This window comes from Psittacula echo (assembly GCF_963264785.1).
Source record: "Psittacula echo genome assembly, chromosome: 21".
Classification (NCBI taxonomy): Eukaryota; Metazoa; Chordata; class Aves; order Psittaciformes; family Psittacidae; genus Psittacula; species Psittacula echo.
This window is the reverse complement of record NC_137757.1, coordinates 5780936-5850579: the sequence shown is the minus strand read 5'-3', so window position 1 is coordinate 5850579 and position 69644 is coordinate 5780936. Positions and strand designations below refer to the sequence as shown.

Sequence of the window (69644 nt, the reverse complement as noted above, 5' to 3'; positions counted from 1 at the left end):
TATTATGCTTAGTGCAGAGCTGAATCTGGTCTCTGGCTGACAAGTGGCTATGGACTAGACACAAAAATGCTCTAAAGCTGACTGCACCAAATGTTTCTTCTCCACCTAACGCTGTTGTTTGGGATTCAGTTAGGAACAAAACGGCATCTTGTAGTTTTTAATAAAGCTCTTGGCCAACAGTTCAAACACTGGAAGGGGGGGGAAGCGGGAGAGAGAGGTTGAATTTATGAGAGCGGGAGGAGATCATTTGCTTGCTTAAGAATTGGAAAAGATTAATGGTGTGCAAAGGCTCTTGGACTCATTCCTCACATAGCAGAATGGTGAGGAGGCTTTACCGGCTTGATGGGCTGCATTCTGCCTGCCCCAGGTGGGGGTGTCTGCACTGTGGAGAAGAAGGAACAGGGAGCACATCCCGTATCAGCCCGCAGTGAGGAAGGTGGCTGTGGCTGAGGGATGGAGGAGCACGGAATCTCACAGAGGTTTGCTTTGCTGATGGCACAAAACTGTTCCAAGAATCTGAACTTTGGGAAGGTCTCCCTCCTAGCAGTGCCATTTGGCAATGAACATGAATATGGCAGGTGAATCCAGAAGCAAGGAAAAGTGGAAGGAAAAAGAGGGGATTTTCCCAAGTTCACTGAAGAACCCAAAGCTTCTTTACAATAGCCATAAACCACTACAGGCCTTGCTGCACAGCGAGTGCAGTGGGGAAGGATGAAGAGCCACTGGATGCACATGGAGAACCCTAGGACATGACTGCAGGACAAGGCAGAGGCTCTGCTGGAGAGGCAGATGATTGCAAACTGGCTCAGGTATTGCTTCCAGTCCTACAAATCTCATCGTTCCACTGGACTCTGGGACAACAGAGAACCCTTTACCCCAGAGGCCCACGCTGAACGCCACCTTTATGCACAAACCATGAGGCTGCATGCAGCTTGCCATGCCCCACAACCAAGACAGGATGCTCAGGTCACCCAGTGAGCCACTGACCATATCCCCTGCCTGAAGTAACAGTCACCTCCCCGAAACCGAAGTTATGCTGGAAACCAGATGAGAGGATGGGCAGAGAAACGGGCTTTCCATTGCTGGGTCACCATCGGATACATCTCCTCATTCCTCCGTGCTGCTGTAGTTGGGATATTCCAAGGCAACAGCCCTGCCACTTGGCTGGGTACTGAGTGTTTTCATGCCTTCGTAGACAGCCATGGAGCACAGTCAGCTATGGAAAACAACACTCCGGTGCTATTTACGAGTGTCTTGTGCTCAGTGAGGGGTAGAAGGCTGGGGTGGTGCTTAAAACGTGGCGTTTTGTGGCAGCAAGGACTTCTCAGAAGGCCGTGATCAGTCGCGTTTTTCCAATGGGATTAGAAAACAGAATGTTTGCTCTGTCTGAGAAGGAATAGGAACTCGGGCAAAACTGCTAAACATGGAAGTTCCTGGACATCTGGAAAGGATTAGTCAGGAAGGTGCCTGGGACAAGGAGTTCAGGCGAGTTCAAGAGACACCTACTGTAGACTTGTTTCTACGGAAGGAGGGAGGAGAAGGGAAAGGGTTGGGGGGAAAAGCAGGAAGGGAGGATTGAAATGAAACCTACGCAGGAGCGGCTGATAGGGCAAGTGGTGAGAACAGGCTCTGCTCTGTGGAAGCACAAAGTGCAGAGCAGGAAGCCCTAAAGGGTCTGCTGCAATAGAAGGGGCTGGGGTGGCGACAAAGAACAAACCACAGCCGCAAAGAGCTGGCCAGAGCATTGCTTGTGCCCACCTTTGTGAGGGCAAACACCTCCCATGCTGAGCATGCGGGAAAGCACAACCCTGCCGCTTGGGCAGATGTGCCCCATGCAACACACATCCACAGGGTTAGATTTTGCCCCCCTTGGAGCTCAGCAGCAACCCAACAGGGCAAGTGCTGTGATGAAGTCAAGAGCACTGGAGAAACACTGGAGCGTAGACAGCCGGGCGCTAGGAACAGAGCTGCACATCCGAGTACTGGGAACAGAGCTGTGCATTCAAGTACTGGGAACAGAGCTGCGCATCCAAGTACTGGGAACAGAGCTGCGCATCCAAGTACTGGGAACAGAGCTGCGCATCCGAGTACTGGGAACAGAGCTGCGCATCCAAGTACTGGGAACAGCTGCACATCCAAGTTCTGACTGCTGGGTTTCTTTAGGCGCGGATAAGTGCTTGTGCAGCCTCCTGGGCCCTGCAAAATCACAAAGGAGTTCTGCTGCAGGCCAAGATGAAAGCCTCAAAGAAGGCTGAAAACCACAGGGGCTTGTGAAGCCCATGCTTGGTTTAGGAAATGACTGACTCGTGATGCTTTTTATCATGTATTTCTGCCTTTGACTCCCTTTACGCTTCAGTTCAGGTGCCAAATCCTTTGTGTTTTTCCTGAACTGTGGACCCTTGTAGTAAATTCAAGTTTGGAATCTGTTTGGGATCCAGGAGCTTGTCCTGAAGCAAAGCTTTTGGGTTTCAAAAGTCTGGAGTCCTCATTCCTGAAGCAGAACTGAGCAGGCACCACTGCACCAGCAGCTGACTTCCACCCTAGATGGGAAAACAAACTAAGCAGATAGAAGTCAGATGCTCTCTATAAATGTTTGGGAGTGTTCACATTCAGGAACTGATTGCAGGTTTTGCTTTCTCTACAAGTGAGGAATAACTATGTTCAAATTAAGGTAGCAGGAGGTAAAGCTGGAAATCAAAGCGCGAGCTTTGTGTTTCCTGACCATTTTACTTTAACAAGGTAGCTCCAGCTGCTAACTGAGGTTTACTGCATTCCTGAAAGACAGATCTCCGGGCATGAATACTTTAAGAGCCCTGCTCCCCGAAGAAAGGCACTCGGGTTTATCTTTATGGTTCAATGTATTTTACCAAGGCACCTCGCTGCCTGCCAGGTGGATGTTGCTGCTTTTTCACTCTCCTCCCTCCACTCCCAGTACTCACACAGGCACTGAAACCCTTTGCTGGTAACAGCAGACATAGCTTGCTAATAGTGAGCCATGTTCACTATTGAACAGGGATGATCAGGGTGATCAGGGGACTGGAGCACCTCCCATATGAAGACAGGCTGAGAAAGTTGGGGCTGTTTAGCCTGGAGAAGAGAAGCTGCGTGGAGACCTCAGAGCAGCTTCCAGTATCTGAAGGGGGCCACAAGGATGCTGGAGAGGGGCTCTTCATCAGAGACTGTAGTGACAGGACAAGGGGCAACGGGTTCAAACTGAAACAGGGGAAGTTTAGATTGGATCTAAGGAAGAAATTCTTTACTGAGAGGGTGGTGAGGCACTGGAATGGGTTGCCCAGGGAGGTTGTGAATGCTCCATCCCTGGCGGTGTTCAAGACCAGGCTGGATGAGGCCTTGGGTGCCATGGTTTAGTGTGAGGGGTCCTTGCCCATGGCAGGGGGGTTGGAACTGGATGATCTTTAGGTCTTTTCCAACCCTGACTATTCTATGATTCTATGATTCTACATCACAGCTCAGCCTTGAATTGCAGAAACAAACTGAGAGTGAGCCAGGGACCTTCAGGATGAGGGAGAGATGTGGGGAGGAAGAGCAGTGCCCAGTGCAGGCAGCCTGCCCTGGCTCCCCAGAACCATCGAACCAACTAGATTGGAAAAGACCTTGAAGATCATCAAGTCTGACCCTTCCCCAGCACTGCCAAGGCCACCACTGAACCATGGCACTGAGGGCCACATCCACATGGGTTTTGAATGCTTCCAGGGATGGTGACTCCACCATCTGGAGCCATAGGCTGGGATGGCATCACCCAGTGCTACCCCATGCAGGTGTCTAACTCAGCCATGCAGGCTCGCAGGCATCAGAGGAAGTGGAGCAGCCTTCCCACTTGAGTGCTCTCAAGTTAAGTGCTTCAAGACTGAATGCCCACCCTGGCAGCCTTCATGGAGGGAACATTTGACCCCACAGAGACTCCCTGGTGAATGCTGGCTGCAGGGAGTCTCACACCCACAAGGAACCACATTCTTGTTAGCAACTGGGGACCTTGGCAGCCATCCTGAGCTGTAACATCCAGATCTTGGAGGGGAACAAACCCACAGTTGTCTCCAATTAGAGCGCTCTGATGCAGAGGTTCAGTCGTACCCTTCCAGAACACTGCAGACAAATGCAACTGATGACACAGCCCACCAGCCAGAAACAGTTCAGAGCCATTAATCATAGCAAGACTTCAGTGAGCACATCCTTCAACCCATTTCAGTCATTCAGTCAGGTCATGGCCACTTTCAATTCAGAAACCCTTCTCAGCACTTTTAGCAGGGCTGTTGTTAGCTCAGGGCCAGACATCAGTGGGACAAACATCTGGGAGAAGCAGAAGGGCCACCACTGAACTCCTGTGAAGACCTTCCAGAATTGAAATCCATTTGTTCTTCATGCAGCTGTACTGAAGACCGACTGACAGATGAGAGGGGTGTTGAAGGGCTGTATAGTGTGTGCACATGTAAACACGACTCTGCATCCTTGACACCACCATTTATTGCTTTATGATGTTGATTTGGCAAGGCCTGAGCAAGGATGACACCCCAGGGTTCACCCTACAGTCATCCTGGAGAACGAACGGCTCTGGGAAGACCTTAGAGCATCTCCCAGTGCCTAAAGGGGGTACAAGAAACCTGGAGAGAGGCTTTGGACAAGGGCCTGTAGGGACAGGCCAAGGGGAACGGCTTTAACCTGCCCGAGGGGAGACTGAGATGAGCTCTTAGGCAGAAGCTCTTCCCTGTGAGGGTGCTGAGGCGCTGGCACAGGGTGCCCAGAGAAGCTGTGGCTGCCCCATCCCTGGCAGTGTTCAAGGCCAGGTTGGACACAGGGGCTTGGAGCAAGCTGCTCCAGTGGAAGGGGTCCCTGCCCGTGGCAGGGGTTGGAACTGGATGAGCTTTAAGGTCCCTTTCAACTCAAACCAGTCTGGGATTCTGTACTCTGTCTCTGCACTCTTCAAGCCACATTTCATGAATGCAAGGCCATACAGCCACTGTCAGCTGGAGTTCAGGCTGGTGGCCTCTGCAGCCACCAGCCCTCAGCTGTCAGAGATAGCCTGGAAGGCACCTACATAAATCTACTGTGGCCTGCATCATCCAAGGCATATATTGACCCCTTCCTTAACATCAGAAGTCAGTAACATTCCTAGGGAAGGTGCAGGGGTTGAACACCAGCAGCAGGCAAGGGCTAAGGAAGTTTACCTGTGCTGCTTCATTGACTGGAACTGAAACACAGGATGCGAATCTCTAGAGCTGGGAGGAGTTTATGGCTGGAATCAAAGCCCTGGAAAAGGAAATGAGATGAAATTGCTCACTCTGCTGTGGACAGGAAAATAAATGCCTTACACTGAACTAGTTCTGTGATGCAACCCACGGCATCAGCAGCGCGCTGACACAGTGAGTCAGTGACAGGTCACGGTGAGACAAAGGCACTCAAGAAGGAGGGGAAGTGCTTTGCATGCAGAAGTGTCTGCAGCAAGACTGCTGTAGAGCCATTTGCTAAACAAAGCTGCGTTCTTGGCTGATCTGCCAAACCAGTATCTTGAGTGCATCATCTGCTTCATCTTAAGCTGAAGCAGCAGGAGGGGGACTCCATTTCTCACTTCCCGGGGAAGGGGATGGCCAAGTGAGCAGCTCAGAACAGTGGTGCATGACTCACGTTATTTTCCTTTGCAATTGGAACTGTGTATAAAGCATCATTTATACGTTATATATGAGGTTATATCATTTATAACTTCATAGCAGCCTTCCAGTATCTGAAGGAGGTCTATAGGGATGCTGGGGATGGACTCTTCATTAGGGACTGTAGTGACAGGACAAGGGGGAACGGGTTAAAACTTAAAACAGGGGAAGTTTAGATTGGATATAAGGAAGAAATTCTTTACTGTGAGGGTGGTGAGGCACTGGAATGGGTTGCCCAGGGAGGTTGTGAGTGCTCCATCCCTGTCAGTGTTCAAGGCCAGGTTGGACAGAGCCTTGGGTGGCATGGTTTAGTGTGGGGTGTCCCTGCCCATGGCAGGTGGGTTGGAACTGGATGATCGTAAGGTCCTTTCCAACCCTGACTATTCTATGATTCTATGATCATCCCACGAAGATCTTTTGGCAGGACGGGGGACACCCAGCCCCAGCCCCAGCCCTGCACAGCCACCAACAGTGCTGCTCTCTGCAGGTCGAGCAGTGCCCTCAGGTGGTCACATTCCCGGCTCCAAGACTCACTTCATCGTCAAACCAGGGAGCAGAGCACAGCTCCAACCTGTCCAAGCACCGTTCTTTATTTGGCCTTCTCTGAGAAGAACTTGAGTGTCTGTGCACCTCCAGCACTACATTTACAAACTCCTTCCTTGTCAATCCATGTGCAGGTGGGATGAAAGCAAACACATTGCTGAGAGGCACACAGTGCAAACTGGGTTTAAGCCCTGATTTGACACCTTATTTATTTGTAAGGGCAGCACCCAAACATCTTTCTTACATGATAGCAGGACATTATGTTACGCCCATTTATTGGCAGATATCAAGTCCATTTCCACTTGAAAACAGAACAGCCCAAGCATCTCCTGCTCAGGCCAAGTCCTCCGCTCATCCAGCATCCAGAAAGCATCAGTGAAGCTTCCTCAGTTCATCCTCCTCCTCTTCCAGGTCATCTTGGAGCACACCAGACTGTCACAGAAGCTGGTCCACATCAGCCCCTCCTGTCCTGTCAGGAGCCTGCTGAGCTGCACAGCTCTCGCTGGTTGTCCACAAACAAAGAGATCTTCAGAAGAGTATCTGAGTTGGAAGGAAGAAAACAACCCCATTAGCTTAATGCACTTTGTATTCTGTACGCACAAAAATCAACCTTGTTTCTAATAGCAATAAAGAAAAGTTTAAGGACAACTAACTTAGCAGACCAAGTGCAATGGGTCTCCAAACCCCTTGTTTTACTGCAAGGAAGGGCACCACTTCCCATTGAGCCAGGAGGTGATGGTATTTACAACTGAAGCTGTTCATGATCGCAAAGACCAACTACAAAGGTCACCCACTGCCACCCAGACCGACACCAACACACAGTGCAAGGCCTGCATGTGATCTCCAGGCCTAAGATATCACCACAGAGCTCAAGGAAGGGTCCCCTGGGCTGCCGAAAGCGGAACCACCTTGAACAACGTCTCCCTTGTAGCACTCCAGAATCTTCTCCCAAGACTGCGGGAGGGTCTCCATGTCTGCCAGGCCGTCACAGCTGATGTGGAGGAAGAAAAGCTGGATCTCCAGGTACCTTCATGCCTGGTAAGGACAATAAAGAGGCACAGGAACCCAGCAAGAACGGGAAAGCAACAGAGCCACCCACCAGCACTGACCGCGGAGCCCCACCGCTGAAGGATACAGGTGCCGGTAGTAGCGCTCCACGTCCTGCAGCCCCTCCAGCGCGTCGGCCAGCGATGGGCAGCGCGGCCCCCGCCGCAGGACCGCCTCGAGGCCCAGCTCCGCCGCCCGCTCCTCGTACAGCCGCAGCACGGTGGCCGCAGCGGCCCCCACCGCATCCCGCACGGCCCGCAGCTCCGCCCTGCGCGGCAAAGCGGGGTGCGCTCAACCGCGGCCCCGCACTCCCCATCCAGCCCAGCCGGGCCCCGCAGCCTCACCGCCTGCTGCCGAGCTGCTCCAGCAGGGCCTCGGCCGCGCCGCGCTGCTTCCGCCACAGCCGCTCCGGCAAGTCCCCGAAGGCACCGAGCGGGGAGGCGCCCCACGGCAGCCGCTTTGCCGCCCGCATCTGCGCCGCCAGCCCGGCCAGCGAGCCCAGCGGCGGCGCGCACCCGGCCAGCGCCTCCCGCCAGGCCGCGTCCTGCCGGGCCACCGCCGCCGTCCAGGCCCGCAGCGCCGCCGCCATTGCCGACAGCGCCGCCGCCGGCGCCATGGCAACGCGCCGGACCGGAAGCAGCATGTCGTCATCTCATCGCGCTGAGCTCTGATTGGATGTATTTAAATGCTTGGCTGGCGGCAGTGCTCCACATCCCGGTCCCGGTCCTGATCCCGATCCTGATCCCAATCCCAGTTCTGGTCCCGGTACCGCTCCCGCTGCTATGGCCCCCTCGAGGAAGAACCCCGGCGCGGCCGCGCGCCGCAGGAAGCTGGAGGCGTTCCTGAAGGATTTCGACCGCGAGGGTAGGCCGCGGGGCCGGGGGGAGCGGGGCCGGGGGAGCGGGCCCCGCGGCTCACGCTGTGTGTGTGTTCCCCCGCAGTGGAGAGCCGGATCGCGCGGCTGGAAGCGAACGGGGAGCGCCTGGTGAAGGAGGTAGAGGACATGTACGACATGCACATCCTGCGGCTGCCCGTGGCCTTCCGCGAGATGAACTGGCTGGAGTTCTTCGGTACGGCCCGGGGCAGGGGATCCGGGCTGACGGGGCGCCGTTTGCCTTTGTTGCTAAAACCAACGGCAATAGCAGAGCCGCCGGGATCCGATCTGCTCCCCTCACCCCTCCGCAGCAAGCGACCTGCGGGAGCGCTGCGCTCTGTAAAGTCATGGAGTCAACTGGGTTGGGAAAGAGCTTTAAGCTCATCCAGTCCAACCACTCCCCAGCACTGCCAAGGCCACCACTAACCCATGGCACTGAGGGCCTCATCTATAGAATCATAGAACAGTCAGGGTTGGAAAGGACCTTAAGATCATTCAGTTCCAACCCCCCTGCCATGGGCAGGGACACCTCACACTAAACCATGGCACCCAAGGCTCTGTCCAACCTGGCCTTGAACACTGCCAGGGATGGAGCATTCACAGCTTCCCTGAGCAACCCATTCCAGTGCCTCACCACCCTCACAGTAAAGAACTTCTTCCTTATATCCAATCTAAAGATATATCCATATATATCAATATATCTTCCTTCTATCCAATCTGCCTTCTATCCAATCTATGTGCTTTATGAACCAGCAGTGGTGATTCCACCACTGCCCAGCTCCCTCGCTGCCCCCAAACTGATTTTTGCTGGTTTTCTGCACCCTAGTGGTAACTTACTAAAGTATATCCGTGTATGCTGTACGGGCATATGGCTTGCATATGTCTTGGTTTTCTAATAAATCTTTTCTTTTTAGCTAAAGCAGGATGCCAGAAGCTGTTGGAAGAGGCAGCAGTGGTAGGTTTATGGCATAAATCTTTAGCTTCTCTGATATTGTTGCATACCACTGTGGGCAGGAAAGGGTTTCTTGTGTCTGTTGGGGTGTTGCTATAGCAGAGGATACACAAATACTTCCATCTGTGTTGCTGTAAAACCTAATGGCCTGTTACATCCAGTATGGGATTTGTACGCTCATGTTGCTCCATGTGCATTTTCCCTCTACCTGCCTGATTTCACTCCCAGGTCCCTGACAGCACACACACTTTTCAATCAATGAAAGCATTCCTAAGCTGGTTGGGCAGCAGGGTGTAGGTGAAGCACACTTGTAGCATAAGTGTATTAGTCTTGCATGGCATGCAGATGTGTGTCACTGTCACCTCCAGAATAACTGGGGAAAATCCCAGTTTCAAGCACAACAGAAAGCACAAAGCTATTCTTGCTGCCTGTCAGAACTATATCCTACTGAGAACCCTAATGGTGTTGTGACTGGGTTTAATTGTAGGCAGACTTGGAAATACCAGAAATGAACAAGTTGGCAGCAGAAGTTCGCCGTACTCCTTTCAAGGTCACCAAACAAGGTGGGTTTGTTCTAAACATTGTGGTGAGTGCAGTGAGATGGAGGCGTGTCAAGGTTTACAGACTGAGTAACAACCCCATTCTTACTTATGTTCTCCAGTATAGTTAAAACCATGCAAACAATCTTAGTTTTCTCCCTGCTATCTGAAGGAGCTCTACTTAATTCTGTTAAAACATTCAAAACAGAGCTCTGTCAACCGTCTGGATGACACTGGGATTTGGATTTTGGAAGCAAATTGGTGCTCCAAAAGCTTGTTGTTTGCTATTTACCTCCTCTGCTAGCTAATAATTTCAAGTTACTATTTATCTTCAACTTGGGCAATGCTTTCTCTTTCTAGGGGGAAAATTACCACAGCATATTGAAGCTATTCAAGAAGCAGCTGAGTCCGCTTTGCTTCCTCCAGCAAAGAAAGCAAAACATGAGAGCCAATGTCTTCCAGAGCCAGAAGCTAAAAGCGTTAATCCAACAACTGGAAAGGTAGATAGCTACTTTTTGTGATGCCATTATTCCCAAAGTGTGAATTACTTACTGAGACAATGCCTATGATACTAGAGCTGGCTGGGATACTCTGAACTGTAGAATCCTAGAATCCCAGGTTGGAAGGGACCTCAAGGGTAATGTGGTCCAACCTCTCTAGGCAAAGCATGGCTTAGACTTAGATGTCCTAGCACCCTGTCCAGCCAAAACTTAACAGTGTCCAGTGTTGGTGAATCCCCACTTCTGGGGGACTTCAAAACATCTGTCGCTTCCTTGAAGATTGTAGCAATAGGGGAAGGTTACAGAAGCTTCTTTGGTGTTTGTGGACTCTTGTGCTACGTAAAGGAGTCTGTGGACCCAAACAGTTTGTATGGAAGCCTCCGATGTGGACTCAGCTGTCACAGGAGAGTAGAGTGACTGATTTGCTGTGTAATGTGTGTTTCAGGCGAAGGCATCCACTAAAAAAGTGCCAGCATCCAGGAGCAGAAGAGCTCTTACGAGAGAGGAGCGCACGAACAAAAGGTAATAGGGGTTATCTTTTGTACTGGGTTTCAGAAATGGAGAGTAAGTGTATAGCGCTAACACAACTCTGAAAAGGACTGGAGTATGGTTTAGTAGGCTGGTGGGTGTAGTTGTGCCATGCTATAGGAAAAAATGGGATTTGACAGTGAATGAAAGATGGGCAACTTTCTGTTCTGTGGTGAGCAGCTACCCCTAGCTTTGGGGTTTAACTTTGATTAGCAAGAACCTCTGGTATTCTGTGGTGACAACCTCATTCAAGTCTTTGGCAAGATAACGCTTGCCCACTTGTTAAAAGGATTCTCACAATCAAATGTTTGGGTTTTTTTCCCCTTGAACAGATCAAGCAAAAACAGTTTTATCACTCCAGCTACTGGCAGAATTGTTGATCTCTGTGCTCCGGGAGGTTCCTCCATGATCACACCCAGATTTGATCCCAGGTTTGCCTTCTGATGAATTTCTCTGTTGATCTCTTATGCTGTCATCTCCTGGCAATGTAATTCTTAGTGGCTCTTTGAACCTGAAATGAAAGACTTTGCCTCAAAACGCTTTGAGCAACTGCAGTGCCATTTCTTACCTCTCTTTGTTTCAGCATCTTCAAGACACCGGGGTTGCGTGCACCCGCAGCACACGAACGTGTTTACACCGTCTCTGCCAATGGCAGCCCCCTTGCTGACATCAATGATATCTTCATCACAGTCCCTGTGGGAGGAGGGGAGGTAAATCACAAACTTGAATCTGCACTTGAATCAATGCTGAAGAGATAGCTCGTAACTTCTTTCTGAGGGGGTGGGAAGGGGCCTTACCAGTTTCAGTTCATCCACTCTTGTTTGTTTAGTTGTGCCACTGCAGTTTATCAAGGGATGGATGTAACATAAAAAGAACCTTCAAAGACTTTTAAGAAGTGGGAGCTGTTCAAGCTGGTCAAAACAATGCAGAATGATGGTTGCTCTGTGTTTAAGTTGCTGCTGCGTGTGTTAATGCGCTGCAAGGAAAGTATGAGATGAGCTTCTGGTCAAATTTAACGTAATCTCTGCCTGTACCTGGTCTCTTGGTATGCTTGGGTTTTATTTACTTTTATTTTCTAATTGAGTTTATTTACCGCTTCTGACTACTACAGCTTTCTACAGACAGAAAACCTAAGATTTGACTTGTTTTCCACAGAGCATTCGTTTAGCAGCAAGTGATGTGACCAAGAATAATCTTCTTCATCTGAATGCAGAGGCCCAAGGATTTATGCAGAAGCTATCGGTAAGTCTATGTATTTTTGTCAGTCGTAGCCTGAAGTCACAAGGCAGTGGTGTCATTCTGGCATTAGTCACTGAACTCCTGAACTATAATAGGAACTCCTTATTTTTCCCTGCCCTGCCTTGTATTTTGGCTCTTATCAGTGGTCAAGAAGCATGAACTGAGAAGGGAAGGAGAGAGAGTAGCTTTACATCACATCTAGCTTAATACAAACTGTGAATAAACCATGTGCTTCTTGAAAAAGAACTATTGTCAATGCTCTGGAAAAGCTAAATCAAACTGAAGGTGTCTTCTCCTTCAGGCAGAAGTCGTAAATGGTTGTGGGATATTGGTGTCTTGGAGCACTGATTCATTTCCCTTTCTTTCTAGGGTCGTCTCGCGCAAGCCTGCAGTGCTACAAAAACCCACAAATGAAACTTGCTGGATATTGGCATCCCTCTGTAAATACAGAATGTAACCTTTAGGACTGCTACCTTTAGTTCTTGTCCTAAGTGTGTCTTCCGTTAATTTAGAGAAGGGAGGTTAACTAATTTTTTCTACCTATAATATGTAATGGGATTAGAATAGATTTCATTTTTGTTATTCAGGGCCGGGGGGGCAGATACTCTATTTCCTATTTCCTTTAAGGTTTGAGACCGATATACAGTTATCATGGGCTTGCATTCCAACAGCCTGGGCAGAAAAGCTATTCTGATATCTCACAGAAGACTTAAGCAGTGGACACCAGTGACTGGGGAAAGAAAGCAATGGTTCAGATTTGTAGCACTTCCTTCCAGGCATGTCCTTTCTCTGCAGATGTGCTGAGGCAAAAGGCAAATTACTGGTGCCTGGGGCTAAATGGAAAGCTTCTTGTAGTTCATGATGCTGCCATGAATCTCAATGCTTTTATTCTTATAGTAGCCATTGCATTTTGACTGACTTTGAGATTTGTATAAAGAACTTGTGCATTTTATTGTTTTAAAAGAAATAAAGGATTGAAGTTACTGAAACTCAATAGAATCAGCTGGGCTGTGGCTTAACCGGATTACTGAGAGTAACCTTTGAGCTGCTGGAGTATCTCTAATGTGAGAGAGCTTTGCTTTTCCTACACCCCCTTTGAAACCTTTAGGAGAAGCAAGGCTCCTGGAACAGAGTATAGACAGGGAAGAGGAAAGCTTGGCCTAGTCAAAACATTGTTTTGCCCTTTCTTCTCATCTAAACTGAGTTCATTCAGTGCATCTCTTTGACAAAGAAAGAGCCATATCCAGTAAATGCTGTTTTAATCTCCGCAGTCATTAATGTGGGGTTTTCCCCCGTTGCTTAGAGGAAATAGAAATCTTGCTCCACTTGAGATTCATGAAAATTCACTTTTAAATGTAGCCCCTTGGGAACTTGCTGTTGGAATTGGATGGATCAATTCTAAGTCCTAACTGCAGGTGGCAATATTGTAAACTACTAAGCTATGAGTACTGTTGTCTTGCTGTTGAATTCTGTTAACTAATGTTCTTATTGGAATTAAGACATTACTTATACATACAGCAAAAAATTCCTTGAAAAATAAGTGTTTAGCACCTGGGAGTTTTGGAGAAGCAGAATCTGCGGAACTTGGAGGGTTATGGCTGCATCTCAGTTGATACTTGTTGGGGTTGTTGGCATGCTGACTTTGCTCTTTAGAGTGTGGAAGTGGCATAGGTCAAGGTTCCTTTTTGCCCCATCCCTGGCAGTGTTCATGGCCAGGTTGAATGGGGCTTGGAGCAAGCTGCTCTAGTGGAAGGTGTCCCTGCCTGTGGCAGGGGATTGGAACTGGATGAGCTTTAAGGTCCCTTCCAAACCATTCTGTAACGATTCTATGATTCCCAAAGGCAGTACTGCCAACACATGGCATTCCCAGCACAATGCAACTAACAGCACTGTTAATATTCAAGCTTCCTTTTCCCATTGTCAGACTGAGTTAATTGTATCTGACATGAATTAAAGCTGTCTGGCAGCTAATAGCTAAACAGATTCATCACCTAAATCCATTTTGCATGCTGCCTGCAGCATGTGCTCCTCTGCAAATGGGGGTAAGCAGTATTTTAGGTTCATGCAGTTTTATTGCTCGTGTAAATTGTTGCCATCACTTCTGGCCCTTGGCAGTTGCATTTTGTTTAAGATGGAGCCTTCTTCTCCAGTTCAAGGATTATGGGGGCAATGCAGGGAAGCTGTCTGGTTTTGAGGATTTGGGGGAGGTTTTGTGTTACCTGTATGCTAGTGTGGCTGTAGTCTGAACTGCTCTTTAAACTGAGTGATGGGAAATAAAGAGCAATGCAGGGAAATAACTGCTCTGTCAGGTTGGAAGAGGCTGTTCCTATTGCTGGCCGGGGCAGTTCTGCCTACAGAAAGAGACTGACGTTGGCTTGTGCCACCTGAGATGCTATGGGCATGGCTTTGGGGACTGACCTGAGCAGAGCCGGTCTTGGGAAGGGCTAGAGGGCCCCGAGGTGCCTTCTTAGAATATCACTTCTGCCTATGTTCTTCCCAAGAATTGAACTACCTGACCTCCAAGGGTCTGTGTTTTGTGTTCATAGATTGAGGCTTTGCAGCAGGAATTAAGGCCCCTGTGTTTTGTGGCTGATTCCATGAGAAAAAGCGGTTTTCCTGGTTGCCATTTCATCCACGATGCATTCTGCTCAGGGCTGACAACTGTGGCTTTCTTGTAAGGAGGGTGGTTTGGGGGGTAATGGCCATTGTTTGTTAAAAGATTGCTGAGCACTGACTTAAGATCAAAACTCCTGATCGAAGACAGAGCTCTTCCAATATAAGTTTCCCTTAGGAAAGAGCAAACTGCAGAAGGAAGAGCTGGTGGTACTTCCAACAACGTAAGACCCAGCAGGGAGTAGGTGGTAGTAGCAGGACATGGCTGTGTTTTACCAGGGCTTTTATTGTGCTGGATAACTACAGTCTTGAAGGGGAAAACCCATTCCTGCACAGAGTTAACCCTGCAGACAGGAGTTTCCGCTCCTATTACAAGCAGGTAGAGCCATACATTGTGCATTAGGATATGCTCAGGGGTGTCTGTGCTACAGCTTTGCTCTGGGGTGTGAGAAGCCCCCAGAGTTCATCCCAAATTCAGAATGGGAATGTGCAACTCTGAATTGAGAGAAATAATGAGCAGAAAAGGTACCCAGTGAGGTACCTTCCCCAGGATGTGCTGACATTGAACTCCCACAAAGGGACTGTGTTAGATAATGATCCTAATAGGTGGCTCTTGCAGGCAATTTGATAGATGTGCACTATCAGGCATTGTCAGAAATAGCTCCGTATACAAAGCAAGCGTTTATCATCATGGACACCTTGCAGGTGGTCACTGATTCGGTGACATTGGAAGAAAGGAACAGATACCAATTCCCTGCTTGCTGATAGAAGGGATGATAGTTTAGAACAAATTACAACTGTCTCTAGGCAATTCTTTCATGCAGGAGTTTTGGATTTGAAGGTGCAGGACAGCACATGCAACTCCTCCAGTGGACCTGTAGAATTCCACCAGAAATCCATGTCTCCTGGGTCAGCTGAAGGCGTAAGAAGGGGGAATATTCCTTAGCCTTGCTTGAAGAGGCATCGAGCAGATTGTAAGTTCTCGCTTCTCCAAGTAAGTGAGTGAGAGAACTGCAAATTCAAAGGTGAAATGTGTATCTGGTGTTTGGGTGAGTTTGGTTGAGCAGGCTGCGTCTCCAAATGTTCCATTGCAGTGACTGCAGCCAGCAGTAAAGGTACTCTGCACACCCAGAACTCATCCATGGGGATTTGTGAGTCCATTTGAAAACAAAGATAACCCTCAGGGGTGAGAGAAATGACAAGAAGAAGGTATATTCAAAACCAGACATTATTTGCTTAATCAATAGGATGAATTGTCCTGAAAAATTGACTCTTCTACATGAGTGTCCACTCTTGAGTCGGCGAGGGCTGTCTGGGGACCAGTGAAAGTGTCAAGCTCCTAGTGTCAGGTCTGTGATAACATGATGCTATTCCCTTTGGTAAGGACTCAGCTTTGGGTGGCCTTTCTCAGTGGGGACAGGATGCTCTCTCCGCTCCTATCCCAGCCTGTGTTTCCATGTCACCTGATGGCATCTGGGGCATCACAATGGCTCTGCTCTAACTTCCATCGTCCTTCAAGCAGCTCTCAGCTGAGCAATGTGCAGTTTTTAATGAGGCAAAAAGATAATCTCCATCAGGAAGATGAGTCCATTGGAGCCGCATGGTGTTGTGCACAGGTAAGTTGGCTCTGCACTGAAGGACTGCAGGTCACAGAATCATAGAATGAACCAGGCTGGAAAAGATCTGTAAAATCATCAAGTCCAACCGTTACCCCAGGGCTGCCAAGGCCACCACTAAACCTTATCACTGAGGGCCTCATCTATATGGTTTGTGAACACTTCCAGGAATGGTGAGTCCACCCATGCAAAGAGAAGGGAATGGATGGAGCAGTGGGATTCAGCCCTGCAGTTGTCTCCTGTGGCTCACACCTCTCACCCTGTGGTTCCCTGGTGGAATCAGTGCTCTGAATGCAAAGTTACAAGGGGCACAGCCTGCCAGCACTGCTTGAGCTGCTTTAACTTTGCTTTTTCCCCTCCTTCGTGGGCTTTTTGGTGGGTGGTTTTTTGGTTGGGGTTTCTTTTGTTAACTGACACAGATTTCACATTCCATTAACCTGCTGCCATCATTTAGCAGTTGGGCACTCCATTAGGTATAATGCATTCACTGGCAGCTGTGAGTGGTGTTGGGTTGGCCAGGCTGGCATCTCGCCGCAGGGAAGATGTGCTGAGCAGTGTCCAATGATGTCCACGCTGCTTGGGACAGCCGGGCTTTGCCTATCACCATATCTGCTGCAACACGATGTTTCCTGTGGGACCTCACAGCATTCCAGCTGATCCCGGATCATGTGTCGCTGTGACGGGGATGCCAGGGAACAAATCAAACACCGTTGTTTGCTGTGGGTTTAACTGCAGATTGTGTTCCCCTGATGGATTGTGCGGCAGGACTCCAGGGGGTTGTAGAGCAAGCTGCTCTAGTGGAAGGTGTCCCTGCCTATGGCAGAGGGTTGGGACCGGATGAGCTTTAAGGTCCCTTCCACCCCAAACCAGTCTGGGCTTCTATCACCTTCCATAAGAGGTGCCCATGAGGCAGGCTGGGTCTTGTGAGGCTTTCACAGCCTCACACCTGAAACTTTTAAGCCTTTCAGGAGGCCAAAATAAGTAAATCCAATTTATTCATAGATGGTAGCGGGCTTTCTTTCACAGCTGTGCTGCAAATCAGACCGATGTTGTCCAGTGAATGTCATTTACAGCATGATAATGTGAAAAGTGATGTGGCTGGACCTCGCTGTGGAATTGCAGGCGCCGCTGCTCCGCTGTCACATCAGAGCTGGGGAAAGCATAAATGTCCTCTTAAAATACAGCAGTGGGAAGCAGAGCTTACAGGGTGCAGGCTTCAGAGCAATTTCATCCTTGGCTCTGATGAGAGCGGGGAAGAAATCCTCTATTTCTCTCAGAAATTAGTGCCCATAAACCACAGAGCTTTACCCTGCTCCTGCCCAAAGCCTTCGTACACTGAGAAATGGGATTAGACAGAGCCGCTCATTCTAACATTGCACACCAAGACCAGAATCCCAGGCCCCCCTCCCTGTCTCTCCAGGGAAAGATTTATTGCCTGCTACAATGTAATTAATCTAATTTCCCTTAATAAGGGCGAGACACTTAATAGGAAAGTCATGGCTTCAGCTCCTGTTGCTGTCCCTAAGCCTGGCTGTGCTGCAGAGCGTGGACAGGACTGTGCCCATGTGCCCAGCGCAGCCCCTCGCACCGGGGCCAGGCACTGTCTGTGCCTCCAAAGGAGCCAGGAAATATCCCCCTGGAGCCAGAAATCACATTGGAGAGGGAGAAGGGAAGGGAGTGATTCCCTCTTTCCTCCCATGGATGGATGCCCTTGGGCTCAGGCTTCAGCCTGGGAGTGCCAGTGAAGGGCATAGCCCTGGAGATGCTCACTGCGGTGCTGCAGAAGAGGGTGGAACAGGAGGCATGAGAGGATGCAGGCTCTGCTCCCAGCACCCCTGGAGCAGCAGCCCATGATGCTGGAGTTCAATGCCATGTCCTACCGGGGTCTGTCTGCTCTGCTGGTGCTGTGCAGCCCTGCAGCAACTGCCTGAGAGCGGCCTTCAAGGGAAAAAAATCAATAGTTACTGGTTATGGGTCAATCTTCCTCATAAAGTACAAACCCTGCTGAGTTGCACAGTTCAGGGCTACACACAGCAGGGAAGCCAATGTGTTTCCATACAGCAGTTGAAATTAATCCATTTGCAACCAGACACTTAATGAGATCTTGTCCATCGCCCTCCCTGAGTGATGCTGGGACCTGGCCCCAGCTGCCAAATCAAGGGGCTTGGGGAAGTGACTTGATCCTTAGTGCTGAAGCGCAAAGCCAGTGGGAAAGGACAATTTATCCTTGTCATGCATCAAGCACACAATGTCACTGGGGGGTTGAGCATTAATTGCAGCTTCTCCCAGCCAGCTTTGAGCTTGCAGAACCTGGCACCACAGGACCCTTATCACCGGGAAGAGGAGCTGGATGTAAGGGCCAGCCCGTTCCTAAGCACTGCTCATCCAGGGAGCAGGACCACAGTGGTGGAAGGGCAGGAGCACGTCCTGCAGGTGAGCAGGCACCACGAGCTGGGTTCTGTCCTTCTGCTTGTCCCTGCTTGCACCACCAGAGCCCAGCACATCGCTTGTACCTGCTGATACCCTGGTACCCGGGGCTGGCTCCCAGCGAGCAGTGACAGCAGAGCCTGTCTGCTGCTCGGTGCGTTCACTGTTACAGCAATAAAACCCAACTCAAGATGGTTTCTTTCATCTCCTTTAAGAAGCACATCTGCTCTTCTCTCTTTCCCAAACCTTCCCTTCCACAAAGCGCCTCAGTTCACCTTCATGAAGAGCACTAATTACAGAGTAATTTGGAGTGATGAGCATCTGCAAATGATACCTTCTGTGAGCAGCAAGTGGGTTTTCCCCCGTTGCTGCAGCCTGCATTAGTGATGGAGGTGGATCTCGCTCAGCTCAGGTGGTGCAAGTGAGGAGGGAAGAGCTGCCTTGGGCCACCCTGTTTGTGCTTCTCCCCACTTGGGCTCATCCACACAAACAGCAAAGGCTGGATCCAGATCAATCTGGGTTCCTCACTTGGTGCCGGGATAGAGGGGGCACTGAGTAGTGGCACCTTGAGGATCTGTGTCCCTGTCTGCTGTGTGCTGCAGTGGGAGAGGAGTATGAGGAGGGCTCTGATCTATCACCGAGGGTGACCCCGGAGCCTGGGAAGCTGCATCCTGATGGTGTTTGATTGATGGGATGTGAGGAGCTGTTGTTCTCCAGTGTCAGTCAGGCTGCCTCTGCTGACTGCAGATGAAGGCACAAGGAACTGGCCAGTAACCAGGGCCGGATGGGAAGCACAAATGCAGTCTGGAGTGTGCAGTGTGGGAGGGGAGCTCGGCCAGGGCAGTGCTGAGCGCTCGGCTCGTGCCCGCTCACAAAGGCTCCTGCTTTCCCTTTCTGTTGCTCAATTACTGCACACAAAGAGGCGATGCAGGAGATGCAGCTCCACAGGAACCTGCTGGACACAGGAACCGCCTGCCAAGGGCTGCCAGCTCCGAGCAGCGCTTGCAGATAAAGCACAGAGATGCCGGGGATTCATTCGTACGTGAATGCCCAGATAGTTCAGACAGAAGCACCCAAATAGCTCCCGCTTGAATGCTTCATCAGTGGATGCCTGAGCCCCACTAGGGAGCATCCCAGATGCTGTCTGCAGGTACCCCTTGGAAGGACACAGCACAAGACAAATCAGCATCAAGGCTCCACTTGCTCCCTATAACCAAGAGCCCATGCGAGAGAGAGCCAGCTTCCCTTTGCCTCTGGGACAGGGATAACCCTGGCAAATAACCCCTCTGGTGGGCTTTTATCTTGTTTGAGGTACAGGGTGTCTCACTGCCAATGCATTGCAGGTTCATTCTCTCATCCAACACCCAGCTCACCTCGAAAAGAGGAGGCCCAATGGCAAAGGGAGGAGGAGGGAAGTTTGCAGACCAAGTTTGATGCTAACAGCCTGAGTTGATTGCCGATTGTTCAGAGCAGGATCATGGGAGCCTGTGGCTCCTTCCACACAATAACATCTCCCTCCTCAGACACCGTCTCCATCTGGCGCTTGCCATCTGCTCCCCACAGCACTCCCAGCCTTAGCTAAGCTTTGCTGTAGGAAGCTTCTCTGAGCAGAGAGCTGGAGCCCCAGTTGCAGGCAGGAGCAGGCAGCACAACACAAGTGGGTTTGGAGGCTGGGCACTCACAGTGGTCCCTCATGCCCCAAGCACCTCTGCCCTGTACACCAGGGCCATTGCCAGGATGGGGTGGGGATCATTGACTGATCCAGGCAGGTGCTTGCAGGCTGTAAGGAAGGTCCCTGTTCAGCTTTTCCTCTCTATCTCCATCTGCTAAAGACCTGCCACTGCGCTCCTTTTCCTGTCTAACCCCTAACTCTGCATTCTGACCACCTCTGCTCTTCGCATCCATTAATGTCCCTAAAAACCACTCTGCTTTCGATGAGAAGTACAAATGCTGTTTTCAATACAGAGCCACCGCGCTGCTTTTCCTGCTTCCCAAGCTCTCCTCGAGCTAACAATATCCCCATCCTCTTTGGAGGCTGACATTATTTGCTACAGCCATAATTGCCTTTTGGCTCCCAAGATTACTGATGAGCCTTTCTCTGTGGGTATTCCATGGCACTGCCCTTCTGGCCACACGTGTGGGATCATCAGCATCGCAGGGTATTTCCTTTCCTGATGGAGTGGGTCTAATTGATTCTGGGCTCATTCCTGCCTGCAAGACTGCCTGCCCACGGTGTAAATGGGGAAGATGGGGGCCCCGCTCCTCATCCCACCTCTCCAGCTCTGGTTTGGAGCCCTGGCACCACCGTGCCCCAAGCAAGAGGGAACTGGCCCCATCCCAGCAACGCTTTACATGCAGTGAAAGGGAATCAGCCACATTAAAAGGGAGCCATAAAGCAGCTTTGGAGGCCGTGCAGGACTGCTCAATGTGTTTGTTCAGAGCTGAGCCATTTTACAGCGCCATAAACCTCCCGGCACGTGGGCTGAGCAGCGTAAATCTTGCCCTCACTCCTCTTCTGCTCGCTGGCTGATGGCAGCGAGGCAATGGGCATGGGGGCACCGCGTCCTTGGGCTGGCAGAGCCAGCCCGAAGGGATGGAGGTTTTGCAGCGTAGACAATTGCACGCTCCCAGGACACGGCAGATGCTGCAGCATCACCACCTCTGCAGCGCTGTTGGTGATGCACTTGTGAGCATCTCAGGCATGGAATGGTTTGGGTTGGGAGAGACCTTAAAGCTCCTCCAGCTCCAACCCCTGCCACGGGCAGGGACCCCTTCCACTAGAGCAGCTTGCTCCAAGCCCCTGTGTCCAACCTGGCCTTGAACACTGCCAGGGATGGGGCAGCCACAGCTTCTCTGGGCACCCTGGGCCAGTGCCTCAGCACCCTCACAGGGAAGAGCTTCTGCCTAAGAGCTCATCTCAGTCTCCCCTCGGGCAGGTTGAAGCCATTCCCATTGGCCTGTCTCTGGATTCCTTTGTGAAGAGCCACAGCAGTTGTTCCAAAGGAGCCACTGCTGCAATATTCCCGGTGGGATTTGGGGTCCCCAGCCAAGCTGAGGGCACAGAGAGGCAGCACCAGTCCTGTGTGGGGCTGTGTCCATCACTCGGGTCCAGTCTCAGGAGGGCTCACATCCCACAGTGAGCAGAGAAAGGGACCCTGCCCAGGAAAATGGCACTTTTACTTCTGCTTTTCCTCCCCATGTGTGGGAGACAGGTACCCACAGCACTCCGAGTGTTCCATCCCATCCCATGGCTCAAGCAGCAACAGTGGCTCCGTGGGAATGGGACCGGAGCCATTCAGAGGGACCCGGCTGCCAAATCACTGTTGTTGTGGGATGCACGCACAGGCAGTAATGGAGCTGCAATGAATTAAGCGCTGTTAGAAGCAAAGCGGGGATACTGCAATGAATGTGCATGTGCTGTGGGGATTAGGACACAGGTGTGATGAACACCGTCTATCGGCTGTGATGAAAAGCCCATCAGCCCAATACATATTTTCCAGAACCTATTTAACGCTGAAAGAGATTATTAAAAATGAGGAGGGGAAATTGTCTGGGATATATTTAGAGTCCCCTTGCTAGGTAAGATGAATTCCAGGAGTCAAAATACCGCCTGTGGGGTGAGAAGGATAGACGCAGGGATTGCGGAAGCTCGTGATAAGAAGACAGGGCTGAGGCAATGCTTCTGCTGGAGGAAGGAGAGCCCTTGGCTGGGTACGTGTGTGTTAAACTGATCCCAGAGCTATCACCCTTGATGGGGGACCACAGACCAGGGCTGGCCACAGACCAGGTCTCCTGCCCCAAGGTCCCATCGGTCCCCTCCTGCCTTGGTTCACTTCTTAAGGCTGTGGCTGTTTTGCCACTGTGCAGGGGGGACAGGAGCTTCTGTAAGTGCCAGGAAAGGATCCCAGGGCCCCCCTGAGGGGCAGAACAAGGTGGAAGAATGGGCTTTACCTGGAGCTGCCAAGGAAAGAGACCCCCGGAGCTGATGCTGATGGGTGGGCTCTGGTGCTGCGTCCTGGCTGTTTCATTCTGTGTCCCTCCGTATTTCACTCTCCTGCATTCAGAGGCCAAGCGCACGCTTACATCTACCCCGAGCTGCAGCGCCAGGTCGGGCCCCAGCACCACGAGCCGGATCCTGCCGTGCTCCGGACATGTGGAAATCTGAGTTTTGATCTTGACTGTTCCCTGCGTCTCTCATTTAATCTCCCTGTGCTGCTGGCGATGACAAGATCATTAGAAACCCAGTCCCTGGTGCAGAGCCCTTCTTCCCGAGCAGTGCGTAACCACGCGCATGATGCCTGCAAGACAAGAGGCTTAATTGTGTTCTGCCAGCATCCAGGGGCAAGTCGAATTTAAAGGCAGGCAGGAGGGGGGTGGGAAATGCACCTCCATTACTCATCCAGCCTGAATGAGGTTTCAGTTTTATTATAGCCCGAAATAGCTGGTGCCTGGGAGGTGCTGATTGAAGCCATTTGAAAACATGACAACATCCTCAGGACAATAGGTGTCTAATCTAATGAAGCCAGAATGCATTAGCGGAGAGCTGCGTAAAGCGAAGGAAATGCAATTAAAGCATTCCTGAGGACAGATGTCGACCTGCGCCGGGGACACCGAGATGAAGACATCGGCAGAGCTCTAATGGAAATAAATGATGTGCTTGAAACATCCCTCAAATCAATAGCGGGGCCCGAGACACCGCCGCTCCCCCCAGCCCTCACCTCACCTGCAGCGTGTCTGCGCTCCCAGGAGGGTGGTGGGAGGACAAACCCCTTCCTGAGGCTGGGAAGCAGCCGTCCTCCTCCTCAGCCTGTTGACAGAGCAGGTCCCCTTCCCTCCGCATGGAGTTTGTAGCTTCTTGTCTCTAAAGGAGCACTTAAAGCACCTCAGGCCGCTGAATTTGAATCAGCTCTTCCCTGCTTTAAAGACTAAATCGGAGGAGCACGCAGGGCAAGTGAGACATTGATGCATGGGAGCCAAGTCTCAGAGATTTCGCCATCAATAACCATGGCTCCTCGCTGTGTCTTCTGTTTCAGGCCCTCAGACCCTCCCTCACACATCTCCTTTTATTCCCAGCTCCTTGCTGACACGGGAAGTCTGACACAGTTCTCGTCGGAGCCCATACATCTCGGTGTCTTCTTCCCTCTCTTGATGCTGGTTTAAAAGGCAGCACAGAGACTCCAGTCCTGCATCACGGCACCCTCCTCCCTGTACAAGCAGCGAGTGCCAGGCCCATTTCCTCGCCTGCCCGATGGTTTTCCCATGGAGCACCAGGTGGGAATGGCTGAGCCTCCCTGGGCTTATCCGCAATCAAGGCTGTGTAAAGCTGAGAGCTGTAACCTGGGGAAAGGCATCTTCCCATTGCAGTGTGGATGCAGGGGATGGCTCAAAGCTCTACCCCAATGTACTTCCTATAAATCCTGCTTCAACTCATGCAAGTGAATCCTATTCTGCTGGGGGGGGGGGGGTCATGGAGAGCTTCTCATCCATCAATATCCCCCAGTCCTTTTCTTCAGGCTGCTCTCAACCCAGTCTCCATCAGCCTCTGTTATTCACCTGGGTGAGCTGCAGCCCCCGTCCACAAGCATAGAGGTGGTTTGTGCTTCACTTTCTCTCTCTAAAGCTCTTCTATATTGGAGCTCCATTTAGGATCTGGGCTTTCTGTTGTCCCACGCACGCATATTTAGTCTTTAGACTCTTACTGGTGTTATAAATAGTGCTGAAACCCACTCGCTTTGGTAAATTGCTGGCAAAAGCAACTCACCTCAAATCACGATTCTTTGGCAAGAATTGAAGTTGACAGTGACAAGTTTATTCCTGGAAGAAAGTTGTATTTGTGGAAGCTGGATTCATTATTGCCACATCGCATTTGGATGCAGTGTGATGCGATACCTGACACGCTGCGTTTCCCCACCAGTGGAAGCAGTGATTTATACATTGCTTTGCTCTGTGCTGTGAGACAGCTCCTCAGAGCCACCCCGCTCTTATCAGGCAAGACAATCTCCTGTTAACAACAGTTTTAACCAGGGAAACGCTTCTCCTTTTGTGGCAAGTGTTACAGTCACAGCAGAGCTTCCTTATGAAGGTGGAAAGCAGAACCTGCCCCAGCTGTAGGTACTACAGACCCTACTATGCACTTCATCATGATTAGGAAATCAAAGGTGTTGCAGAGCTGACTGCAAACAGCAGCAGCAGCACAACCAGGTACCCCGCTAACACAAGCCCTCTGGTTACCAGTGCTTTAGATGGAAAGGACTTGGGCACATCTGTGAGACAACCTCATACACACACACATATGTACACAGGCAGCATGAGGATAAAATAGCTCCTTTGGGATTCCCAGTGACGAAATAGTGGAGGGGGAATGATGCTGTTGCTGTTTCACACATGAACCACTGCAATGAACTGTCCTGGGTTCAGCAGTAGCAGTCAGTTTTATTCCTTCTTAGTAGCTGGTGCAGTGCTGTGGTTTTGACTTCCAGCCCGGGAACAACGCTGATAACACACTGATGGTTTTAGTTGGTGCTCAGAGATGTTTGCCGGTGAATATTTCATTACCCATTGGTAAAGTGGGATGTAATGAACATCCACGTGCGGCAGCAACCCCAGGCCTGGTGCGGCTGCATCTCTAACGGATGCGTTCGCTCAGCTGATGCCAATCATGAGCCCATCATGGGCTTTTCCCTCACCTAATGGAAGTTCTATTCAGTGCAATAGGCACCTCTGCATCGTTCCCCTTTCACAGCTCAGGGTATCCACAGGACCCTCAGGGGGCTGGCACTGGGGTGCTCCTCACTCAGCTCCAACACAGAGCACTGAGGACACCTCCTGAGAGGTGCCAAGGCCACATAAACCAGGATGTGCCACAGATACTTGCATCCATGCAGCACCCCCTACCCTGGGTAACCTTAGCTGCCTTTGCACTGCCTTTGCTCCATTGCCTGCTGACAGCAGACCCGTCTGCCCAGCAGCAAGAGATGACTGGAAGGCACAAGGAGCCCTTTAATTACACAATTATGAATGTCTTTGGCCTTTTTATCTTGCCAAGGCTGACAAGCGCCTTCAGCATCACACAAAGAGAAGCTGTTATCTCCCTGCGCAGTGGCTGCCTGCCTGGGCAGTGGCCACATCCGAAAGGGCACAAACAAAAGCAGAGGAACAGGGTTGAGGCAGCAGATCAGGATCAGTCCCTAAGAGACATCACAAGAGCTGGCGTTGCTGCAGGACGCAGGCAGGCACAGGGACACGCAGCTCTGCTGCCCATTGCCTGACTGGGGTAACACAGGCAGGGAAAGGCTGAGAGCTGTGGGATTTGCTTCCAGCCATGGTGCAGCCCCTGCATTTCCCAATGGATGCATTGGATGCCTTGTGCCTTGCTCTGCAGGATGCTGGGTCTCTGCAGGGCAGCTCTGCTGCCGCACGGCCGTGCCTGCAGGATGGCAGCACCTTCATGCACCAAAGCGGGCAGCACTGACTGGGAGGAGACTGCGAGGGGACCCATCCTTCCCAGCAAAGCCCTGCTGGGAGGTGGGTGCTGGGCAGGGGCAGGAGGAGCTGTGCGGTTTTGGCCATGCCCCAGCCTGTGCGGTGCTCTTCTCACACACCAAGATGCTGGGAGATTAATACAAGGAGGGAAGATGCATCCGTCCTGGTGACACTTGAACTGATGGCAGGTGATGGTGATAGATGGCTCCGGCTCTTCCTGATAATTAGCAACTGTTCATATTTAAACGCTGCTCTTCCTGCAGAGCCAGGCTCTTTTTAACATTCCCTGAGCATCCTCTCCTCCTGCCTGGCTCCATCCTGCATGGGGATGATGGGGGACACGCGCCAGCGAGGCCGAGCTGGTCTGACCCCACCACGTCACTGTCACAGGAGCAGTGGCTCGCCCTGTCCTCATCAGCCATCACAGCAGAGGAGACCACGCAGCATCGCTGCAGTAAGCGCCCAAAAGAGGAAGGGGGAAAGCGATGGATTTCATATCCGAGGCCACTAAGTGGGAGCGAGGGGCGAGAGGAGGAGACCTGGTTCTTCCTTTGCTCTCCCTGAGACACGGACCTGCCATAGGGATTGGTCAGATGCCATCACTCCTGCCTGCCCACCAGCCCTGAAGAAGGGCAATGCCTGCAGCTGGAGACCCCCACGTCCTCCACTGCAAACCCCGTTGTCTGTGCGGGGTGTCCCCAGCACCCCCCACTACAGCCATGCAAGGAGGTGTCCCCCAGCCCCCAGGAAGGTCACAGAAGAGAGGTAAAACCATCACCCATGGACCGCAGGAGGCACGAGCCCAGATAAATCGGGGCACAAAATCCATCTGCTTGGCTGTGAGTCGCAATCCACTATTCATAACCCTGCTTCAGAGCTCTCATTATTTCTTCCTAGTGCCAACAGAGCCCTGGCCAGGCTCCTAGTGAAAGCTGGCTGAATTAATTGATCGACAGAAGGCAAAGAGACTGCACCCATTTTAAGCACCCATCCAGTTCCTTTTCCCCAGCAGCTGTCACTGTTGTCAGCCTCCCAAACCGAGACCTTTGGCATCAAGCACCCTGAGGAAAAGAGAAGAAATGCAAAGTACTGAGCGTTGCATCGAATTATTTCTCAGTATTGCTGGTGCAGTGTTTGCATTTCACATGCTGGCCATACCCTGCTTCCATTTACTCAGGCAATCAGCGACACGCCTCGAGCACAGGAACTCTGCAGTGTTTTCCCTCTGCTCAGCAGCATCCCTACGCTAAACACTGCAACACGTATATTAGACTGACAATTGCGCTGGTATTGACAGCTCCATGCTGGCAGCACTTCCAAGGTTATCTGCTCCTCCGGGTGATGGCAGGGATGCCTGCCTGTGCCAAAAGCATCAGGCCAACCAATGGACATTTATGTCCACAAGACACACACTGTACTAGTTAAACAATGCTTTTCCCCCCCTAACAAAGTGTTAACAACAAGAAGCCACCATCCTGAGCTTCACTTCCACAGCAGGAGCAATCAGTTCCCATCTTAGCGCACAGACTATTCAATAAAGCAGCTCATCGTTTCACACCTTGCTGCTACTAAAACCATTCCTTACCTGACATTTAGCACCCTTGCTACAGTGGAACTTCGCATCAGAACACCTGAAAGGACCCACACAGACAAGCCAGGGCAGAATGAGTGGTTGGCTTTACTTAGGTATTTGGATATTTCATTATTGCAAACTTCAACCATAGTTCAATAAATACAAAATTAACAAAAATGTCTACAGATCTTTATCACCATTTATTTTTATCGTTATCATTACTCAAAACCAACTGTGATTCCCTGGAGATGTCCGACTAGAGCTCAAACATGAAATGCACACAGTGTCCCTTATGATATTATATTACATTTGTTTCAAGCTTAGAAAAATATATATTGCCTTCTCAACTATGTATTTACAGTATATAACACGTGGTTAATGAATATCAAAAAGCATCTGGAGATGAACCAACTTGATTCCAGTTTTGGTTTCATGCAAGGGGGGTGCTGCACGGTTCCGGTGATGCTCCAAGCCCCTGTGTCCAACCTGGCCTTGAGTACTGCCAGGGATGGGGCAGCCACAGCTTCTCTGGGCACCCTGTGCCAGCGCCTCAGCACCCTCACAGGGAAGAGCTTCTGCCTAAGAGCTCATCTCAGTTTCCCCTCGGGAAGGTTAAAGCCATTCCCCATGTCTGTTCCGCTGCCCCTCCAAAAGCCGCCAGCCTTTTGGCTGCTGACAGCGATGCTGCTGCACTGCTCTTCCAATGACGGGAACTGCATCCTGCTTTGCAATCCAAGGCACCAACAGCCAACGGGACATTGCTGGGATCAGGATTGCTTTCCAGTGCATATCCACCATGCAAGAACAGTCAATGGTCCTGGCCGCACACGTTTGCTCTGCTCCTCTGATTCACACCTGGCCTCTGCTCTGCCTGAGCATCTACAGTCATACCCTCATGTAACTGCATTTATCAGCTCCAGCAAAGCCCTCAGATTACAGAACACTCATTGCTCTCTTTCCTGCTCTGAACAAGCCCATTAACACCAATGCTGCTGGCACTGGGGGAGTGTGGTCAGCCTGCCCTGAACCCTTACTAGCACCAATGGGATGAGGGCTTCCCCACACCAAGGGGAGGAGGAAGGAGCCTTGTGTCATCTCAGAGGCTGGATGGCCAAAGAGACCAAACCCATTCTGAGGCATCTCCCTCGGTCAAGCAGCTTCGAAACAGTGCTGCTAATTAATTGAATTATAAGGCATTGAATGCTTCCCCAAAGAGAGGTGCTGGGAGGCTGCAAGTTAATTCTAAAATCATGACAACAATCTACAGCTTAATCTGCTCATTTTATTATCTCCAGTGTTGATGAGGAGCTCAATTAAAAGTGTTTATTGCTACAAGCTAGGCTAGAAAGCAGACTCCCATCATGTGCTTTTCCTTTTCTTTCTTGAAGGAGAGGCCAGCGAAGCAAACACCTCTTGTTTCTGCTGAGTGAGAGCACGGCCCCATCCACAGACCCAGCTTCCTGAAACACCACATCCCAGGCTCCCAGCAGAATAAGTCAGAGAAGTAATTAAACACTGAATGCCTTTTGGGAGCAGCCAGAGAGACACAGGCAAAGAAATTACACCTTCAGGTCTGATTGTGCTGGGGAATGGAGGGAGCCTAATACAGTGGGGGAAACGCTAAAGGAATGATTGAAAGATGGTCTCGGTTTTACTTGCACTATTCTAGCACTGTACAACCACACAGGGGGGTTGGAACTGGATGATCTTGAGGTCCTTTCCAGCCCAAACTGCTCCATGATTCTATACAAGCAAATGGCCTGGGAAGCTGCTGGGCTGCCAGCCCCATGCATCGCTCAGCTCCCCTGGGAGAGCAGGGACCCCTGCCTGCATGGCCACAGCAGCTTCCCGAGGGACTCAGAGCCATGAGTCTGGATAAGTCCATTTCCCAGACCCTGAGCACTCCATCACCTTGTCACAGAGCCCTGGGCTTCCCTGCACCCTCCTGAAAGCAGCTGCATGGAGCTCCCATGGCACGAGCCTACCCAGCAGTGACCTCCCAGCACGGCTCCCTGCATCCCAGCACAGGATGGAAATCCCAATGGACAGGACCAGAGCAGGGAAATGGGGGTGAGGATCCAGAATCAAGTTGGTTCAACTCGCTGCCTAGAGAACTGTAATAGACTTCCTCTATCGATAAAATGTAAACATAAAGAGCATACAAATTGCACTTGATCCTTGGGATCTGGCATCTCTACCAAATGAAGGTTTCGGTTCACCGTTATTACTCTTCTGGGTGTGGAACAGCGGGATGGAGAGCGACCAACCAGACCGGGCAAGGGCCAAACCTAAAGACAAGTTGTGTCTGCTGTAAAACCAACCAAGTGACACTGGGGAGCGTTGCTTAAAGTGCAGAGGGGGAAGGAAGGAGAGAGCTTGTTCACCGCTGCCACCAGTGCCCATGGTCACGCTGCTCTGCTTGACCAGCAGGGAACCAAGACGCCTGTGCCAACAGTTAAAGCCTTTCTCTCAACCATTATTCAGCTCCTCATCCTCTCAGGGCAGGCTAATTGGAGGATCCGACTCCAACAGATTTCCAGCCGCTCTGTGAGCATCTCCCACAGCATCCATTCCCTTTGTAAACCTTTGCCTTTCATCATCAATAATTCACTTGCAATACTTACAGATGGCAATAAAAGGCCTACAAAACTCCGTACAAGGCTGCAAAGACTCATTTAATTAACTAACTTCAAGGAAACTTGTATTATTAAGTAGATGCTATTTATGTCTTCTGTCAGGGATGAGGCCTGCAGCAGTGGGAACTGCCAGCGTGCAAGGCAGGCAGTGCTGCGCTCCCGCTGCAACAAATAAAGTGCTGATGTGCCCTGGTTTGCCTGGGTTGCACAGCAGGATTCCAGGGATCCCACGGGTGCAAGGGTCAGTTCTGCCCAGCTGGGGTGCGTGGTCCCTCCAGCAAACAGTGGGACACCCAGAGAATGGGGTGCAACCCACCATGGGTGCTGTGGGGAGGGCTGGCACTGCAGCCCTCGGCCATGGACCTCTGCCCAGCCATTAACGTGAGGTTGGAAAACATGCCCTGGCACAGCAGAGCCAGGCATTCCCTGCTCCCGGCCAGGCAGGGGGCAACTGGAGGAGGAAGGGAAGAGCACTCACCACGGCTAAGGTATCCCTTCCAGTGGCCAGGGGTACACTGCAGTGAGGACATGGGCAGCATCCCCCCCTAAAGCACAGCCTTGCCTGACCTCAAACCAGTTCCTGGCTTTCCATCCCATTTCTGGCTGAACTGGGATGCTCCTGCTGCTGCTGTGGGTTGAATTAGTGCTGTTCACGACACAGCAGGCACGCTGCCTGCTGCTGCTCTGGTCTGTGAGCTCCCACCCCCCTGCTGGGCTCCAGGGGCACTGGGACCTGCACAAAAGGCTGACAGCATCAGCAGGGCAGCCCAAGGGCTCCACTGCTTCACCTCTCTTGGTTCTGGCTCCCTTCATCAAAGCTTTTCATTTCTCCCCCTGAAACTGTCTCGTCAAGAGAGCCTCAGAAACATTCAGCACCATTTGCTCTGCACGTTAGTGGAGAGAGGTTTGGTTTTGTTCACCAGCCGTGGCATCAAGACACAGGGAAGTAACTCAGAGCAGAAGGGAGGTGGCTGGGAAAGCGTTGCCTTCAGCATAGCAGATGGGGGAAAGTCACCTTCCAGAAGTTGGGCGCTGGGTGGGAGCTGTGCTCCGGTCTCTAAAAATAACAGCAATAAAAAGCTCCTTGTGGGGTTGCCTGAAAGTGTCAGCTTGTATAAAAATACCCATGGATCTCGCCAGTAGGATGCTAGCTACGAAAGCGCTGTCAGCTCTGGATTAAGACAGCGCACAAGCGTCCAGCCACCCCGTTAACCCAACCACCACGTGAAATGGCATCATCAGTTTGACTCATCACACACGGCAGCGCTAGGGAGAGCCACATCCACCGAGGCACGCATCCCGGGAATCCTTGGCTTCCTGACGCCCTGCGCTCTTGCCCCGCTGGTTTGGCAGCAGCTCAGTGATCCCTGCATCCCACCTCTGGTCCGGAGTGCGGCCGGGCGCTGCCTGCCCCCGGGTCAGTGCTCTGCACGGCTGCAGGGCTCCGCTTCACACCTGCACGCCTCGGCCATGCATCTGGATCACCTGCGCCCGCAGGGTCTGGATCCCGCTCAGGATGGTGCTCTGGTGCTCCGCCAGCGTGATGCCCAGGCTGAGGATGTCCCTGCCGCCGTGGAAAACAAGCCTCAGCTCTGAAATGCTCCGGCACCAACAGCTCCCACGCAAGGGCAGTGCAGGTTTCAGACCTGCCACGGTGAGAAAGCCCCAACCTGTTGTCCCAGGGATGCAGGGATAACACAAGCCTGCAGCACACCCTGCATGAGATAGCTCCCAACCCTGCCACCCCGTGCTGTCCACATAACCCAGAATCAGTAATCTGCATTAGATTCAACTCTGCTTTCAGGAAGGGAAAGGCACCAGCAACTGAGATGCACAACACATGCAGCCAGCCCCTACCAGTGAGCTCTTAGAGACAGGTTTTGGAAGACCTGTCCGCTTGTTTAGTGATGCCCCACTAAGTGCAAAGCAGAGCTCACGCTCACTGCACCCAGTGACACAAGGTAATAGCCAGGTTATAGCCACTTACTGGGCTGTCATCCTGGCCACCGACTCCAGGTAGCAGTAGCCCGCAGCAGTGAAGTTGTCTTTGTACCTGCCCATTTCTATCGCTTCCAGCCACTCGCCTACGGAGCTGAAAGATGGGAAGGCTGAGAAGGTTCGCTCGGTGAGGGGGATGGAGGTGCTGTGGGACCTGCCAACACAACGGGGCGGTGAGGATGGAGGACATGGCGCGCCTGAGGTGGCACCCGGCAGGCAAAGGAGGAGGCAGCAAAGCAAGAGGATGCTCACCTGGTGCACGTGGAGCTGGGGCACTTTGGGGGCTCCGGGCTCTGCACCAGCTTGCTGAGGATGTTGTGGATGTGCGAGAACTTGGGTCTCTGGCTGCGGTCCTTCTGCCAGCAGTCGAGCATGAGCTGGTGCAGGGGGGGCTGGCAGTTCACTGGGGCGGGCAGGCGGAACCCGTCCTCCACAGCCTTCATCACCTGCAGTGCACAAGGGAGCAGGAGGTGAGGAGATGGGACCAGAGCAAAGGCAACCCCCTGGGGCACCCATACCGCACGTCAGAGCAGCGGCAGCTCCTCCACACCCCATGGAGCCACCTGCACACCATCAGCAATGGCAACGCCATCATCTACCCCGCAGGCACTCACGTCCTGGTTGGACATGTCCCAGTAGGGTCTCTCGCCATAGGACATGACCTCCCACATGACGATGCCGAAGCTCCACACGTCGCTGGCCGGACTGAAGTGGTGATACTGGATGGCTTCGGGGGCTGACCACAGCACCAGGCTCTTCCCACGCTGCGTGGGGAGAAGGGGAGAAGTGATGAGCAGGATGTAGCTCGTCCACAGGCAGCTCTTCATCACGCCCTGCCCAGCATCACAGGGCAGGCACCGAGCAGCCCATGAGCCATGTGAAGGTTTAGTACTACCAGAAAACCTTAGCCTTGATTCATTTGAAAACAGCCATGCCACTGTATGCAAGTCCTAAAACATTAATGGGAGAGGAGAACGTCTCTGGGAAGAGCTGATGGCATTTTACACCTTAATATTTAATGAAACCAGCTTCAGTGCCGTGCAAACACAGTCCCTCCACCCTGGTTTGGTCTCCTGTGGTTTGCCATCCCTGTCTCGCTGTCTGCAGAGCCCTCTGGTTGCACTACTGGAAGCAGGTCACAGACCACAGCCAATTGTCATTAACAGCAGGGAGACCTGGACCCAAAGGCACAGCCCCGCTGCACCGCGGTGGGCGAAGCCAGGGCTCCTGCTGAGCTCTCCATCACCCTCGCTCAGCTCCATACCCAGCACACTTGGGCTGCTGCCTCCTTGGTGCTGCCCAGTGCTCCCTGCAAGCAATGAGTGCTCATTTGATTGAGGAACTGATGCTCTTTCGTATATGAATGCCTGGTTAAGGCAAGGCGCTAACAGCCCCAGGTGGTACCAACTGAAATACATCTGCTTGCTCTGCAGTTCCAAACACATTGACGCATCCTCAAAAGAGCAGGGATGGAGAGCTGGCTCCAGCGAGGGGCTGCATGTGGGGGGGGGTCCATGGGGTCCATGCCCAAGGGCTCACAGTCACTCAGGAGCTGCAGTGCCGGGCACAAGTGTGAATCAAGCAGGACTCGGACCCTTAATTGAAAGCCATGAATTTCATTCCAAGTGATGAAAGAGACGGGAGGGACCCTGAGGCTGCCAGGGCTGCCTCCAGCCACCCCGTGCCTCTGCCCGTTCCCGCAGACGTGCAGCAGGGCTGTGGGCAGAGGATGGGAAGAGCAGAGCTGGGCAGATCCATGCAGTTCCTGGCTAAGTGCATTTGTTTTCTAGCTGAGAAAGAAGCTGTTTAGATGCAGAGCCAGCGTCCATACACGAGGAAGGAAACAGGAGCCTAGGAAAAACAGCGGTTCTGGGGTGGAATTGCTGTATGTTTTATTAACTCCACCAGTGGAAGCTGGCTGGCTTTGGATTTGATCCTTACTCAGCATTCAGAGCTGGCTGCAAAGCCCTCTGTCCTCTGCCCAAGCACCCCTGGCCGTAGCCATGTACCACAGCCAGGGAGATCCACCTCTGCAGCTGTTCTGAGAGCGTTCTGCCTTCAGGGAACGTCGCCGCCCGAGCCTGGAAAGGCAGCTTACCATCGTGGAGAAGATGGTCTCCATCTTATCCTCCTGGGGCCGCCTGAAACCAGTTATTTTGCAAGCCAGGCTGCTGTTCACGAGGACCTTGTGGGCAGCCAGCTTTTTATGGATGTAACCCATCTCTGCCAGGTACTTCATGCCAGCGGCAATGCCCTGCAGCATGCAAACCAGCTGGGTGGCCGTGAACTGCCCCTCGTGTTTCTGTAGGATGAGAGGAGGAAAAGCCAAAGGTGAGCAATGCCCACATCGAGAGGCCTCCCCAGCAGAGCCTGGGAGGGTGACAGGCCCAGCTCCCACCAGCTCCACAGCACTCACCCTGAGGAAAGAGTCCAGCACCCCATTCCCCATGTACTCCATCACTATCATCATGGTGCTCCCTGCATGGACAGACAAGGAGCACGGCGTGAGTCCTGCCCATGGCTTAGGCAGTGCTGACGCTGTGGGTGTTAGAAACCCGGGTGCTAACGTCCAGCACGGTCAGCCTGGGCTGCCTGGCTATTAAGGAACACAAGGACTTCATCTTAGGATAGTTTTCAATGAGCAGTAGGTCCGAGGTTTTCCTGTCTCTCCCAGCTGGGATCCCATGAGATGCTCCTTTTACCAGGACACTAAACCCCATCACGAAGGAGGACAGCACAACCCATTAAAAGCAAAAGCAACCTGCTCAGCCCACGGCTCAGAGCAGAAACACTTCCTTACCTAATAAAAAGGCCAGTTAAAATCAGCACAGCTGCTCACGTTTCTTTGGATTTACATGGATATCCATTTAACTACAGCATCCGCAGAGCCGTCCAGCGCGTACGAGAGCCGGGAGCAGAGTCATCTGTTTTACTGACAGACCCTCACTTCAATTTGCTTTTATTAAGAGTGCACAGTTTTGCTCCTCAGCCAGTCCCACTCCTTGGATGTATTAATCTAGCTACGAGCCTTTTATTCATCAGCAGAACGCTAAACCAGCGAATACAGGAGGAAAAACCCCTCATCTCTGGGGCCAACGGTATTGCGCCCGCTCACCCCTCCAAAATGACAGCTTGAGCACAGCAGCCCGCGTCAGGCAGCCCGCATCCCCCCTCACCTCTGGTGATGACCCCCTCCAGGCGGATGACGTTGGAGTGATCGAACTGGCCCATGGTGCACGCCTCTGCCAGGAAGGAACGCTGCTGCTTCTCCGAGCACCCTGCCCGCAGCGTCTGGATGGCCACCGGCAGCTCCCGCTTGCTGGGCAGCTTCAGGCACCCCCGGCAGACCTCTCCAAACTCCCCTGCGCAGCACAGAGATGGGTTAACAGCATCCCTGGTCCCACGTCCCCGGCTGCCAGCCCGCGCCTGCCCCTGCGGTCGCATTCCCACCACTCCATCAGGGGCTGTCACACTTCCCTCGGCCGGTTCCGGACCATGAAAGAAGGAGCAACCTCCTCCTTTGCTTCACAGCTTCCTCTCTCGGTAGCACTGTGTAAGGGTGATGTTTTACTGAGCATTATAAAGACAGCTTATACATATACCTGCCACGAAGCAAAGGGCAGCAGTCCTCCTCTTGGAAGCCAGCTCCCTTTAGGGAATATTTCCCCTTCTTTGGAAGCACAAAATGCATTCCTGTAGCACAAGTGATGTGTCCTGCTGTGTAGACCAGCAAGACTTCCCCATCGTTCATCAGAGGATTTGCCAATCCTTAAACTCAAACAGCCGGAGCCCTGCGTGGCTGCAGGTTTCCCCCACAGAGCCTGTTTTAACATCTTCCCCCACCTTTGCTGAACACACAACCCTTCACACAAGTTTAGCATCAGCATGTGATACTAAAAACCTGGGATAACGCAATGCAGCTTCTTCTTCCTCTTCCTACACCTCTAAGCCATTCTCTCCACCTCTGCTCAAGTGCACATTGTGGTTTACCCTGTGAAAAGGGGATTAACCCCCAGCCACTGAGCTCATGCTCCCTGGACCTGGCCTATTCTGCTTCCTGGCTCAGCACACATGAAGGGAACGGAGCATTGCAGGGCAAGGAGGGTCCCTGTGGTCTTGGAAGAGAGACTTCATACAAGGGCCTGCAGGGACAGGCCAAGGGGAATGGTTTTAACCTGCCAGAGGGGAGACTGAGATGAGCTCTTAGGCAGAAGCTCTTCCTTGTGAGGGTGCTGAGGCGCTGGCCCAGGGTGCCCAGCGAAGCTGTGGCTGCCCCATCCCTGGCAGTGTTCAAGGCCAGGTTGAACACAGGGGCTTGGAGCAAGCTGCTCCAGTGGAAGGGGTCCCTGCCCGTGGCAGGGGTTGGAGCTGGAGGAGCTTTAAGGTCCCTTCAACACAAACCAGTCTGGGATGCTGTGATGATTCTATGAGGCAGAACATCCCACTCTGCACAGCCACGCACTTGACAACTGGAGCTATTCATAACTTAACCAAACTCATAACATAAAAGGCGAATATTGGCTTTATAACAAAACGTGTGCAGCTAAGAAAAGCTTTTCTGATTTAAAAGCCAGGTACTTTTCAGGTCAGACGCGAGACAAATGCACTCCCAAATTCCTTCCATGGAAATGCCTTCCTGGCCAATTTTCCTCCTTGATCTTTCAAACACCAATTCGCTTCTCAAAGGGATGTGGGATTCCTCTCAGCTGCTCCGCTCAGCAGCCACAGAGACAACCTCCTCTTCTCCTCAGTGTCCTCCTCCCTCCAACCCTGTCCTTCAGGCTGGCGGGCAAAGCCCTTCCCTCTTTTCTTCCTCCACCTCCTCTTCTGCAGCTGAATTTGTCTTTAGGAGAAGAACCAGCAAAGGATGCTCACGTTTCCCATGTCCTGGCTCACACGAGCGAGGAAGGCTCCAGGGCCCACCGAGGGGATGTTAATTCGCTTTTAAGTTTCAGGCAGCAAAGTTGATGAAAATCAATAAATCATTAGGTTCACGTATTTATACATGGTTTTCACGCTGCTGTCAAAGTGCCCAGATGCAGATAATTGCTGATGCTTTCTGCTCCAAACTCCCTGCCTCTGCTTAGTGCCTCGGAAAAACAAAGAGGAATGCAAACTCAAGCTCCTGAACACCACACTCCCACCTCCCTGCTGCAAGCATCTATGAGAGCAAAGTCCATGGTGTCAGAGGATGAGGAGATGCCCCGGGAGATGCAGCAAGGAACTTGCCTGTCCCAATGATCCTCTCAATTTTAATACTAGCGTTATCCAGCTCTTTGGCAAAGAGGTGCACGGCCTGCATGGGGTCTTCACAAGTGTCAGGGTCAATGTACGTCCTCCTGGTCGGTATTTTAACTGCAGGGAAGGCAGAAAGGTGCATGAGAAGGGCTCAGCCTGTTCCCCCACGTTATCCATCTTTAACCAGGTTATTGCCATCTCTTTATAAGTAAAGTAAAAGGCTCAGATTTCAGGTTGCTAGGAAATTTCTCGTGGGATTAAATGAAACTCATTGCTCCATTGCCACAACCCCTGAGTCAAAGGAGAGCAGCTCCTTCACCCTAGCGCAGCTCTCTCCCTGCCGGAGTCACTCACGCTAATCCTCAGGTATCCAAATCATCTCCATCCCCAAGACCTCTAGGAGAAATAATTATAACCACAAACAAGCATGTTCCAGGACCCCTCCATTAGCAGCACGGGCAGCAAAACGCCTCCCACAGGCATCTACCATCTGCTGCAGGGGCAGCGGTCCTGCACCAGGAGCACATCCAGGACAAGAGTGTGGATCGAGGCTGACCTGGTTACAGGAGCACTTGCAAAGGGACAGCACAAGGGGAATGGCTTGAACCTGCAAGAAGGGAGACTGAGATGAGCTCTTAGGCCGAAGCTCTTCCCTGTGAGGGTGCTGAGGCACTGGCACAGGGTGCCCAGAGAAGCTGTGGCTGCCCCATCCCTGGCAGTGTTCAAGGCCAGGGATCCTGGACACAGGAGCTTGGAGCAAGCTGCTCCAGTGGAAGGGGTCCCTGCCCGTGGCAGGGGTTGGAGCTGGATGAGGTTTAAGGTCCCTTTCAACCCATAGCAGTCTGGGATGCTATGAAGCAGCCAAGCTGAATCCAAGCAGCATGCAGGCTCTGCTGCATCTGAAATGCTTCGGGGAGCACAAGAGCATGTGTACGCTTCATGGGCATATGCCAGGAATCAAATAAACTCATCAATCCTGATATCTGAATTTCCTTTGACAGCTGCTGTCTGTCTAATTACTGATGCTCAATAATCAAGAGTAGCCCCAGAAAGCAGAAGCTGTGCTCTCATGCAGCCGTTCGTGGGAAGCTGACAGAATGATTCACACACCCCATGGAAAGCTGAAGCATCCCCATTTCCTTCGGCACAGCAGTGACCTGTGTGCGGGAAGGACGGACCCTGGCTGAGGAAGCTGCCAAGCCTGCTGTCCCCAGGGAGCCTCACTGTGCTGAGCCCCTGCTCTGGGATGATGCAGGATGACAACGCTTCAAAAGGGAGGACTCAGGGCTGCTTTGTTGGAAGCTGGGTTATTAATAGCAATAAACACAGGGATGCCCACGCAGTCATACCAGCCATGGTGGCCAGGCTTCACTTACAATGGAAGTACAGCTCCTCGTCCCCATCCTGGCTGGCTTTGCTGTATCCACACTGTCTGCAATGAGAATGAAGATGCACGCTGTTATCTGGGCAGCAGCCTCTCGCTGGCTATAAGAGCCTCAAGTCACAGTGCTCAGGAACAGAGTCCAACCCCAGCAGGCTCAACCCAGCTCCCATGCTTAGAGCCAGCACTGCCCCAGGCTCCCAAGAGCCCTGCTGCAGGGGAACCTGGCTTTGGTCCTCTTTGGTCCATGCCCCAGCCCCGCTCACCTCCTCCAGACCATGGTGCCGATCACCATGGACACCAGCACCGTCATCCCCGCGATGGCCACCACCACGATGATGAGGACAGGGTTCTGCTCGCTGGAGGCCACTGACACTGCAGTAGGGAAGCAGAGGTGGTCAGCAATGCACCCCAGGAGGGCAATGGGGCAGCCCCGGCTGCTCCTCCCAGTGCCGACTGCATCCTCCAACAAGGATGGGACAACCCTTCCTTAGCACCAAGATGCTTTTCCCCATCCTCACAATTCCCATTCTGGTTCAGTTTTACTGCACTTGAGCTGATGCAGTGAGATCGACGTGCAGGGCACAGATGGAGCAGCCCCAGCACTGCCACACCAGGCTCCTGGTCCTGTTAATCAGCACTGAGGAAAGGTTCCAGTTTATCAGAGGGACGTATTAAAATGTATAGCTCACAAATAGTTTTCCTTCATCACATTAATCCCTTCCCTTCCTGCTTTTGCAAACAGGGGTATTAGAAAGCTACATTCTATATAAAAATTTTATTGGTTTCAATTCATTCTGCAAATGTCTTCTGTGTGGCAAATGGATGCAATTTAAAGCCCTGTTAAACACAATCTGTGAGAGTCGTACTGAGCCAGCCATCTCAGGGCTTTCATTTCTAGCCAGGGTGGGTTATTAAGCTGAAGCCCAACCATCTCTCCAAGCCCTCTTTCAAATCAGTGAAATAAGATGCTTCTGGACTATAGTTATGAATGGAAACTGTGAAAAGGAAAAGCCCCAGCAAATAACACTGATGCTGGCTGACCTGATGCAGCCAAGCAGCTAATAAGCCAAGTGCCTCATGAGCCAGGATGGCAGTGGGGGTAAAGCAGTCATCTCCTATGTGGGGCATGCATCCAAGGGCAGCTGCATCTCCAAGCTGGTCTTGCGTCCTGTGCTGTGCCTGCTGTGGGCTGCACAGCTTCACAGACCCGGGCAGGATTGTGCCCTCAGCATTTATACCAGCGGGGACCAACACTCGCTCCCTTCCAGTGCCTGTTTGGTGGCACCACAAAAGGGACCTGGTGAGATCTGTTCCAGCACCAACATCACACCAAAGGCAAACCAGCACCCAGCCACTGCCTCTGCTGAGCACTTCCTTGGGCAATCTCAGTCGAGGAGCAGAGACTCTGTCCCCAGGACACTGATGCACTGAGAAGAGCAAGGACAGACTCCTCCAGGACAGACAGAGCAGAGGCAGGGCTCAAAATCATATAGGAAAATGCAATTAAAAGCAATCCCTTGGAAGTGCCTCCCCTTCGACCCGGAGCAGAGGAACTAGAGGAAGAGATGCTGCTCCAGGAAACCACGAGCATGTGGGGCAGGAGCAGGGAGCAGCAGCATCCCCACGGCTCAGCTCCAAGAGCCTCACGTCCCAGGTACCAGCACTTACACTCTGCCAGCGTCTCCACCTCGATGCTGGGGTTGTAGTTCCCATAGTCCGGAGAGGAAGATGTCCGGATTTGGAAAATATAGAGGGTGCCAGGCTTCAGGTTATTGACCGTCACGGCCGTCGATGTGGTTTTCACAGTTGAGTAGCTCTGATCTCTCTGATCCTGTGAAATAATGAGATACCTGAGACGGAGCTGGACTGACAGCCGTGCCCCGGAGCAGGCACAGCACCGCTGGATCTTCCCCTCGCCTCTGGGGCCCATCGGGACACTCTATCTAAACAGAAAGCCATCAACAGAAAGAATACATTTGCTGGATGTCTCATTAATAGAAATTACATGGAAAGGTCACATGAAATAGCAGATGGAGCCTGGTGATGTGCTATGGAAACAGGCAGAGGACAGGATGCTGGTACTTTCCGGTCCTTTCCTGCTCCCTTGCTACAGCCACTTGAGCCCTGGAGTAAATGTCCCTGTATCAGCACACACCAAGTAATGAAAGCTGGCAGGTGGGTTTGCAAAGCAAACCAAGCTCCAACGGCTCCCACAAAGCTTCCCGAGGTTCTGTGCAGCCACCATGAGAGATCGTTCTCTCAGCCATGTCGGCTACCATTGACCAAGCTCTCCAGTGAGAAGATGAGACCTGGACCAGGTTATCTGATGCCGTTTCCCACCGGGAGCAGGGCTGGGCTGCGTCCTGCTGTCCCAGCATCAGCCTCCCTCAGATCCCACATGTGTGTGCTGCGCCTTCATTACACAAGGGATCGGTCCCAAGGAGCATCCCAGCGCAGCAACGCAGGGACACCGCTGGGTAATGTATTTGCCATTGATACGCTTTCCCCCTTGAATCTCCACAGTTCGAACACAGCTTTAAAAGCAAAGATTAGGAACTGAGTTGATTTTCGTGTCAGCATCAAGAGCCTCATTGCAGTCAATAATTACTAAACCAGTTCAAATTCCCTGCCCAAGCAGGATGTTTCCTCATTTCCCATACCCTGAGTATCTTGTTGCTGCAGCCCATTTGCACAGGAATTATCATCTCGGGCTTCAGCCTTCACCCTCTCACACAGATTTCTTCTCTCAAATCTATCAGAGGCTGAAAATCCCATTAATATGAATCAGCTTCATGGTAGCTTGTTTCTAAATACAGAACGTCACCACGTCACCTGCGCAGTTTGCTTGACATGCAATCAGTTCCATAATGAGCCTGAGCACACGCAGAGAAGGTAATTTGTGGAGCTGCCTCATAAACTGCATTTGGTTGGATTTAGAGCATTGTCCCCGCTCTCTGCCCGCTGGTTTTAACTCTCAAAATCTCACCCCCCTGTCAAATAAAAGCTGGGCTTACAATTAAGAGATGGGCAGGGGCAGACTGTCAAGGGACATACCCAGAGCTGGCTGGGGCATGAGCAAGAGCTGGGGCCATTCCCCAAAGCCATTCCCCAGAGCCTACCTTCTCATAGTACTTGACCTCGTACTCGGTGCCATTTGTGCTCGGGAAGCCCGGCTCCTGCCAGGACAAGGAGATGCTCTTCTGCTCCACTTTATCTGTGCGGATGCCAGTGATAGGATTTGGTGCTGAAAAAGCAGAGAGGAAAGCAAGGGGTGAGCACGGTGCTGCTGGGGGCAGAGCTTCCCTCCTGCTCCAGCAGCACCCAAATCCCCCTGCATCCAAGCGCAGGGACCCCTTCCACTGGAGCAGCTTGCTCCAAGCCCCTGTGTCCAACCTGGCCTTGAACACTGCCAGGGATGGGGCATTCACCTGGGCTGCAAGTCCCACATCAGCCCAAATGTGTTCAGTTTTGGTAACTTCCTTTCTGCTTCTGCCCAGTGATGCCACAGTGAAAACGTCAACAGTTTAAACAGCTGAAGAGTGGTGCTGTTGCTGCAGATGCCAGTTCCCACGCTCTGAATCAGGATTGAAATAGGGCAAATTCTAAGCTGATGATTGTACAACGGGAGAAAAGGGTGGTAAAACACAACAGCTTTGTAAAGCGTGGGCAGCTGGCAATGCTTGGACCAAAACCAGGCAAAAAATCCTTAAAAATCCTTAAAATCCTCCCCCCGTGGTGCTGCAGAGGGGTCCGAGCACCAGCAAACATCCAGTGCTCCGAACCTGGTGCTGAGGGTTTCTGGGAAACACAACATCTTTGAGCAGGAGCGTGCTTTGGCACCTGTGCTCCCGTTTAGTTCACCTCGCTATGTGGGATGCACTTGCCAGCTCTTCCCATGTTAACCAGGTTTGGCACCAAACAGGCTGATTTCCCTGGCACGGCAGCTCGCTGTCCTGGCTATCCACAGGCTCTGTGCCGGATGCTGATGCCTTTGCTGCACTCATCTCCACATTCCCAGAGCCTCCTCCGTGCTGTCTCCTCCTCTGACCACCTTCTCTTGCCTCCAAGCCGTTGAGCTGCGCTCCATGCCCGTACAGCAGCAGCATCCCGGCAGCTCTTCCCAAAGTCTTTCCCTTCCTGCACCAGCAGAGAGCCAGCTGGACCTGTCCGACTGTCTGCAGCATCTCAGGAGCCAGCCAAGGACACAGCATCCCTCACCTGCCCAGAGCAAGGCAGCAGCAGCTCAGACGTGATCGTCGGCCCATGGCCAGGGCATCCACCTACAAGCACAGGGAGGAAGGGGCTGCCATGTGGTAGGGAAATAAAATACCTGGTACTATAATGAAGGTTCTATTGGAGGCTTTTGCTCTGCTTCAGATTCACCGGTGAGGAAATCAGGATTCATTGGAAAAACTGAGCTCCCCAGGGGCTGAACGCATCAAGTGAGGTCTTCACAGCTCTCCCAGGGCAGCGCCAGAAGCTGTCCTGGTGGGGTGGCAGAAAATCTCCTCTCAGGTTGAGGAGGGAATGGGAAATGGCACAAAAGCCTCTCAAAAGCGTGGCTCTGGGCTGCCCAATCTGCCCTTCACAGCCATCAGCCTGGACATGGCTGGAAGCCACAGTCCTCCCTCCCTGCATCACCCTGGTAAGCATCATGGACCAGAACACACCCGCGTGAACAAGCTGCAGTGACCCTGCACAAGCACAATGAAAGCTGCATGGGGAAATCAGCTGCTTCTGGCTTGTCCTGCTTCTCCATCAAATCAGGGTGCTTGCTGGACCCTGAGCATCCCACAAAGACTCCTGTGGAGAGGAGCAAGGCCCTGGAAAGTCAACCTAAGTGTCCGTGAAATGCTGTGGTTATTACTTAGCTCATTAATCTTTGCTGAAGAAAAAAAGTCCTCCTGATGTTTTATTCATGATGATTTGCTTGTTGATTCCAGGTCCCTTTGGCTGCTGCTGAAAGAGCGAGAGAGCCCAAAGAGCAGCCTCCTGTGCTCGTGTGAGCTTGGTACCAGCAGGAAGCCCCATGTCCTCCTGGGGCTCTTCCAACACCCATAATGAGCATGGCTGAATTTGCAGCACTTTGGCTCCAAACCCTGCAGACTGCTCCTGGTTTCCACTTCATCAGAGCCAGGTTTAGGCTGGTCCAGGCTGTTGCTGTTGGAGTGGAATCTTGCAGACACACGCTGACCCACGTGCACAAACAGGAACACACAGCACGCTCACAGCTCGTCGCTGGACAGCAGGGTAATCCCCACCACGAGCATTTGATGATGAGTGCACATCACTGCGTGTTGTAGGGCACAACAAGTGATATGGGCAGCTGAGATCAGCCCAACGCTCCACTTGGGTTTTGCTCCTGTAAACTAAGTCAAGTGCTCCTTGCTGGTTGATATGATTCCCATCAATAAATCATCACACAGATGCCCTCCCGTGTCTCTGAATCTAGCAAACAGACTGAAAACACCTCCACAAGTGGTCCTGACTGTTAGCAAAGTCATCAGGAGTAATCACACTCGGGGATGGGCTGTAGAGCAGAACCCATGGTACATGCCAGAAAAGCAGGCGCTAGCCTCAAACACGTCTAAAAGGCATTAAAGAAAATCACACAGACTATAAAGCATTTCACACTGTGAAAAAAACGGGTTCCCCATCAATATTTTAAGCGCCCCCAACACTGCCTCTATTCTGAAAAAGCAAACATTAAATTATTCAGCACTGTGCCTCATTTCATGCACTCCCTTCAGCTGGATGTGGGTTTAGTCCTCTTAATTAACCAGTCTACTAGCAGAAAAGGAGTAAAACCAGGGGTGGGCACCGTGGCCCTCCAATGAACAACTCACTGCATCCAAAACCCAAAGAGGGACCACAGCAAGCACCATTCATCTCTAAGATGAAGCAGAACCAAGAGTGCCTGCAGCAGGAAGAGCTCTTTGGTGCCCACCCATCCCCTCTCCACACCTTTCCAGAGCCAGGGCAGCAGAGCAGACACGCAGCAAACACGAGCAGACACAGCCCATCCACTGCTGCTCTCTGCTGGTCCCCATACGGGGTGAGCAGCCATCGGATGGACAGAGCTTGCCATCACCCTGAGCATCCCTGCAGCGCAGCACTGGGGACAACCAACATCCTCCCCAACACAGCAAACACATCGGTCACTGCCCCAAGCAACTCCTGTGCCAGGGTCTTTCTTTCCAAACCAAAATAGCAGCCTCATCAGCTCCTATGAAGCAATTCCGGGGGGGGGATCTTGCTGCATGGATGGCAAAGACCCCACAAGCACAGACCCTCATCCTGCAGACCCATTGCCCCTCCTTGCAGGGGCTGGGCTGCACACGCAGAGGACTCAACTTCACAAGACCTAATTCAACACAAACCACTTCTCCACAGCCTCAGAGAGGAGAATGCATTTCAGCACTGGCTGCATTATTAATCTGCAACAGATTTAAAAGACCTTTAAGATCGGAGCCGATCCCTGCCGGGAATATAAATGACATAGACATTTACATAGCTAATGCAGCTCTAGTGCTGCAGGTAAACAGCTCCCTTCTCTCCTCAAACACTTTTATTTAGTCCCATGCTGGGGCCCGATTAGAAAAAACACAGTATTAATTTGGCCTCCCGCAGACTAAATAGCATCTTTTCTTTTCCCCTGCAAATACAACGAGCAACTGCTAATTCCCCCTTGTGACTGCTGCAGGGGAAGGGCAGTGTGAAAGCTGCATTCGGAGCTATATTTAGAGGAGCAGAGATCTGACAGCTAAATAGGGTCTTGTTTCTTTGTTTAATTTTTCCTCTGAAGCTGCAGCTTCCCTGCTGCTGCAAATGACTGCTGAGAGCATCGCATCGCAGCCACCAAGGAAGTCACCACTGCTTGTGACACCTCTGAAGTCTTCCCTTTCTCTGACCATCTCCCCCCTCTTTGCCCATAGGTGCAGGTTCATCACTGTCACTTCATGCCCACAGTGCCAAAGGAGAGGAACTGGGTAGCAGGGCAGCCTGGCACTGGCTCAGGAGGGGACACCTTCAGCAGCACAAGATTCAAGTGTTCTAAGAAGCTTCCTGAGCCTCAGCTGCTCGGCTAATTGTGAGCCACCATCTGCATCCGGAGACTCGACAGCTCCACAAGAGACATTGATTCCGAACACTTCACAAGATTAATTATGCCGTATTCTTCACGCGCATTTCAGCTCCTTCAGGAGTATGCAGCCTCGAGTGAGGGGCTGAGATTCCCACTTACCCAGAAGAAAAGCTGTACTGAACAAACAGCTAAGGCATGTGTTGCTAGGATGGACCGGTTGCTTCCCTCCCTACAAAGCACAAGGCACTTAATGCCCTTACCCAGCCTCTTGTCCCCAGCTCAGACCTGATGCTCCAGGTGAGGAGGCAGCTTCAATCCCTCTTCCCTCTGCCTGACACCAGGAGGAAGCCTCTGGATGAATGGCTCATTATTAGACCTTGACAAGCTCACCCTTCCCGAGCTCGTTCGCTGGCTCAGGAATAGGCTGAGCTCAGGAGACACAAGATCTGCCCAGAGCTAAATCCATCCTTGAACAGCAAAGATCCTAATGAGGAGCGACACCTGCACCGAAGAGCAGTCCGCAGCACAGCATCCACCCCACGGAGGCACAGAAACCATTACAGGAGGGAAGGGAAAGCAGCAACGTGCACACGAACGCTTGATCAAGTGGTGGGAAAATTATTTATAACAAGACCAAAGTTTAATCTCTTCAGATGAAATTGTTGGCCAATTCCTGCCAAGAGGTACGGGAGGATCATCCGTCTCCATTAGCTGTGGCTTGGCAAAGGGGGTTCATGCAAATTCATAGCATAACCACAGAGGAACAGACAAGGACACAAGGCAGAGCTGATTCTCCTTAGCATAACTGACAACTGAGGAGGGATCAAGCCCCTCTGGCCACCCAGGGCAAGGCTGGGTACTTGCTTCCCCTCACATAAGGGAATGAAACTGCCACAGACAGGACAGAAGAGAAAGATTAAATCAATTTGACAAGGGCCTGCAGGGACAGGCCAAGGGGAATGGCTTTAACCTGCCAGAGGGGAGACTGAGATGAGCTCTTAGGCAGAAGCTCTTCCCTGGGAGGGTGCTGAGGCGCTGGCACAGGGTGCCCAGAGAAGCTGTGGCTGCCCCATCCCTGGCAGTGCTCAAGGCCAGGTTGGACACAGGGGCTTGGAGCAAGCTGCTCCAGTGGAAGGGGTCCCTGCCCGTGGCAGGGGTTGGAGCTGGAGGAGCTTTAAGGTCCCTTCCAACCCAAACCATTCCTTATTCTGACTTTATCCTCTTGCTTTTCACATGAGCAGCGCTGCCCGTCCCTTCCTGAGAGCAGACTCGAATCTCCTGCAGTGTTACACGGACAGCACAGGGTCCACAGCTTCTCTGGGCACCCTGGGCCAGCGCCTCAGCACCCTCACAGGGAAGAGCTTCCCCCTTACACCCACCCTGACCCTCCCCTGTGCAACCACCTTCACGAGTCACATCCGTACCTGCGAGGCCGGTGGAGACGTTGACCTCAGCGTATTGCTGCCCCGCCAGCGGGCTGAGCCCCGAGACGCCGTTGAGGGCGGCCACGCGGATGGTGTAGTTGACGTGGGGCAGGAGGTTGACGAGGGTCACGGTGCGCTCCACCAGCCCCGTCTGCTGCGGCACGAAGCCCACGCTGCTGCCGCACTGCTCGCAGCGGCCCCGCGGAGCCGCGGGGCACCGCACGCACCACAGGCTGTAGGTGAGGTCGCTCCGGCCGCCCGCATCCGCGGGAGCGCTCCATTCCAGCACCAGCGATGACTGCCGCAGGCTGTAGACCAGGTTCCTCGGGGCAGAGGGTGGGCCTGGAAGCAGAAGAGCATCACAGATAGGTCAGTGCTACCCAGCGTGAAGGGCAAACCTACGGGAGCAGCAGCATGGGCGCTGGTGGTAGAGCAAGAGCGCGTGGTCCCAGGTAGCACAAAGGGATGCGGATGCATTGATGGGTGCAGCACGGTGGGGACACCAAAAGGAGGATTCCCACCGGGGGAATGTGTCTGCACAGCAAGGCACGGCTCACACAGCACCCAGCACCGCCTTAGGGCTCAGCTGCAGGGACCCCACCACCCGTCAGACACTCTTGAGCAAAGCAGGAGGGTTTCTCATCGTTGGAGAGCATCCATCACTGGAGAAGCTGGAGTCCAATCCAATTAACTAGAGGCCATTTAATTAAAATCTGTCAACTCTATTGACTAAATGACTGTGCTCCAGTTTTACTGGGGAGCCTACAAGCCCGACCTCACGTCTGTCTCAGCAGCCTGCAGCCTCCGCCTGTGAGCTGTATGGCACAGACCCCAAATCCCCTCCCTACTGCAGCAGCACCACGGCGCAGACAGGACTCCCCTGTACCTTATCTAGGTGTTCGTGCTCTGGCAGGGGGATTGGACTAGATGATCTTTTGAGGTCCCTTCCAATCTCTAACATACTGTGATACCCAGGTGAAGCTCCCATGCGTGGGGCCTCAGACAACATCCCGAGCATCCCCTGGCTCTGTGCTGCAGGACAGTCTGGATCCCTGTTTCCTTGCTTTACAAGGAGATGCTGCAGCGAGACGTACGTGTGCAGGAGGCAGACGGTGGGTCTGAAGGAGACCTGGAGTAGTTCTTCTGGCACAAACAGAACGTGGAGGCTTCCTCATGCGTAAAGCTGTGCTCAGGGCAGGGAGAGCAGAGAGGGAGACGGGGGGAAAGCTTGTAGAATCCAGGGAGGCAAGCTGAAAAGACAGAGAGAGGGAGTTATGGGAATCATAGAATCCCAGCCTGGTTTGGGTTGGAAGGGACCTTAAAGCTCCTCCAGTTCCAACCCCTGCCACGGGCAGGGACCCCTTCCACTGGAGCAGCTTGCTCCAAGCCCCTGTGTCCAACCTGGCCTTGAGCACTGCCAGGGATGGGGCAAGGAAGAACACCACAAGGTGAATTTGGGACACGTTTGATGACTCCATTTCCCTGGACGCTCGTACATCCTTTACCTACCACTGGCCAGTAAATACAACCCCCCAGGCTGCCTTCCTTAAACCCCTGCATGACCCTGGCACAGGAGAGATGTGCCTTTGGTTTGACCCCGAAGGGACATTTGGATGCTGCAGCTCTGCACTGACTTCCAGGCTGGAGGAATGGTCAGATGTCAGCAAGGCATGAAGGGAGCTGGAGGTTCTGGAGGGATGTGGGGGATGAGGTGGCTGCAGAACGATGCGGGACATGGAAAACACAGGGCTCTGGGTTCAAGTGTCAGGAGAGCAAAGCAGAAATGACACCGGAGCCACAGTAGGACTCAGCAACAACCCCAAAAGGAGAGGAATATTGAAAAGGGAGAACTTGGAGACCTCATCCCTCACCAGAGCTCCATCCACAAACCCAAGCCATGAGGTCACGTCAGCAGCAGCTACAGCTTTATCACTGTGCATCATGCACAGTCACTGTGGGCAGCCAGGTACGTGCTGGAGTTAACCAGCAGCAGGATAAATCTGCTTTAACAGGGCAGACCCAAGCTTCCCTTTGAAAAGCATCTTTGACAGACGAACAACTCGCACACCGGACAAGGATTTGCTTGATCTTTACTACAAGTAGCACGCAGCCTCCAAGCAATACCCCTGCTAGGACACCCAGAAGCTGCATGAAAGACTTTCCGCTTTACAAACCCAACAAAAAAAGGCTGTAAAACTCCGTAAAGGAGCTGGCAACAGCTTCAGTTTGACCTTAAAACATCTGAAACGGAAACAGCCTTTTGTGTGTGCGTGCCTGGCATCGCTGGTGGCCCCAGCACCAGGGACTGGAGCTGGCAGGAGTTTGGCTCAGCAGGATCTCGTGTTTTGCTTGGCTTCTGCATCCTCTTGCTGTGGTGCCGCTGTCTCCTACCCCTTCATCAGCTCCCGGGATACTTAAACTTAATCACTTGTAAAGCTCCTCGATGAGCAGCTCCGCTGGCGCAGTCCCTCTCTTAGCATCTTTAAGGAGCTGGCTGCTGAGACTCTTCCTTTGCAAGCAGACGATGCCGGTGCACTCCGGTTCATTAATTTTTAGCATGATATAAAACTGGCAGCTACAGCTGGGAGCTGAGGACAAAGCACCAGGCACAGCACAGGGCAGAGAGGATCTCTGCTTGCGATGGGAGCATTTAAGGGGAGGTTATTCCACCTACCACAGAGCCCTTGGAACTCAGTGCAGTCACACGTGGGGAGGGATCGCAGCACCGTGGCTGAGGTTTGTACTCCCAATGGTCCCTTCATCCCCTGGCTGTCGGCACATGACAGACAGCAGCTTGGCAGAGCTGAGGGCAGCCGCACACAGCAGAGACTTTTCCTTTTCATCCATAAGGGACACAACATTTCAAGAGCTGCCTCAAAGCCCTGCTTTTGCCAGACAAGACCTTGTGCTGTTGTCACCCAACGCAAGCAAAGCCTGTGGAAAGCCGATTTGGGCTCCTCAGGCCCATTCCAGCCATGCCCGAGTAACAAAGAGAGACTTCCCTGTGTCTGAGGTTGATTTGGATTAGACCTTAGGCAGAAGCTCTTCCCTGTGAGGGTGCTGAGGCGCTGGCACAGGGTGCCCAGAGAAGCTGTGGCTGCCCCATCCCTGGCAGTGCTCAAGGCCAGGTTGGACACAGGGGCTTGGAGCAAGCTGCTCCAGTGGAAGGTGTCCCTGCCCACGGCAGGGGTTGGAGCTGGATGAGCTTTAAGATCCCTTCAACCCAAACCAGGCTGTGGTTCTGTAACTCCCTGAACACTTGAGCATTTCCTCCCAGCTCTGCAGTTGTGACCCAAGGGGTTCAAGAGCCGGGGCTCAGAACCAGCCTTCTTCCAGTAGCTGGAGGCCATGGGGAGATGTGCACCCTGAGAGCAGAGCCAGGATGGGAAGGGGCTCATGTGCTGCACACAACTGCCGCAGCTCCAGCTCCTGCTCACCCCGCGCTGCAGGGAGCAGCCCAGCCCATCCCTGCATCAAAGCCTCGACGCTGGCGCGCGATGCTTGCGCGCATCCTGTGTCAGGCAGGACACAACAGATCAATCCTGTTTACAAACTGGATGGGACCCGGGCACTAGAGCCCGAGCACAGAGCTGCCATTCCTGGGGTTTAAAGGTGAGCCTGACAGCCAAGTGAATGTGACATCTCACTGTGGGAAATGGAACATCTTCAATCAGAAGGACCTTCGGAGCTGTTCCTCAATGTTTCCTAAGTGCTAGAAGTTTACAGAAGTGCCTGTCAGGAGGTGAGTTAATAACTGCACAAAACACCTCAAGCTGCAGTTCCCACAAACCCAGGCACCACGACCCCGCATGAGCACATCCCACGAGGAGCCGGTGGGTTTGCTGTTAACTCTGCTCCTTGCTTGTCTGCATCTGACGCTTGGGGAGAACAAAAGCACCCGGGCACATGTGATGCATCATGCGTGCATCTCTGTTTCTTTTCTCAGATAAACTCCCACCCTCTTCCACCTCATCCTACAAGTGTTTTTCTTGGTCCCCAGCTGCTTTCAGTGTCCCTGTGATTTCACAGTGCTCATTTTTGCAGCGGGTACGTGACAGCTCGCAAGAGATCAGGCCATCAATTTACAGAATGAAATCCTCTTTTTTTTCCCCTCTGCTATTTTCTAGCCTGTTCCTCGTCCTCTGCTACTACTGCAACTTAATTATTAAACAATAAAATTCAATAAGCCATTCTCCTAGAGCCAAAGAGAAGCAGCAGGATGGGTCAGACAGATTAATTGCCTCTCTCCAGCTCCATCATTTCTGCCCACACAAGCTACTCCCTGTTCACCAGGCATGCCTTATTCGTTTCGCTGACAGAGAGAGCACATATTCCCTCCTTGATAGAACACTGTATGCACCCATGAGCAAACCAGCAGCAGAACAGGCAGCAGTGATCTGTGCTGCGGCTTGGCAGGTTACCTGGCATGAGGCATCCATGGGGAAGGTTTTCTCTTACCAACTCATCCAGCACAGCTCCTCAGACAAGAGCAGATGGCTCTATCAAGAGAAGGAAACATCCTCTTCCATGCCCAGTCTGTGCCATAGGGAGAGCAGGGGCAATTGAGGATGCAGAGCTGCAAAATGCACCGTTTCCTACTCGGCTGGCATGGGACAGCTTTGGTTTGCCCTCCCCAGCAGTTCAGACATCTCCATCTCACGGCCCCATGAAGCTGCCAACCAGATTTCCCCTCCAGTGGCTCCTAGGCAGAACCTTCCTCTCCAGCCAGGGATTTGGGAGTCACAGCTCCAAGGATGCTGAAGCTTCTCCTTCACCAGCAAGGATCTCAACATTTTCTAAGCCACAGTGAGCTGCGTGTTCAAGTTTTGCCTTAAAAAGTGCCCGATTAATGAGCAAAAAGGGGACCAGAGCTTGCACAGCTTTATCTTGTTAATGGATGAACAGCGGTTACAAGTGACTCACTAAGTGCACCAAGTAGGACAACCTGACTGCAGGACACAGGCTGTGCAAGCACCAGGGCTGATCATAGTTCACTGTTCAAGTGAAGCATGGCCAAGATTTCACATGCAGCAGTAAAATGAAGTTATCCATCACTCTGGCAGTATCCACCAGCTGGTCAACAGCCTTTACCTTGTGCACTTCTGACAGTCAACTGGTGCAGTGATGGGTTTCTCCAGCAATGAAGTTAACCTTAGTTTTCTTTTTGGAAGCAATAACCCCACTGACAAGCAGGAAACTGGGACAGAACAACCATATGATTTGCACAAAGTCATCCAAGACAAACAGGAACAAGAACAGGACGCAGGTCTCTGGAGGTGCAGCCAGCACATTGACCGCACAACCAGACAGGAGCTGGCCCTTAAGGGCTCTGCTTGTTGGTTTACATATAGGCAAGGAGGAGAATGGCTTTTAACCAAATGAGAGCAAACTGAATCCTATTCCCACAGCCTTTTGGCTAGGCGCTGCTCCTGCTGGTGTTTTCCCATGGAGCAGTTCAGCTCAATGCAAAGCTTCCATCCAGAGAGCATCCCCCTCCCCATAGATCCACAGCTTCCACATGCAATCTTCCCAAGACCACAGCCAAGTAGCACATCTGCCTGCAATTGTATTGGCAGCGACTCGCCTCTTAAAAGAGCAGAAATCCGGGGGGAAAGCGAGCCAAGGTGCTATCCCAGGTTGAAAGGATATTTCCCCTCTGAAAGCCACTCACCTGGGGACCACGTACCTGTGGCTGCATCCTGCGGAGATGCTGCAGATGTCAAGGGCAAATGAGTCCAATGGGACTTTCCTTCACCCATACATGGTGTTGAAGGGACCTTAAAGTTCCAACCCCCTGCCATGGGCAGGGACAACTTCCACTAGACCAGGTTGCCCCATCCAGCCTGGTCTTGTCTGCGGCAACACTGCTCCAGACACATTGCAGGGTGCAGTAAAGCCAAAAACCTATTTCCTGCAGCTTACAAGTCTTTTCTAATTAAAAAGTTCATCACTTTGCACAGAGGAAGGGGCTGAGACCTAAGTAAATACTGAAGCTTAGCATGAAATATTAAGAGAATGAGCACAGATGGAAGATCAAATACTAGGCTGAAATTGCTTTGTGTCACAGATTTAGGAATAAAGCTACTTAACTCAGACAACTTCACATTAATGTTAATAGAAAATCAGGCAAAACTGATCAAACATACTTCCTGCCCATCTCATAGCTGGAAAAAATGAGTTACACAGGTTGAGGGTCCAGCAGTGACCATACTGCAGGGTGGAGGGGATGGGAAGGGGCACACAGCACAGCCACATGTGCATGAGCACACTCACACCAGCATCAGTGCCTGGTAAAGACCACAGCCTTGGGTCAGCTCCTCTGGGTACCAGCAGGACAAACCCCTCACTGCTGTGGAAGGCATTTGCTGCCTCAGGAGCGAGCTCCAGCAATGCCCTCGTAGCCACACTCATCCCTCCTTGCTGCCTGGTATTGTTTTCTTCATATCAGAGTTTGCTTTCAGCCCCCTCTGCTTCTACTCTTAATGCTTCTGATGGGTTCTGCCTTGCTTTTCCCCTCCTCAAACTCTCTCAGGTCAGCTTCTTGACCCACAAACCTTGCAGATAGCTTCGAAGGAAGGAAAACAACCCCATGAAGGACACTGCCTGCGTTAGCACTATTGAGCTTCCCCATGTTGCTGAACTCCTGCAGATAGCAGGAGAGCCGCGTGCGTGCCAGCGTGAATCAATAACGCCTGCAGTTCCACTCAGAACGCCTATACAGTCATTTATAATTAACACTACAACTCGGTTGTCTTCCAAAATCAATTCCTTGCCATTTTTTTGTCATGGAATTGTATTTGACAAAGTTCATCTGCTTTTAATGCGTGTTAATTTGCTCTGCTGAAGTAGGCATTCATAAAACACTGGTTAGGAAAGGCAGCGGCTCAGGGAAGCTAACAGCCACACACCAAGGGCGTGCTGCAGCCAGAACCATTGCAGCACCCATGGGTCAAGGCACCCCAGCAGAGCCACAGTCCCTCCTGGCAAAGGATGGACTTGGAGCACTGAGCTTCTAGATCTGCATCCAACCTTCATCTAGCAGTGGCCAAATGTGCCATTGCAAGCATCAGAATAGGATGGAGGGAAAACACACAAGACAAAGGCCTACATCATTATGAGCGTCTTATCTAAGCTGGTGTCCAAACTGGAACCTGCCATTCCCTACAGACAGGTCTGCCCTGTCCTCTGCCCAGCACAGGTAGGATGCAGAGCAACCCCCTTCCCACTCACCCCATGCCTGGGGTCCTTCCTTCCAACACACAGCCCATACTTGAGATATCAGCACTCCAGTGCCCATCTTACCCCAGCGGCACAGAGAATAGATGTGTATGTGCCTGTCATTCACGTACCTTGAGGCACACTAAAGGTCCACACGCCACGCACTGCATCGACATCCATTTCTCATGTCCCTGCAAACTCACCGGTATCATCAGTCCTATAAAATATGAAGTTGTTCTCAATGTGTCTCTCGGGAACTATTGCTGCTGCTGACCCCTCCCCGGACCAGGCTGGCACATCCAGCCTCCATCTATCTTAATTCCATTATCAAGCCAAGCAAGTCACTATTTATTATGTTCCAAACATTTCATCACCGCCTAAGAGGAGAGCTGCTTCATGCCAGCACAGCGAGAGGAGGGACAGGGCAGCAGGCCCAAGGAGGAACAGAAAGGTCAGCACTGGAATGGATATCCTGGAAGGATGGCTGTCAGGGAATGCCTGTGGACAAGTTGCCCAAAACCAGGCAGGGCTCCTTGTACAAAACAGACCGCCAAAATACAGTGCCAGTGGTGTATTAAGCTGGCCAAAGAGCCTCGTCAACAAATGTCCTTGGGTAATAGAGAGGCTCCTGTCTTCCCTTTCCACGCTGGCTTTGCAATCTTGCCTTGTCTGATTGCGAAAGCTGTAATCAATACTTTGCAGGCAGAGAGCGACGCTGTTACAGAGCCCCACGGCGAGCAAGGGAAAGAAATCGTGTCCAATCTCCATGCCTGAGCAAGAGGGACAAAGTCAGCGCGAAGCAGCGATCAATACGAGCACTGGATCGGGTCTCCAGCTCTTCCTACCTTGGTTCCTTGCCTGCCAGGATGGGCATTTCAGGCTGCACCACTTGAGCGAAATCAACAGCATCTTGTCCTCTAACTTCTTTTTCAGTTTCAATAATTGCTTTTCAATAGCATTCCCCAGCAGCCGACAGGCCAGCGCATTCCCAGCATCTCCAAAACCTTTAGGACAACGCTCCTCTATAATTTTTGCCCTTGTTAAATGATTTGAAGAGCATTGAAATGAAAACCTACATCCAGAGGCTAAACCTTTGTGCATCTCCAACAATGAGCTCTTAATAGCCGAAAATTAAATTCACTGATTTAGCCCAAAAGCAAATTAAATACCCAGGAATATTAAGACAATCTTGAAATATATAAAGAATACATCTGCTTGAATTCAGTGCTATGGCAGAACCTCATGGCTATTTATGCTGGAACGTTCCTCAAGGACACATTAGAGCAGGCACAGCCACTGAGCCAACTGCAATTTACTGGTGTCTCTTCCAGCTCCCCAAATGATTCCCTGTGAACGAGTGACTGACCTGCATCCCCAGCGCACCCAGCCCTGCCGAGTGCATCCCCGCACCCAAACTCAGCCTCAGGCAAGAGATGCTTTCCCTGTATTACAACACAATAGCCATGTCCATCTAGCAGCCAGGTATCTATAACCTGAAGTCTGACAAGAATTTGGCAAATGAGTCATTTTCTGAGTAGTCTGCTGTAAAATGAAGTGTCATCGAGTAATTGGTGTCTGGCTCTGCCACAATTTCCATAGCCATAATTATTTCAGACACGCTGTAAAACAGCAATATAATATGCGATCCCAAATAATAAATAGCTCCAAGCTTGATCATTACTCTAAAAAGGGCCTGAAGAGAAAGCATATTTTACATGGGGGGTTCATAGGCATGACTGATGGAAAGCGGCATCTACCAGAAGACATCACGGCTACCACAGAAGCTGCTGCTAACGGATGGATGGAGGTGGATGCTCCAAATTCATTTAGCACAAAGCTCTCCATGCCTTCCAATTGTCACCTTGCCCAGGTCACAAAGGTGCTCCAGACACATCCTGCTAGAGCACAGATGCAAGAGGAGAAAGCCAAACCATAATTCATAAGGCAAACTGAAGTATGAATTTCCTCCGGGATTATTCCTTCAGCAACAGGCACAGATTTACCCCCACAGCCCCCATTTGATGTGTAGCCCCATTTCCCACCCCACAAGTATCCCATGAAGCCACGGCATGCCTGGCTCCAGCCCTGACAAGCGCTGCTAAACCTGCACATCAGCACCGGCCCTGCTGTGTCTGTCTGTGGGATGCTGGTGGCTGTATCAGTGATGAAAGCAAAAGCTGGTGCTTTGTGCAACTTAAGAGAATCCCAGGAGGAAAAATAAACTTATTATGCATAATACTCAAGCATCACTCAGAAGATAAAATAAACTCCAGAAGCACATACAGGTTTGTAAGCTAACCTATAAAAGATGAAACAAATCAAAAGCCCCAGGCGCTGCACATTTGGATCCATTATTTTTTGTATTTAAATAGGGAAGCTTCAGGAGGTATCTTCCCACTAACTGACAAAATACTGTCATTTAATCGTCTAAATTTCTCTAACTTTCAATTGAACTATTTATTTTCCACCTAAGGACACTTTAGCAACACAACGCCTCGACGGGACACATGCAACACAGTGAAAGCATCTCACCAATACCGTTTCCCACTCCTGCCCCAAACTTTTGCCCAGCAAAAGCAAGCCCTGGCCATACAGAACACACACACACACACACTCAGCTCCCAAAAGCATCTTCCAGAAGGAGACAGCCTGCTCAGCAAACCCCATTTGGTCTTCGGATGCTTTCCTTCCTCCCTCTCACAATCACTAAGCCCCAGCAGGAGCATCACTGCCCGCTGGCCCCTTGCAGTAGCGAGCTGCTGATGCGCAAGGCAGCCGCACAGCCCTTGAGACTTGCAAGGACAGTAGCCTCGCTCAGAGCTTGCTGTCATTAGGAGAAAGATGGTGTCAGGAGCTCTCAGGGCCAGGCCACTGCTTTGGGGCTCCTTTGTTTCTGGTTTTAAAGCTGAAGTCTGCAAATTCAGTGGCAGGAAGAAAGGCACCAGCACAGCCTGGTGCAGGCAGGAGGGTGCTGCCATGCACAGCTGCCCACAGCCCCCCGCACACCCAGCCCATGCACTGGTGGCTTCCAAAGCAGAAACTCAGCCCAAGCACACCCTGCTTTGCCAAAGCCGCCCGGGGCTCCTGCCTTTAGCACCAACCCCTCTCTACCTGCATCTCTCAATGCGGACACGTGAATGGATCCATTGATTTCCCTCTCCCAAGAGAGAAGAAACAAACACCGCCGTTGGGTACCACAGCCAGACAAAGGCACACATTAGGGCAGCCTCAATGGATGAGTGTAAAATGAATGGGTGATGAGCCAATGGATGAGTGCAAAATGAATGGGTGATGAGCCAATGGATGAGTGTAAAATGAATGGGTCCCACACCAGCGTGAGCTCTCTCCTCACATTCAGCTTATGATGTTGAGAAGCAACAAGGCAAGCACTAAAAGGGGGGGTACAACAGGACACAGATGGGAAGACTGGGTTTTTTAAAAGCAAGGCCTTTCTCCATTGCAGCACTTCCCTTTGGAAAATAAAACTCAAGGACTTCCTTTTAAATTTGCTCAAAGTGTTGACCAAGTGTAAGCCCAAGTAATAGCTGGCAGCAATGAAGGAGCTACTCTATTTCCCATTATTTACAGCTGTGGTTTTTTGTCCTCAAAGCCGGTACTCCCATCAGGCAGGATGATCTTCTCAAAAGCTTTGCTTATCAGTTTCTTCCCCTATTATTCAAGAAACCAAGCACAGGAAAGATGTTATTGACATGCCTGAGATCTGCAGCAAGGCACAATCTGCTACGAGAGAAGCGTTCTCACTGCTCACTGGCGCTAGGACAAGAAGTTATAAGCTTAAGTGACTGCAGGGGCGATTTGTGTTAGACATAAACCCAGGCAGGCAGCAAAGGCATCACTGGAGGGCTTTGAGAGAAGGATAAAGTGATCCAAGGGAGACCTACAGCACCCCAGAGCCCATCCACAGCGGCAGAAGCAGCCTGCCCTCTGCATGGGCACAGTCCTGTATGGAATTACCAGGGGGTGAGGTTGCAAATGGGTTGGGAAAAGAGCAGCAGCAAAGAGCCACCGCAGAACCCAGACTGCGCTGTCGCAAAGCTTGTCTCCTCATTAACAGAAACAATTATAAGCTGCCATAAAGCATAATTACACTACACACAGTGTTAGATTCATCACCAGGTTCCAGCCATTAATAAGGGAGCTCAGGCTGATGAGCACAGAGAACTTGCAGGCCGGTGTCCTTCATTTTTCAGCAGACCACTGATGAATCCCACAGTAGATCAGAAAAGCCATTTCTTGCCTAATGCAGTGTCAAGCGTGCACTACATCCTATACCACGAGCAGTTCCCATTAGCAAAGACCGCTTTCTTCTCATTAGTGTGACTTGTGCCTTTCATCTTATCCCCATGTTTCCAGAGCAGCAGCCACATCGGCTTGCCTTGTAAAGCTCCAAAGCCTTTCACACAGACATTGCGGGGATGAGCCCAGTACAGACGGAAATCAGGTCTAGTGGAAGGGGTCCGTGCCCATGGCAGGGGGGTGGAACTAGATGATACCCATAATTTAAATTAGAATGAATCACAGAATCATGGAATTATGGAATCCCAGGTTGGAAGGGACCTCAAGGACCATCTGGTCCAACCTGTTTAGGCAAAGCATGATTTAGACTAGATGGGCCAGCAGCCTGTACAGCTGAATCATAGCATCCTAGAGTGGTTTGGGTTGGAAGGAACCTTGAAGCTCATGCAGTTCCAACCCCTGCCACGGGCAGGGACACCTTCCACTGGAGCAGCTTGCTCCAAGCCCCTGTGTCCAACCTGGCCTTGAACACTGCCAGGGATGGGGCAGCCACAGCTTCTCTGGGCACCCGGTGCCAGCGCCTCAGCACCCTCACAGGGAAGAGCTTCTGCCTAAGAGCTCATCTCAATCTCCCCTCTGGCAGGTTAAAGCCATTCCCCTTGGCCTGTCCCTACAGGCCCTTGTCCCAAGCCCCTCTCCAGGTTTCCTGCAGCCCCTTTAGGCACTGGAGCTGCTCTCAGGTCTCCCCTTCAGGAGCCTTCTCTTCTCCAGGCTGACCCAGCCCAGCTCTCTCAGCCTGGCTCCAGAGCAGAGCTGCTCCAGCTCTCACAGCATCCATTGGACTCGCTCCAACAGCTCCATGTCCCCCTTGAGCTGTGTTTTAAACGTTGTTTAAAACCTTGCCCAAGCACTAGAAACTATTTCATCCCTAAAACTGGTGTCATTCCTGTGGAGGCAAGAGATGCAGCCACAAGACTATCACCTTTTGGAACAAGTGCAGTGCCAGGATGCCCTGCACGGGCAATGCCAGTGTTGGAAGCAGAGCATTGCCCAGCACAACAGCAGCACAGAGCCAGCTCCCACCACTGCTGTCAGAAGTGGAGGGAAATAAATTGAGAAGGAAACTTCGCTCAAGCACAAATTTACGTTGCTGTCAAAGAAGAGTGGCTGACAGCTATTTCTGGAACCTGGGCTCCATCATATTAATTCCACGTCTGGTTGAAGTTGTCTCATTTGCAGCAAATCTGGCTGGTAAATATTAACCTTGGGCTTTGTTGAAATTCTCCTTGCAGATATTACAAGGGATTGGATGGAAAAGATGAAGCAGAAAGAGACAACTTCACCGCAAATGTCAGGCGGATCCTCCCCATCACTGTTTCATTTACACAAAAGCTGTGGCAAGGCACCACAAAGCAAATGGCAGGAAGGGGCCACAGCTCCTGCCTGGTGAAATTAAGAGGAAAAAGACCTAAGTGCTGAGAAGCCTCCTGAAAACAAAACAGGGGTGGGCAGGTGATCATGCACAGTGCAACAGCACTTCTCACTCGCCCGCTGTGCATCTGCTGGAAACAGGGTTGAGAGTTAAGATCAGGGTAAGCACAGGCCAGCATCTGGCTATAGATAGATAATAGCCAAAAAAAGCAGCCCAAATGTATTTACGGTGACAGAACCTCTCCTCCTATCTGAGAGGAGATGTGAAACAGACGCTGAAGCTGCTTGTCCCCCCCTGGAGATGGGTGCATTTCAACCAGCCCCAGAATGATTCATCAGAAACCCGCGGAAGCCTGGCAGGTACACTGGGGCTTCTTCAGAGGAGTGGTGCCATAGAGGGAGATGGACAGTAAAAAGGCTCAGCTTTCCTGCAGCAGTCATTAGCAGCGCCGTAAATCCTATTAGTCTTCTCTCATCTCCTAATTTCAGTGTGAGGATACAAATGTTCTATCAGCGGCAGGATGATTTCAGCACTTAAATCACAGTTACGGGGACACCAGCTTTGTGATTTAGTTCCAACAGCTTCACCAGTTCAGTGGCAATAAAGGAATAAAGCTCCTTCTTGCTGCACAGAAGCCATACACTTGGCCCTAAGCACCAACCTGCATCCATTCTGGATCCAGCTCACAGCCGGGCCCTGTAGGATCACTGGACATGGAGCCACCCGGGCAGTCAATGGGGTGAACAGGCAACTGCTTTCAGACACCCACACTGCAGGGGCAGCCCGAAAGTCCTCGGGGAAGACCAAAGGACAAGGGAGAGGACCAGGAGCTGGGAAGCAGCACCAAAGGCAGCTTGGAGAACCACCAGGCATCCCTGGCACCGGGTGAGGGTCAGCCCCTGCTTCCCAAAGCATCTGGCCCTTGAATGAACTCATGGTCCAGCCCCTCATGGCCAGAAGAGCTGCGACAGAGACGGTGGCCAAGCAGTTTCACAGGCAAGGAGGAGCCAGTGGACTCGCACCCACTGAGCCCTCCAAAGCCGCCATCACCACCGGATTACAGTCAGATTTGCTGCTTTAACCCCCCCAAACTAACACCGTATTTACCTGCCTCCAGCTCAAGGGCTTTTGCCCTTGAAGAATCTCCACAGCCCTTGGATGCTTTCATCAGAAGCCTTTCAAAGCTCCTCACTTCGCTCTATGCTAATGCAGGGCTCCAAAACCAAGCAAAGGACTTTCAACCCTACAAAACTTATTTGACCAGGCATCAGACGCTGCTCCGCAGAGAGTGACTAATGACCCGCTTCCTGGGAAAGGGGGGGAAAACTTCATTATAGCCATTAAATTACTTCAAATATTTCTCCTTAGAGAATATGAATTATTTAAACTCAACACAGAGAAACCTGAAACATTAGCAAAAGCCTGCTGGGACTCACTATGTAAATTCCCACTCCAAACAGATGGGGAAAGCATGGCGAGCTGCCACGCAGCCACTGAAGCAATGAGCAGTGCTGAGACTTCAATCCGATAGTTTTCATAAGGTCGGCTAAAAGGAGGGCACCAAGCAAACAGGCGCGACCTGGAGCCCTGGGAAAGGGTTCCCACCTCCCGCAGGGAGGCCACAGGGCTGGCACAATTTAAGTCTGGAAAGCTTCAAGTAGCTCCCGAAGGGCAGACTTGATCCCGCAGGAAAAGCTCACTCTGCTGCGGTACCGCGCACCTCAAACACGGGGGAGCTGGGCCTGTTTGGGACTTATTTATAGCCATTTTCCTCTCCATCTGTTCGCTACCAGGTGACAAATTGTGGCTGCTCCATCCCTGGCAGTGCTCAAGGCCAGGTTGGACACAGGGGCTTGGAGCAAGCTGCTCCAGTGGAAGGTGTCCCTGCCCATGGCAGGGGTTGGAGCTGGAGGAGCTTGAACGCTGCCAGGGATGGGGCAGCCACCCTGTGCCAGTGCCTCAGCACCCTCAGTACTTTCAGAGGCTCCCTCGCTCTGAGAGGAAGAGCACAGCAGCCAGGACCCCACTCTCAGGGCTGATCCCATGCCTGGCTCTCACCTGCCTTTGGAAGTGAGATCAAAGTGGCCACAGCAGCAGGCTCATTAGAGGGAGACCTGTTAATGTAAAGGTTATATCCACTTTTACAGCTGTCATTAAACATGACCTCAAGAGCTATAAAGTCACTGAATTATTAAGTCGTGTGTAAAGCGTGACAAAGGGGATATTAATGTTCTAGATTAATTTTATCATTACAGATAAAGCCATGGAAGATGCCTGACGGTACCCAGAGCTTTGGCACGCCTGCCCAGCCAACACCGTGCTGCACAGCAGCTACCAGCAGCGCACCCCATTTCCCCAATTGCCACCCTTCAAACCAAGGTCTGGCCGTTAGCTTGGACGCAGCAATCAGCTAAAAGAATCATACTGCTGACAAAAGGCAATTCCACTTGTCTGAGCCATGCTCCAGCACTGGAGCAGTCTGGCAGCAACACAGACTTGACACAGAAAGGCTGCCAGAGGACACCGACGGCCACTTTTACCTCTGCATCCCCCGTCCTTCTCCTCAAAGCCAGGACCACACGTGCACTTCCCAATGGGGACCAGCCACTCGCCCTCAGCGCTGCAGTGCATCCGGGGGGGATTATCCACATCCACTTGGGCGTGAGCAACACAAGCGCCCTTCACTTCCACCAGAGTGGCAAACGCCGTCTCCGCCACCGTGTCCGGGAACACGGCCAGGTTCTGCACGGTCGCCAGGCACTTCTTGTAATAGACCCGCACGGAGACCAGCGCCACGCAGGCACCCACGTCCTGGAAGCCAAGATGGAAGCCTCTCTTGCTCAGGTGCCCAATCTCCCTCAGTTCCGTGTTCAGCTTCATCTTCCGCTCACCCAGGTCCCCCTGCGTGAAGCTCTCATCAGCGGCGATGGTGTCGATCTTGGTGTGCTTGCTCTCATGGATGCTACGGCCCAGGTCGGAGTCGGACTCGACGTAGTACAGATTGAACGTCTCCTTGCAGGTGCCCATCACGCCAGGGATGCTGTTGCAGTCCCGCAAGGTGAACTTCAGCTCGATGAAGATCCTGTGGCCATCGCGCCGGGCAATCCAGCCTGTCTGCAGCCAGTTGTTCTGGTTTGGCTCCATGACATTGCAGACCTGGTATGTGCGTATCGGCTTGTCATGCTCATCCACCCCGCTGATTTCTTCCCACTGGGGAAAGAAGGCAAAGGGCTGTAAACAGCGCGTGAGCTGCCATGAGCAAGAGCCAGCTGCCCTGGCAGAAAAACTCCCACCACCACAAGCCTCTCCACCTACAGCCCGTTATATCTCAGGCAATACAAGTCTTCAGCCCACCAAAACCTCAAGCTGTAGGAGCACAGTGGTGCTGCTGGACCACCTAACACTTGGGCTCCTTGCAGAGGTACAAACATGGAGGCACGCCTAGAACAAGGGCACTGGCATCAGACCTTCTAATAAAGGACACATCATCTGCTGAGAAGCCAGAGACTTTAACCCCTAGATGCTGTCCCTAGGAAGGACCATCTGCACAGCATAAAGCCAGATGGGGCTGGGCTACCCAGAGAAGTCAAGGATGGCCAAGGAGATGCAACTCCAGTCACACCATCGCAGGAGGACTAATATCTTTGTGAACAGTAGCAGCAGCTTTCCCATCAGGGGAAGTTTTAGCTGGAACACGACAAACCCTCTGACTATAAATGAGATGGTATTTCCCCAAAGTTCCCAGCAGAGATTCTGATCAGTGAAATGATGATTCCACCCTCACATCCTTAAGGATGACCTGGCAACCTCCCAAAGCAATTCTTTCTGGGTGTAAACTTATGCAAGACTGCCAAAACCACCCAAAATAGTATTTCTTCAGCAGACTAACAGCTGGGCAACACAGATGACTCCAAGATCTAGCACTACTCCCTCTGAACACTTTGCTTCCATGCTGGAAAATGAACCCAAAGCCACAGGCAACACAACTCCTGAGTTCCCCAACCTGCTCTCCTGAACACGGTTATAGACTGACCCTACGTGATGCTGGGCTGGTGATCCTACGCCAGGCACAGCCCTCCTGCAGGAGCTGAGCTGATCCTCCGAAGCTCATGCTGCAACACAAACCTTTAACTTGCTGCTATTTATTTGCTTACCACAGGAGTGTAAAATTCATTTGGAGGGAGCATTCCACATTGAGCACACTGCTCCCATAACCCATGCTCTGCTCCTCAATGTGCCTGGTGCTAACACAACAGCTCATGCCGAGCTGCCCGAACAACCCCAGCTCGAGGTGACCCCGTGGCTGTCAGCCCCCTCCACCAGCTCCACGACAGCAGGATGCTCACGCTGCAGGACTTGCAATACCGAGCACCAAAAGGCTGCCCCGGCTCCGCACTCACCCCATTGGATGGGTGCGAGGTCCAGCCCAGCTCCGCTTGCGATTCCTTTGAATCCAGCAGGACAACTGCAGAGAAGGTGACACGTTAGAAAGCAGACTCACTGACCCTGAAAATGCCAGTAAAAATCCACCTGGGAAGCTCGGTGCTGTGCACCCCTCCTGGCATGGGCGTCAGGTCCTGGAATACGGGGAGCAGCTCCCACCATAGCTCCACCAGCATGAGCACGGAGCAGGACTCCCGCTGCAGAGCTCTAGGCTGCACTCTCAGCTATGCCATTAACACCCTGACCTAACGAGGGTGACATCCCAGGAAGGCTGCGGTCCTTCCCAAGGGACTCTGCAGGACAGCCCCACTGACACCACTGCAGCGGTACCGTGCGTGTCCTGGACCTGGAATATATCGGCGGCTGCTTTGAAACAGGAGTTTCCTTGGCAGACTACACCCTCTTCCCACGGAACAGCCGATTCTTCGGGTGCCAGAAGAGGCATTTCCCCATATTCACAGTTTCGGGGCTCCTCCACAGCCAGCAGCGGTCCCTGCCTGCGCGCTCTGCTGCGCCTCACCCGCGGTTCCGGCCGCCCGCTAATACCGGGCGCAGCCTCGCCCGCTTCACACGCGAGCGCTCCGGGATTGCTCCCGACGGGGTCCAGCCCGGTGAGGAGCTCTCTTCCTCCCAGCGCCTCCGGTAACGGGGGGAACCCGAGTCCCCTTTCCTCGGGAGACCCACACACCCCGCCGGGACCCACCCGCCCCGTCCCGCTCCTCCCCGCGCCCCGCAGAGCGGCGGCACATCCACCCTGCGGAGCCACCGCCGCGTCCCGCGGGGAAGAGCGCCTGGAGCAGACCCGGCGGCATCGGAGCGGACCCGGCGGCACCGGAGCCGAGCCGCCACCGAGCCGCACCGGCCTCTCCCGGCGGCTGCGGGCACCGCAACGCCCGAGCTGCGGCGGCGGCACCGAGCGGTACCGGTGCCGGTGCCCGGTGCGGGGGTGCCGGTCCCGCCCGTCTCACCCTGCTCGGCGGCGGCGCGGGGCAGCACCGGCAGCAGCAGCAGCACCGGCAGCGCCCGCGGGAAGCCGCCGCCGCCACGCGCCGTCGCCATGGCGCCGCCAACTCCGCGCGCCCCGCGCCACCGCCGCCGCCGCGCTCCGGCCGCTGAGCCCCGCCCCCCCGGGCCCCGCACAGCCAATCACCGCCGGCGGGGCGGGGCCGCGGCAGAAACGGCCAATCAGCGGGAAGGGGCGGGGTGGGCGCGGCGTTCACTCTGAAGCCTATTGATGGCACAGGCAGCCCGAGCCCCGACCTGGTGCGTCCGGTTGCAGGCTCCTGCCTGTAGACGAGGCTCTCAGTGCCATGGTTCAGTGGTGGCCTCGGCAGTGCTGGGGTAAGGGATGGACCTGATGATCTTAAAGGTCTTTTCCAACCCGGCTGATCCATGGAAGCTGAAGGATGGCTGGAGCACAGACAGCCCTTGCTGATGCTGGGGCGTTGCAGCCTTGTGGTCACAACCATAACCAGCAGTGCTGTGCCCCCACTCCAAGGATGACATTTGTTCCCTGCTGCTATTAACAGGCAGCCAGTGGCGAGTCAGAGCCTTGTTTCTGCACCATAGGGCCCAGGAGAGCAGAAGGCAGCTCTCAGTGCTGCCATCGATTCCCAGGAGTACCAGTTTTATGCCAAGCCCTCTGCTCTGCCTTTCTAGCTTCAGATTTGATTCTCCATTTCCTCTCCAGGTTCTCTCCAAGCCCAGCGGCTGCCCTAAAAGTCAGAGGAGCCAGAAAGAAACCCCAGAGAAAGGCAGCACTGCAGTGGCCAGCACTGAATGGGGAGGCTCCCACAGGTCCCAGTGCTGCAGGAGAAGAGCGGTGTCGTGTGTCTGCCCAAACACGCTCCATTTAAACACCTCAAAGCATTCAACCCTAAAGCTTGAATTCTGCGGTGCCTCACGCATGAGAAGTTTGCTGGAGCGGGCATCCCACTGAAGCCTGCTGCCAGTCGGGCTCAGATTTGCACATTGCATAATAAGATTAATTAGATATGGTGACTGCAGTTCATTTGCCTCATTCCCCAGCTTCTAAGCTCTCTCTTCCTGAAGTCGGTTAGGACTACCCATGTGAAACCGTACTTGAAAGTCCCTGCAGGACCAGGAATAGTGAGCAACTCAGGTACCAGCTCAAAACCCTGAGCATGATGTTTCTTTAATCTGTTCCACAGGAATCTTGCCTTTCCAAGCGTTTTATTAACACCTAAGGCATGTTTTCTTTTGAGACGTTTGGGAGGCATTGCATTCGAGTATAAAGCTGTTGGAAATCTGGGGCTCTCAGCCAGCTCAGAGGAAGACGCTGCTGCTGTAGCCAGCCTGCAGAGGATTCACAATTGGATTTGTCAATACATACTTCTAACATTTCTACTTGTTCTCCATGTCTTCCCACTGCAAAGCACCAATCCCCCATATTCCAGCTCAGCCCCAGACCTTGCTGTTCAGCTCCCACATTAGTTGAAGCCTAATCCAGGGCAGAGACCTGTAAGGGGACACAGCCAGCCTAGCTTGAGAGTGTTTCCATCTCTCCCTCCATTTCTCAGCCCCTCTGCAAACACAGCCACTACCTTTTCCCTGCATTATCTTGACGAGGGAGAAAATCCCCATTCATTCGTCAATGCTCTTTCCATCTGCGAGAGCTCAGCATGGGCTGGTGCATTGCTGTGGTGCTGCTGCATCCCATCAGTGCTCTGAGCCCAAGTGATGCTCCCGGTGAGCCCGGGGTACCGCCCTGGTGACTGGAGTCACAAGTTCGCATGATTAAACCCTCCCTCCATCACATTAGAGGGCAGGGAAGCAAAAGCCAGGGCTTATTTATGATCTTCCTCAAGTGGAAAGCAGAAGTGACCCATTATTACTGGAGATTTTTCAAGCCACCCAGGAAGAAAAGTGATATTTAGTCATCGTTAAAGGCTCATAACTGCATAACAATTTCATGCTATGTTAACTTCGAGGTTTTCTCTTGCATATAAATTTTTAAGGAGTAAAATAGAAAAACCCAGGCACTTGACCTTTAATCACAGTTATTTGTGTGATCAGTCAAGTGTGGGGAAAAGCTAGTTTGTGCTTGAAAGATGCCCTTTAAAACTAGATTGCTCTAATATGACACACAACTCACATGGTGTAATATATGGGATCTCACTTACCAGCCTCTGGGGCACAACTGCCTCCCATTTAGTATTCATGGACAGGATCTTGCTGCTGGTACATTGGAAGGTATTAACGTTGTGGAGCAAATCAATGCATCCCCTTGGGAGAGCTCCATTCACCTCCGAAACCCAGGGGAAGTGTAGATATTCATGTCATCAGAGAACCAAACAGGGAAGAGTGTATGGAGGTGTATGGAGGGTTTGAGGTTAGAGAGATGCTTCGCTAGGAGAAGAGGATGTCATGCTAATGGAGTACAAAGCTTTCCCATTTATCTGAAATATTATTCCAAGCACTAATAAGAGCTTAATATTAGAGCAGCCAGAGGGTGTTTTAATTACGATTGTGAAGTATTGTGTTGTTTGGGGGAAAGGATCTCATGAATGCTTCTTCTGCAAGACCGGATGACTAAAAGCCAGTGCTGTGGTGAAGGAAACAGCGACGCCTTTTCAATCGAGACTATTGGATTAATTCATGATCAGGAACAGGTAATGACAGGGACGGGCCTCTGAGCCCAAAGGCAGGCTGTGGCCAGCACCAGGGACATGACTTGGGGCAGGACAGGGGGATGCTGTCCCCAGGATGGCACAATACCTTACCCCCATCCTGAATGCTGCCACATGAGCCTGGAGACACAGGAGTGGGAAAGCAATATCCAGGGTATCCAGGTTCCAGATTGCCAGGGGAACTTCTGCAAAGAGCCAGGGCCAGCAGAGCCCTGGAAATGTGTAATTCACTGAGCTGAGCTATTACCTGCTGTAAGTGTGGACAGGAAGATAGGTTTGAAACCACAGTGAAAATAACCCTCCTGGAAAAAACAGAAATCAATACAAACACCAAGGAAAGAGGATCAGAATCCAAGACCATCAATTCCTGAGATAAAGAGTTGAAAGTCTCAGTGGGAGGACAGCCAGATCTGGCCTGAAAAACAAAACTTGGTTTCTTTTGCTGACAAATGACTTTTTATGCTAAAGGACAAAGGAGCCAGGAGGATGTGGGCCTTGGGATGCGGCTTGAAGCAAGCAAAAGCTTCACGGAAGCTTTCGCATCTTCCTCTTCCACACGTGAAAGGATTTCCTTACAACAGAGAACAAGGGACGTGTGTGATTTCATGCTGGTTTGGGCACAGCACAAAAACACACTCCAGGACAAGGTTTGGTGTTACTGGTGTGACAAGGGCGGAGGCAGAGCAGAGCAGACAACAGCATTAAGGCATCTGTAAAGTAAATATCCTGCTGAGGAAAGCAGCTCAAATGATCCGCACTGGGTACCAATAGCCCTTCACCACCCCACTGCTGACCCCAGGGCTCAGACACCTCTTCCCAAGGGGACCCTGCTCCATCACAGCCAGCGCCGTCCCATCCCTGCACCATCTCCTCGCTGCTAACTGGTAGAAATCACAGCGAGGGGGAAAATCAATGTAAAGCTTCCCCATAAATCACAGCCAAAGCAGTGCAGCCCCGCATGTTGGGCTGCAAAAGGGGACTACTCTGTGGATTAACTCCTTTTACCTCCTGAGTTGTTTGTGTGGAAATCAAAGCAAGCAGAGCTGTGCATTTGTTTGGAAGGGCTGCCTTTCCCTGTCAGATGTGGTGCACTTTGCTTCAGGATCGCTGCGCCAGAAATATTTTGCAGCAGCTCTTTAGCTTTTAAGGTAATCACATAAAAGATCCTTGCCTACATAACGGCAGCTAATCTGGGTAAATGCCTTGCAGCATCTTTACAGTTCTTGCTAATGGATTCCCAGGCAGCCCACAGAGGTCCGCGTTCTAGCAAATAATGTAAAACAC

The 69644-nt window shown here is 52.1% G+C and overlaps 3 protein-coding genes across 5 annotated transcripts; 1 reads left to right on the top strand and 2 right to left on the bottom strand.

Annotated features, from left to right (window-relative positions):
* Window positions 1–6399: 6399 nt before the first annotated feature.
* AIRIM (AFG2 interacting ribosome maturation factor) lies at window positions 6400–7940 on the bottom strand. Of its 3 annotated transcripts, none has more exons than XR_013958272.1 (4): window positions 7598–7940; window positions 7316–7521; window positions 7115–7241; window positions 6400–6746 (listed from the first exon to the last, which is right to left on the bottom strand). XR_013958272.1 is itself a non-coding variant. In XM_080632412.1 (4 exons), exons 1-4 carry the CDS (start codon window positions 7894–7896, stop codon window positions 6735–6737), a joined length of 636 nt encoding a protein of 211 aa, XP_080488538.1. In that variant the 5' UTR covers window positions 7897–7939; the 3' UTR covers window positions 6400–6734. The 3 variants fall into 3 exon arrangements, 2 of the variants coding, with proteins under 2 accessions (XP_080488538.1, XP_080488537.1); XM_080632412.1 differs by having other exon boundaries at window positions 7115–7233; window positions 7598–7939; XM_080632411.1 differs by having other exon boundaries at window positions 7115–7233; window positions 7342–7521; window positions 7598–7911.
* An 11-nt stretch (window positions 7941–7951) lies between these two features.
* CDCA8 (cell division cycle associated 8) lies at window positions 7952–12821 on the top strand. Its single transcript, XM_080632410.1, has 10 exons — window positions 7952–8117; window positions 8195–8323; window positions 9042–9082; window positions 9567–9642; window positions 9979–10118; window positions 10564–10640; window positions 10979–11077; window positions 11230–11356; window positions 11802–11888; window positions 12255–12821. Exons 1-10 carry the CDS (start codon window positions 8036–8038, stop codon window positions 12297–12299), a joined length of 903 nt encoding a protein of 300 aa, XP_080488536.1. The 5' UTR covers window positions 7952–8035; the 3' UTR covers window positions 12300–12821.
* An 18860-nt stretch (window positions 12822–31681) lies between these two features.
* On the bottom strand, window positions 31682–65769 carry EPHA10 (EPH receptor A10; the record flags this gene model as incomplete). The annotated part of the gene is made up of 17 exons (XM_080632400.1): window positions 31682–31796; window positions 32220–32384; window positions 32483–32676; window positions 32845–32994; window positions 34329–34532; window positions 34647–34708; window positions 35407–35592; window positions 37460–37585; window positions 38845–38900; window positions 39116–39224; window positions 40521–40683; window positions 41972–42096; window positions 47361–47702; window positions 48455–48610; window positions 62808–63477; window positions 64668–64732; window positions 65679–65769. 17 exons carry the CDS (start codon window positions 65767–65769, stop codon window positions 31682–31684), a joined length of 2979 nt encoding a protein of 992 aa, XP_080488526.1.
* Between the last annotated feature and the right edge of the window lie 3875 nt (window positions 65770–69644).

Excerpts from the sequence above, each read along its gene's own strand:
- CDCA8 (XM_080632410.1), top strand. The coding sequence starts at position 8,036 with ATGGCCCCCTCGAGGAAGAACCCCGGCGCGGCCGCGCGCCGCAGGAAG. Across the intron at positions 10,119-10,563 it reads TTAATCCAACAACTGGAAAG|GCGAAGGCATCCACTAAAAA; the intron begins GTAGATAGCTAC and ends TGTGTGTTTCAG. Across the intron at positions 11,357-11,801 it reads TCCCTGTGGGAGGAGGGGAG|AGCATTCGTTTAGCAGCAAG; the intron begins GTAAATCACAAA and ends TGTTTTCCACAG.
- AIRIM (XM_080632411.1), bottom strand. The coding sequence starts at position 7,896 with ATGCTGCTTCCGGTCCGGCGCGTTGCCATGGCGCCGGCGGCGGCGCTG. Across the intron at positions 7,522-7,597 it reads GAGCAGCTCGGCAGCAGGCG|GGCGGAGCTGCGGGCCGTGC; the intron begins GTGAGGCTGCGG and ends TTTGCCGCGCAG. Across the intron at positions 6,747-7,114 it reads CAAGGGAGACGTTGTTCAAG|ATACTCTTCTGAAGATCTCT; the intron begins GTGGTTCCGCTT and ends CTTCCAACTCAG.